Raw genomic sequence first — 62777 nt, 5'->3', positions numbered from 1 at the left:
GTTTGATCAGACAAAGCGTTTTTTGCTGACAGAGCGTTTTTTACCTGTTCTTAACTATACTTTTTTTTAAACTTGAATATCTATTTGTATAGATCAAATTATATTTAAGAAAAATTATAATATAATATGTTTTGACAATTCTTTTTCATAAGAATCACCAATAATTAACTCACCTGATTTGTCAGAAAATTCATCAAACAGTTCGTGGTAATGAACTGTAGTAAGGAGCGACCCGGCTCAACAGTAACCAAAAGTCTAAAAAATGGAATTTTGATACTAAAAGTTATATCAATAGAATCACACTTTAATGCTGATTTTTAATGTATGAGTTTCATCAAGTTTAGTCTTACCCATCAAAAGTTACGAGCCTGAGAAAATTTGCCTTATTTTAGAAAATAGGGGGAAACACCCCCTAAAAGTCATTAAATCTTAACGAAAATCACACCATCAGATTCAACGTATCAGAAAACCCTATTGTAGAAGTTCAGAGAAGCTCATCTTTAAAACAATGCGGAATTTTGTATTTTTTGCCAGAAGGCAGATCACGGATGCGTGTTTATTTGTTTGTTTGTTTTTTTGTTGTTTTTTTTCCAGAGGTGATCGTATCGACCCAGTGGTCCTAGAGTGTTGTGAAAGGGCTCATTCTAACGGAAATGAAAAGTTCTACTGCCCTTTTAATGTTACCCAAAAAATTGGAGGGTACCTAGGCCCCCTTCCACGCTAATTATTTTCCCAAAGTCAACAGATCGAAATTCTGAGATAGGCATTTTATTCAACATAGTCAAAAAACCTTATAACTATGTCTTTGGTGACGACTTACTCCCCCACAGTCCCCGTGGGAGGGGCTACAAGTTACAAACTTTGACCAGTGCTTACATATCGTAATGGGTATTGGGAAGTGTACAGACGTTTTCAGGGGGATTTTCTGGTTGGGGGGAGGGGTTGATAAGAGGAGGATATGCTGGGGGAACCATCCATCGAGGAATTTGTCATGGGGGAAGAAAATTTCCATGAAGAGAGCGAAGGATTTTCTAGCATTATTGCAATGAAAAAATAAATATGAAAAAGTTTTTTCAACTGGAAGTAAGGAGCAGCATTAAAACTTGAGACGAACAAAAACTATTACACATATGAGGGGCTCACCTCCTCTAATACCTCGCTCTTTACACTAAAGTATTTTGGTAATTTTAACTATTTATTCTACGGCTTTTGTGATTCAAGGGTGATTCTTAATGAATTGGGATAAAATTTAAGCTTTAGTGTAAAGAACGAGGTACGGACGAGGGGGTGAACCCCTTCATATATATAATAAAACATGAGAATACAAAAGTTCGTTATTTAAGCTAATTTATAAGTTACGCATATCTTTAACTAATAATATGCCTTTATAAGTAACCAAGAAATAAGTATCCTCCCCCGCTCTTTTTTTGTCAAAATCATTCGATCAAAACTATGAGAAAGCCATTTAGCCAAAAAAATAAATATGCAAATTTCGTCTTAATTATTCCTCTGCTAAGAGCCAAAATCAAAACATGCATTGATTCAAAAACGTTCAGAAATTAAATATAAAAAACAAGTTTTTTCAACTGAAAGTAAGGAGCGACATTAAAACTTAAAACGAACAGAAATTATTTCGTATATGAAAGGGACTGCTTCCTCATCAACGCCCCGCTCTTTATGCTAAAGTTTTTTACTGCTTTAAAAAGTAGAGTTGAGAAAAAGAAACAGACTTTAGCGTAAAGAGCGGGGCATTGAGGAGGGAACAGCCCCTTTCAAATACGGAGTAATATCTGGTCGTTTTAAGTTTTAATGTCGCTCCTTACTTTCAGTTAAAAAAACTTGTTCTTTGTTTTAGCAGTTCTTATTCAATAACATGCAAAAAACCTGAAGTAAAACATTTTGACTACAATTGTTCTAAACTTCACTCCCAACCCGCCTTAATGCACAAATACATAGCTCAAATTTATATCTTCCCACTTTTTCCCACTTTTGTTTCAACCCGTGTTCCCGTACATTGAACAAACCGTGAAAAAATCAAGGGAAAGAAAAAAATCGTGAGAAATATATAATTTGGTAAATATATTTGCACATTAATAGGGTGAGGGGTAAGTATAGTGGGGTAGGGGTAAGTATATATATATAATATATATATATATATATATATATATATATATATATATATATATATATATATGTATATATATATCTATATATATAAAAATAAGTTGTCTGTCTGTCTGTCAGGTGACGTCATGTTTCTGTGTTGACTGACGTCATGAATTTAGTTGTCGTCATTTTTGCTTTGACGGTGATACAACATTAACAGCTTTTTTTTTTGCTTTGCAAAAATGATTCTTTTGCAAAAAAACTGCTGTATACTGAAGTGCCTTCGTATTACACGTGGAATACTAAAAATAAAGTATTTGAACGTCGAAAACAGGGTAAGTCAGTCGACGGCCAACCTACCATCTTCAAAGATACCACGATAGGAAGACTCTACACCGTTCACCCCAATCAACATGAATGCTTCATTCTACGCCTGCTTTTGGTGAATGTACCCGGTCCGACATCCTTTGAGTATTTGAGAACTGTAAACGGTACTATACATGACACTTACCGTAGTGCATGCCAAGCTCTGAATTTATTGGAGAATGACCAACACTGGATAACTGCATCAATGACGCGTGCGAAACGTCAACCCCAAGTCAAATTCGTGCATTGTTTGGCATCATTTTAACAACTTGCTCTCCATCAGCTCCTACAGAGTTATGGGAAAAATATAAGTCAAAAATGTCCGAAGATATACTCCATCGAAACAGTTAGAGACGTCAGATATGACTTTTGATTTTACATCAGAAATTTATAACTACACTTTAGTTATTATAGAAGATTTGTGCGTACGTATGGCAAACAAACCTCTTCAGGATTTGGGAATGCCTTTACCTAACCGTATCGCTGCTGTTTCGACATGTGTAGAATTGGATCGTGAACAAAGTTACAGTACGAGTGATCTATTGTCGTATGTACAAAATAACATTTCCAAGTTAACGTCGGAACAAAAAGACATTTATGATACGATAATGCATTGTGTTGATAACAACGTTGGAGAAATTTTCTTTTTGGATGCGCCAGGAGGTACTGGTAAAACATTTATGATAAAACTGATTCTGGCATCAATTCGATCAAAAAATGATATAGCGTTGCCAATTGCGTCGTCCGGAATAGCCGCAACATTGCTGCCTGGTCGAAGAACTGCTCATTCCGCTTTGAAATTGCCTCTGAATTTGCATTCTACAGAAACTCCCACGTGCAATATTTCCAAATCATCTGGGATGGGTAAAGTATTGCAGCAATGCAAACTTATTATTTGGGATGAGTGCACAATGGCACACAAAAAATCGCTCGAGGCTCTGGATCAATGCTTGAAAGATTTGAGAGGGAAGTCGAAACCCTTTGGCAGCACATTAATATTGCTTGCGGGAGATTTCAGGCAAACACTACCTATAATACCTAGATCAACTCCTGCAGACGAAATGAATGCTTGCCTGAAAAATTCTAATTTATGGGCACACGTAAAAATATTAAAATTAACTACAAATATGCGTGTCCGATTGCAAAACGATGACTGGTCAAACATTTTCAGATCAATTGCTGACAATTGGAAACGGAAAGCTCCCAGTAGACTCAATTTCAGGACGTATACAACTACCTGCTGATTTCTGTAATTTAGTGACGTCCAAAAATGAATTGATTGAAAAAGTATTTCCGAATATTCTAAAAAATTATAAAAATAATAAATGGCTAAGTGAAAGAGCGATTCTCGCACCCAAAAATATAGAAGTCCACGAAATCAACAATATTGTTTTGACCAAGATTCGAGACCAGGCAGTCCTTTACAAGTCAGTCGACACAGTTTTGGAACCAAATGAAGCGGTTAATTATCCATCTGAATTTTTAAATTCCATAGATCTTTCAGGGTTTCCACCACACGTGCTACAACTAAAAATAGGCATACCAATAATACTTTTAAGAAATATAAACCCACCAAAGCTTTGCAATGGCACTCGACTTGCCGTAAAAAAAAACAATGGAAAACCTAATAGAGGCCACAATCTTGACAGGGCCTTTTGAGGGTGAGGCTGTTCTTATTCCTCGCATTCCCATGATTCCAACGGATCTGCCTTTTCAATTTAAAAGATTGCAATTCCCAATTCGATTAGCATTTGCAATCACCATTAACAAAGCTCAAGGTTAATCATTAGAAAAATGTGGTATAGATCTTAGTACTGATTGTTTTTCCCATGGACAATTGTACGTTGCATGTTAGAGGGTCGGTAAACCTGACGATCCATTTATATGCAGCGACAATTGGACAGCGAAGAATGTTGTTTATTCGCAAGTTTTACGCAGTTAATTTGTATTGTATCTATCTATCTATCTATCTATATAAAAACGAGTTGTGTGTATGCATGTTTGTTTGTTTGTAAAAAGAGCGTTTGCATATGATGTCATTATTAGTACATACGGCTTTGTATATGCAGAGACAATGGGAAAGCCAAGAATGTTGTATATTCGCAATTTTTACGTAGTTTAACTCCTGCAGACGAAATGAATGCTTGCCTAAAAAATTCTAATTTATGGGCACCGTAAAAATATTAAAATTAACTACAAATATGCGTGTCCGATTGCAAAACGATGACTCTGGTCAAACAGTAGACTCACTTTCAGGACGTATACAACTACCTGCTGATTTCTGTAATTTAGTGACGTCCAAAAATGAATTGATTGAAAAAGTATTTCCGAATATTCTAAAAAATTATAAAAATAATAAATGGCTAAGTGAAAGAGCGATTCTCGCACCAAAAAATATAGACGTCCACGAAATCAACAATATTGTTTTGACCAAGATTCGAGACCAGGCAGTCCTTTACAAGTCAGTCGACACAGTTTTGGAACCAAATGAAGCGGTTAATTATCCATCTGAATTTTTAAATTCCATAGATCCTTCAGGGTTTCCACCACACGTGCTACAACTAAAAATAGGCGTACCAATAATACTTTTAAGAAATATCAACCCACCAAAGCTTTGCAATGGCACGCGACTTGCCGTAAAAAAACAATGGAAAACCTAATAGAGGCCACAATCTTGACAGGGCCTTATGAGGGTGAGGCTGTTCTTATTCCTCGCATTCCATGATTCCAACGGATCTGCTTTTTCAATTTAAAAGATTGCAATTCCCAATTCGATTAGTATTTGCAATCACCATTAACAAAGCTCAAGGTCAATCATTAGAAAAATGTGGTATAGATCTTAATACTGATTGTTTTTCCCATGGACAATTGTACGTTGCATGTTCGAGGGTCGGTAAACCTGACAATGTATTTATATGCAGCGACAATTGGACAGCGAAGAATGTTGTATATTTGCTAGTTTTACGCAGTTAATTTGTATTGTATCTATCTATCTATCTATCTATATAAAAACGAGTTGTGTGGATGCATATTTGTTTGTTTGTAAAAAGAGCGTTTGCATATGACGTCATTATTAGTACATACGGCTTTGTATATGCACAGACAATGGGAAAGCCAAGAATGTTGTTTATTCGCAATTTTTACGTAGTTTGAAACACATATATAAATCTATCTATATTCACAGGTGGGACACAGGGACACAACTACAATGGCGCATAACTAATATGGCGCGTAACGACTTACGCGCGCGGGGGGGCTTGGGGGGGCGCGAAGCGCCACCCCAACAGCTAGTATATATATATATATATATATATATATATATTCACCCAACAAATCTGATCTTGCGTCGAGCGATTACCCTCCGTTTCTCCACCTCAAGCAACACCTCAGTGATAACCGTTATAACGATGATGACGATGTAAAAACGGCAGGGAATTCTTGGTTATCGGAACATGCGGCAATCTTTTAACAGAGGTTACTTTAAAATTAGTTGAGAGTTATGAAAGGTGTTTGAACAAACTTGGCAACTATGCCATTAAATAGAGTAAATTGTGTTCTTTCTGGAAATAGATTTACTTTTTTTGAAGTAACCTTCCGATGTGTACTTATCTTCAAACGGGCTCTTCCCCCCTCCCCACGCTCGTAAGTCGTTACGCGCCGTTGTAGTTGTGTCCCTGTGTCCCACTGTGAATATAGAAAGATATATATATATATATATATATATATATATATATATATATATATATACTAGCTGTTGGGGTGCGCTTCGCGCCACCCCAACACCTAGTTGGTGGGGCGCTTCGCGCCCCCCCCAAGCCCCCCCGCGCGCGTAAGTCGTTACGCGCCATAATAGTTACGCGCCATTGTAGTTGTGTCCCTATGTCCCACCTGTGAATATAGATATATATATATATATATGGTTTTAACTACGTAAAACTTGCGAATATACAACATTCTTTGCTGTCCCATTGTCTTTGCATATAAATAGATTGTCAGGTTATCCCCCTGTTTCCCCCGGTGTCCCCGTTGTAGTTGTGTCCCTGTGTCCCGGTCGTCATTTATATTCCCTGTGTCCCGGGTCCCGGTCATCATTTGTATCCCGGTGTCCCGGTCTGTATATACATTCGTTTTTTAGTTTTGTTTTTCTCCTTTATTTTTTTCCTTTTTTTTCTTTTTTAGTTTATTTAGATTTTTAGATTTTTTAGTTTTTTTATTAGTTTTTAGTTTTTTTTTCTTTTTAGTTTTTTTGTAGTTTTTACCTTCTTTTTAGTTTTGTTAATTTTTTTTTTTACTTGTGTCCTGGTCGTCATTTATACTCCCTGTGTCCCGGTGCTTTGTTGATTGCTAATCGAACATTCCTTTTGTCCTGGTCGCTTTCTCTTTGAGTGTCGTCATTTATTTTTTTCTTTTTTAGTTCTTTTAGTTTTTACCTTTTTTAGTTTTTTTTTAGTTTTTAGTTTTTTTAGTTTTTTACCTTTTTTTAGTTTTTTTAGTTTTTTAGCTTTTTTATTTTTTTTATTAGTTTTTAGTTTTTTTGTAGTTTTTGCCTTTTTTTTTAGTTTTTTGTCCTGGTCGCTTTCTCTTTGAGTGTCGTCATTTATTAGTTTTTTCCTTTTTTTTTTTAGTTTTTTATTGGTTTTTACCTTTATTTTAGCTTATTTTTCAGTTTTTTCCTTTTTTTTAGTTTTTTTTTATTTTTTATTTTTTTTAGTTTTTTACCTTTTTTTAGTTTTTTTAGTTTTTTTAGTTTTTTAGCTTTTTTACTTTTTTTATTAGTTTTTAGTTTTTTTTTGTAGTTTTTGCCTTTTTTAGTTTTTTCAGTTTTTTTTTTAGTTTTTTATTGGTTTTTACCTTTATAGTTTTTTTAGTTTTTTAGCTTTTTTATTTTTTTTATTAGTTTTTAGTTTTTTTTGTAGTTTTTGCCTTTTTTTAGTTTTTTCAGTTTTGACGTCACCTAATCCAGTTTTTTCAGGTGACGTCACCTGACACATCCATCCACACATCCATCCACACATCCACACACAGACAACTTATTTTTATATATATAGATATATATATATATATATATATATATATATATATATATATAAAATATATATATATATATATATATATATATATATATATATATATATATAAATAAGTTTTACATATAAATATAAAACTTAACGTTGTTGTATATAAATATAAAACGTCGTCATTTATATATAAGTTTTTAACTACGTAAAACTTGCGAATATACAACATTCTTCGATGTCCCATTGTTTGTGCATATAAATAGATTGTCAGGTTTACCAACTCTTGAACATGCAACATAAAATTGTCCATGGGAAAAACAATCCGTATTCAGATGTATACCTGATTATTCTAATGATTGCCCCTGAGCTTTGTTGATGGTGATTGGTAATCGAAAATTCCCTGTGTCCCCTTCTTCATTTATATATCCCCCTGTGCCCCCGGCATCCCCCTTGTAGTTGTGTCCCTGTGTCCCGGTCGTCATTTATATTCCCAGTATCCCGGTTGTCATTTGTGTCCCAATATCCCAGTCTATAATTTGTCTTTGAGCGTCCCAGTCGTCATTTATATTCCCTGTGTCCCGGTCTTCATTTGTGTCCCGGTCTGTAATTTATCTTTGAGTGACCCGGTCGTCATTTATATCCCCTGTGTCCCGGTTTTTAGTTTTCTTTTTCTCCTCTATTTTTCAGTTTTTTTACTTTTTTTAGTTTTTTTTCTTTTTCAGTTTTTAGTTTTTTTATTAGTTTTTGTTTTTTTCTTTTTTGTTTTTTTTTTTGTAATTTTACCTTTTTTTAGTTTTTTTAGTTTTTTCTTTTTTAGTTTTTTAGTTTTTTTAGTATTTTCTTTTTAGTTTTGTTTTGTAATTTTTGCCTTTTTTAGTTTTTTTTTCTTTTTTTTTTTTTAATGCTAAAGCCAAGGTTCGAACCTGGAACCTATCGGACCTGGAACCTGGAACATAACGCTTCACCAACTCAGCTACTTCGGCTTGAATACATTCGTTTTTGAATTGGTATATGATGAAATAATTCAGACGTCATATAATGACGTCATATTGTGATTCCTTGGCACGCTTTCTGCTCTTACTCTCTCTATCAGCCGCAAGCCTGTTTTCTTGCTGTTCTTGTGATTCCTCGGCACGCTTTCTTTTCTTACTTTCTCTATCAGCCGCAATTTTTTTGGCATAGACTCTTTGAGCAACTAAACATTTTTCCGTCCACGATCTTCTTACAATTAAAAATTTTTCTTTCAACGATTTTCTTAAATACCTTTAATGACGTCATCGTCATAACAAACATGACGACAACGAACTTCATGACGACATGAAGACATAATGACATGACGTCACTCGACCCTAACATCGCGCCACCCTAACACCTAGTTGGTGGGGGCACTTCGCGCCCCCCCAAACCCCCCCGCGCGCGTAAGTCGTTACGCGCCATTGTAGTTGTGTCCCTATGTCCCACCTGTGAATATAGGTAGACATATATATATATATATATATATATGTTTTTAACTACGTAAAACTTACGAATATACAGCATTCTTTGCTGTCCCATTGTCTGTGCATATAAACAGATTGTCAGGTTTACCGAGACTTGAACATGCAACATATAATGGTCCATGGGAAAACAATCCGTATTCAGATCTATATCTCATGATTCTAATGATTGCCCTTGAGCTTTGTTGATGGTGATTACTAATCGACCATTTCCTGTGTCGCCGTCGTCATTTATATATCCCCCTGTGCCCCCCGGCGTCCCCGTTGTAGTTGTGTCCCTGTGTCCCGGTCGTCAGTTAGATTCCCTGTGTCCCGGTCGTCATTTGTGTCCCGGTGTCCCAGTCTGTGATTTCTCTTTGAGTGTACCGGGCGTCATTTATATTCTTTGTGTCCCGGTGTCCCGGTCTGTATATACATTCATTTTTGAATTGGTCTTTTTTTAGTTTTTAGTTTTTTACCTTGTTTTTTAGTTTTTTTAGTTATACCTCATGATTCTAATGATTGCCCTTGAGCTTTGTTGATGGTGATTGCTAATCGAACATTCCCTGTGTCCCCGTCGTCATTTATATATCCCCCTGTGCCCCCAGCGTCCCCGTTTTAGTTCTGTCCCTCAGTCCCGGTCGTCATTTATATTCCCTGTGTCCCGGTCCTCATTTGTATCCCGGTGTCCCGGTCTGTATATACATTCGTTTTTGAAATGGTATATAATGAAATAAATTTTTCTATTTTTCCCCTTTTTTTCTTTTTAGTTTTTTTTTATTTTTATTTTTTTTAGTTTTGTTTTTCTCCTTTATTTTTCATTTTTTTTCCTTTTTTCTTTTTTTTCTTTTTTCGTTTTTTTTTAGTTTTTTGGCTTTTTTAGTTTTTATATTAGTTTTTAGTTTTTTCTTTTTAGTTTTTTTGTGGTTTTTACCTTTTTTTTAGTTTTTTTAGTTTTTTTACTTATGTCCTGGTCGTCATTTATACTCCCTGTGTCCCGGTCGTCATTTGTGTCCCGGTGCTTTGTTGATGGTAATTGCTAATCGAACATTCCTTGTGTCCCGGTCGCTTTCTCTTTGAGTGTCCCGGTCGTCATTTATATTCCCTATGTGCCGGTGTCCCGGTCGTCATTTGTGTCCCGATGTCCCGGTCTGTAATTTCGTCAGTCGGAAACATGATGTCAGTCGACACACAAACATGACGTCACTCGACAGACACACACACACACACAGACAACTTATTTTTATATATATAGACATAGACTAGCTGTTGGTGTGGCGCTTCGTGCCAACCCAAGTTGGTCGTCCCAGCTAGTTGGTGGGGGCGCTTCGCCCCCCCCCAACCCCTGCGTGCGCGTCGTTACGCGCCATATTAGTTATCGCGCCATTGTAGTTGTGTCCCTGTGTACCACCTATGAATATAGATAGATTTATATATGTGTTTTGAACTACGTAAAACTTGCGAATATACAACATTCTTGGCTTTCCCATTGTCTGTGCATATACAAAGCCTTATGTACTTATAATGACGTCATATGCAAACGCTCTTTTTACAAACAAATAAACATGCATACACACAACTCGTTTTTATATAGATAGATAGATAGATAGATACAATACAAATTAACTGCGTAAAACTTGCGAATATACAACACTCTTCGCTGTCCAATTGTCGCTGCATATAAATACATTGTCAGGTTTACCGACCCTCGAACATGCAACGTACAATTGTCCATGGGAAAAACAATCAGTATTAAGATCTATACCACATTTTTCTAATGATTGACCTTGAGCTTTGTTGATGGTGATTGCAAATGCTAACCGAATTGGGAATTGCAATCTTTTAAATTGAAAAGGCAGATCCGTTGGAATCATGGGAATGCGAGGAATAAGAACAGCCTCACCCTAAAAGGCCCTGTCAAGATTGTGGTCTCTAATACTTTTTCCATTGTTTTTTTTTACGGCAAGTCGCGTGCTATTGCAAAGCTTTGATGGGTTTATGTTACGTAACAATATTATTAGTACGCCTATTTTTAGTTGTAGCACGTGTGGTGGAAACCCTGAAAGATCCACGGAATTTAAAAATTCAGATGGATAATTAACCGCCTCATTTGGTTCCAAAACTGTGTCGACTGACTTGTAAAGGACTGCCTGGTCTCGAATCTTGGTCAAAACAATATTGTTGATTTCGTGGACGTCTATATTTTTGGGTGCAAGAATCGCTCTTTCACTTAGCCATTTATTATTTTTATAATTGTTTAGAATATTTGGAAATACTTTTTCAATCAATTCATTTTTGGACGTCATTAAATTACAGAATTCAGCAGGTAGTTGTATACGTCCTGAAATTGAGTCTACTAGGAGCTTTCCTTTTCCAATTGCCAGCAATTGATCTGAAAATGTTTGACCAGAGTCATCGTTTTGCAATCGGACACGCATATTTGTAGTTATTTTTAATGTTTTTACGTGTGCCCATAAATTAGAATTTTTCAGGTAAGCATTCATTTCGTCTGCAGGGGTTGATCTAGGTATTATAGGTAATGTTTGCCTGAAATCTCCCGCAAGCAATATTGATGTGCTGCCAAAGGGTTTCGAATTCCCTTGCAAATCTTTCAAACATTGGTCCAGAGCCTCGAGCGATTTTTTGTGTGCCATTGTGCACTCGTCCCAAATAATAAGTTTGCATTACTGCAATACAAAACATACCCATCCTAGATGATTTGGAAATATTGCTCGTGGGAGTTTCTGTAGAATGCATATTCCGAGGCAATTACAAACCGGAATGACCAGTTCTTCCACCAGGCAGCAACGTTGCGGCTATTCCGGACGACCCAATTGCCAACGCTATATCATTTTTTGATCGAATTGATGCCAGAATCAGTTTTATCACAAACGTTTTACCAGTACCTCCTGACGCATCCAAAAAGTAAATTTCTCCAACGTTGTTATCGACACAATGCATTATCGTATCATAAATGTCTTTTTGTTCCGACGTTGACTTGGAAATGTTATTTTGTACATACGACAATAGATCACTCGTAATGTAACTTTGTTCACGATCCAATTCTACACATGTCGAAACAGCAGCGGTACGATTAGGTGAAGGCATTCCCAAATCCTGAAGAGGTTTGTTTGCCATACATACGCACAAATCTTCTATAATAACTAAAGTGTAGTTATAAATTTCTGATGTAAAATCAAAAGTCATATCTAACGTCTCTAACCGTTTTCGATGGAGTATATCTTCGGACATTTTCGATTTATATTTTTCCCATAACTCTGTAGGAGCTAAAGGAGATCAAGTTGTTAGTATGATTCCAAACAATGCACGAATTAGACTTGGAGTTGACGTTTCGCACGCGTCATTGATGCCGTTATCCCAGTTTTGGTCATTCTCCAATAAATTCAGAGCTTGGCATGCACTGCGGTAAGTGTCATTTATAGTACCGTTTACAGTTCTCAAATATTCAAAGGACTTCGGACCGGGTACATTCCCCAAAAGCAGGCGTAGAAAGAAGCAATCATGTTGATTGGGGTGAACGGTGTAGAGTCTTCCCATCGTGGTATCTTTGAAGATGGTAGGTTGGCCGTCGACTGACTTACCCTGTTTTCGATATTCAAATACTTTATTTTTAGTATTCCACGTGTAATACGAAGGCACTTCAGTATACAGCAGTTGTTTTTTGCAAAAGAATCATTTTTGCATAGCGAAAAGAAAGCAGTTAACTTTGTAATCGGTGGATTCAGAGCTCTTTGTTGCAAGTTGTATTCCGAAAAATAAACACGTTGACCATTCTGTAAATGTACCGCTAAGTGAACAACAGCTGGACTACGTTCATGTATCGGAAATGAAAGAATTCACCAAACAGCTTCATTACTGCTTATGTATCTTCCAGCCTGATATTGTACAATTTCGTCGATATCTTTGATTTCGGACTGCAAGCCAAAAACTGCGATGTCACTGCCTTTGCTGACGTATTTACATATGTATTTGATTGCCTTTACGGAGTTACAGTATTCAACGTTTATATGTGCATTAAATGTTTTTGACAATAATGGGGAATATGGAACAACCCACTGGTTATCTACTTCGATAGTGGTACCGTTACGCTTCTTTATTATTGCTGTTTTACCGCCATCTTCAGTAGATATTCTTCTATATTGTGGGTAACCATCATTGCCAGTAATTGTGTTGGGTGCTAAAAGTCGAGGATATTGCTTGGTGCACCTTCCTTTGGCCATGCATGGTGAATTTTCGTTCGGTACACCGCAAGGTTCATGTATCATATTTTTTACAACAATATCATATAACCCCTTATCGACATTTCATCAGGTATTTCAGTGGAAATCATATCATCAATTTCGTTAGAAGTAATTTTATAATGTAGCCAGATTAGTATATGTGCGTGTGGCAATCCTCGTTTTTGCCATTCCACTGAGTACATCCAGCATCGCACTGACCCAAACACATCAAGTTTTACTATGTAATTTATCAGTGATTTAAACTTTTGCCGGAAGACACGGGCCGTAATGTCATGTCTATGAACCACCGATTGTCCTTGAAGTAAAAGCTGCTGTATCTCGTCCCAAGATTGATTACATGTAAATGTAATAAATAAATCTGGACGACTATTGAGACGAACATACGCAATAGCCACTTAAGCATATTCATGCATATGACGGGGACTGCCAGCATATGACGAAGGTAAAATCGTTAATCTTCCAACGTTTGTGGTAATACCATCATTTACAACTGCTTCTCGCAAATGAATGTATTGTTCAGAGCGGAACATGGTCTGATTCAGACGGATAAATAGCAAACGTTCTTTTTCAATTTTTGCATACATATCAACGACGTATTGGTGAAACAATTGACGGCATTTTAAAATATAATTGTCTTCATCCTGCCGAATCATTAGTCTATAGGAATAATAATGCATTGCACTGCATTTTTTATTCATTTCTTTGTTAGTGGCTGGATTTATCAATTTAATATTAAAGTGATAGCCGTCGGCTCCATCCCAAAAAATGATAGGATATTGTAGGGCATCGTAGCATCGATGAGTTTCAGCAATTCTTACCAACTGTGCGTTTCGCTTATGAAGAATAATATCTCGAGGTAAAAACTGATCACCGACCATAACGATTGCCACTTCGTCGATAGTTGGAGCATTGTATCTACGCACATGTTGGCCAGAAGGCGTTTTGTCAGCGGAAATAACAATTTTATGCGTATCAGTAGTCATCAAATCGATGGCTGTTTTGAACAGACGCACTAAATTATTATTTTCGTGGAAAAGATGTTGCAATTGGGAAACGATTGTCCTTTCAACGTCGGGAGAAATTTCGAAACGTGCATTCAATTCAGAATTTTTATCACTGATGAAGTACAATTGTAAAAATTTATGATTCTCGCCTGAGAATGGTAGAAGGGACCCTGCTCTATGATAAATTTGCCCTTTTATTTTTAAAGTAGGCATATATTGATCTGGATTTTCGATTTGGGTACCAAACGACGTCATTTGGAAACATGAGTTATATTTTCTGATCTGTGATAAAAAAACGCTTAGATTCTGACGTAATTCCAGTAAGCAAAGTCTTCAATGGCTCTGGTGGTGCAGCCAATAGAGGAAGTTTAACTTTTCCTGAGGCTCAACACACTCCCATTGTTTCACCATTAGATTTCAAGGCCTTGTAATAGGGACAAATTTTAGACATACTCCCGATTTTAACACATTTACTCAAGCTATAATCATCGACTGGGCTGCACCTGAATGCCAGGCGATAATTTTCAGGTTGCTCTTGTGATTCCTCGGCACGCTTTCTTTTCTTACTTTTTCTATCAGCCGCAAGCCAGTTTTCTTTCTGTTCTTGTTATTATTCGGCACGCCTTCTTTTTTCACTTTCTCTTTTAGCAGCAAGTCTGGTTTCGCGTTGCTCTGGTAGTTCCTCGACACGCCTTCGTTGACGGAAATTGCACATTCCTAATCTGGCATTATCTCTTGAAGCCACAAGACTGTTTTCACGTTTCTCTTGTGATTCATCGGCACGCTTTCTGTTCTTACCTTCTCTATCAGCAGCAAGTTTTTTGGCATAAACTCTTTGAGCAGCTTCCTCGGCTGTTGCCATTGTAGGTTCTTCAGTCATTTTACAATTAAAAATTTTTCCGACCACGATCTTCTTAGAATTAAAAAGTTGTCTTTGAACGAATGTCTTAAATACCTTTAATGACGTCATCGTCATAACAAACATGACGACAACTAACTTCATGACGACATGATGACATGACGTCAGTCGACAGACATAACACACAGACAACTTATTTTTACATATATAGATACATTAACGTAGACGATTTGCTTTGTTCGGAGTTACAGTTACTGACGGGCTGTGCAAGAGAAGCGTATGCTGACGATGTCTGTGTAACAATATCTTCAAACAAATTAAAATTTGACGTTAATAAATGCGAAGCTATCATCTTTACGAAGAAATGAGTAATTCCACAGATTAGGCTTCAGTTTTTATGTCATAGAATACCAATGAGTAATAAAGTAAGATACTTGGGTTTAATTTTGGATAGAAAAATATTTTGGAATGACCATGTTGAAAGTAAAGTAAAAGTCGCCAAACAATATTCAACAAAATTATTATGTGCCAGCAGAACCACTTTGTGTCTTAAACCATTTACCCTAAGAAACATACATAAAGCTAACATTGACTCCACCATTTTACTTCCAATACCTACATGGTTGTCAGCGCTAAATAAAAATATAATTAGAAAAAGTTATTATCTGTCTAAAGAATTTCTATGATTTTTAACCAAAACTTTTTCATCCGCTAAAACTGAGACAATAACAACTTTAGCAGGATGCCTTCCTAATGACTTTAGAGCCAAAGAGATAGATTCATCAGATATCCAAAGAGAAAAAGTCCAGTTTATTGCCCACCCCTGAATAATTTAAGAAGCCATAAATTAAATAAACAATTATATTATACTGACGCACAAGCAAATTATGTAATCGGTAATTTCTTTTCTACCTCTAATACTATAAATGAAATCTGGAAAACTTTACGGAAAAGCCTATATATGATACGGTATGAGTCATTTCGCCAAGCTGTTAAGCCCTGGACACTACAGTGTCTTACTGATTATACAGACCCTCTTCATGTTGCAAAAAGTTCTCCCAATTATAAACTGACACAAATTGTTACTGGTTCGCAGGGTTACAGGAATAGGGAAGCCAGTCTCTGGTGAAAATCAAAGAAAGTACCTTAATTCATATGGTCTTAATCAACTAAAGCTAAATTTCTTCCTATTCGATCTTTCAATATAAAAGTGATACAATAGCGTTTTCATCAGGGATGGTATGAGGATTACCAGTTCTAAGAAAACAATGTCGAGAAAGATGCGGCTTTCGCTTCCTGTGTTTCCATTTCTCTAGTGGTCCTAGGAACGACCAATTCAAAAAAGCGTGGATGGAAACTGATCTTCAGTAATGGCACAAAATGAAGTCCAGAGAGAAGGCGAAGAATTGAAAACTGGCAATTCATTATTCTTTCGAGTCAAAAAAGCAGCTTTGCTCTATTTCATTATTTCTTCAATAACAACAGTCCTGGGGATGTCTTACTTGACAAAAGCACTCGAACCAAGGTTTTCCAGCAAGCAAAATGTGGAGAGACAAACAGGAAATTTGTGAAAAAAAAATTTTCGATGCTTTAGGGGCACTAGCAAGACAAGTCATTGTCTTTAGGATAACTGAAGAACAAAACGGCTACTTTTTTCAAACTGTTCAACTTCTTGCGAGATATGCGACAGTTCTTGATACCCGGTATAGGCCATACAAATTTACCTATCAACTCACAATTCCACAAAACAGGTTCATTGACTTTTTCAGCAGAAGTCAGGGAAAATCTCCTCAACGAAACTTTGGATTCAGAATTTTATTCTGTGCAACGATGCCCGATGCTGCACATTCTGATAAGCTTGCAGGTGTAATCCGCAATACCATCTAGGAAGGGACACCTAGAAAGAGACTTTAGATGTTAAAGATGCTAATGACAAAACCAGGTATGGTATGACAGTTAGAAATATTGTAAATGAGATGAACTTCCTCTAGATAAATTAGCTTTCCAGTCTTATGAATATGCAAGTGCGATGTCTGGTCAATTTAATGGAGCCCAGCAGGAACCAAGTGAACCTCTTGATCGTCGGGTGCCTTAAATTTCCTGACAGGCACAAGACTAAACATTGTTATGGAACATAATGGCAATTCATCTCTTTGGATAGTTGAGCTTTTCAACATACTTGACTAATTATACGTGTTCTTTTCTTCATCTACAAATCATTTTGCCACCCTTAAAGTAAAACTCTCTCCGGTCGAAAACAGCCTTAATCTCCGAAACTTATCACGGACTCAGTAAACTGCAAGAGCTGAAGCCATACAGGCTGTAGTTATTTAGTGTGAGGCAATAGTTTCAACCATTAACGAAGCAAAACAGATAAAGAACACCGATGAGAAGTCTAAGGCAAAGCTTGCGGCTTCCTAAAAAAATTCTAAGCTTAAAATTTACCGCTTGCCTCATTTTTATATAAAAAAATATCATATACAAGATCGGTATAGCAACAGAAAAACTTAAAGAACAGGAGATCAACATCATCAACACAATCAAGGTACTTGAAGCTATGAAGAAACTTTTCAAATAACATCGGAGGATGAAATAAACAATTTCATTTACAGTGCAAAAGTGTTTGTCAGAATGGAAGAAGTCGATCCAGAGGCAGATTTCGCCAGATATCATCGTCGGTGACCAATTCCATCTGGTTTTAACAGCCGAGATCAGATCCAAACCAGGATCTCAAGGTATCAGTTATATTGACAATATTTTTGAATCCTGCTTGAAAGGTTGACTATGATGATGGGAAATAATCTCAAATCTTGCCTTGTCAATTTTTAGCTGTTTTGATCCTAACTTTTACCTCTTTTAAAAAAAGGGTTTCAGTTGCAGATATTGACCTAGTACCAACATTTTTTTTTTTCAAAACCGAGAAAGACCTCCAGATGCAACTGTTTCAAACAGTTCGTGGTAACGAACTGTAGTAAGGAGTGACCCGGCTCAATAGTAACCAAAACTCTAAAAAATGAAATTTTGATACCAATAGCTACATCTAAAGAATCAAATTTTAATGCTGATTTTAAATATATAATTTTAATCAAGTTTAGTTTTACCCATCAAAAGTTACGAGCCTGAGAAAATTTGCCTTATTTTAGAAAATAGGGGAAAACGCCCCCTAAAAGTCATAGAATCTTAACAAAAATCACACCATCAGATTCAGTGTTTCAGAAAACCCTACTGTACAAGTTTTAAGCTCCTATCTACAAAAATGTGGAATTTTGTATTTTTTGCCAGAAGGCAGATCACGGATGCGTGTTTATTTGTTTGTTTGTTGTTTTTTTTTTGAGGGGTGATCATGTCGACCCAGTGGTCATAGAATCCTGCGAGAGGGCTCATTCTAACTGAAATTGAAAGTTCTAGTGCCCTTTTTAAGTGACCAAAAAAATTCGAGGGCACCTAGGCCCCTTCCCACGCTAACCCACGCTAATTATTTTCCCAAAGTCACCAGATCAAAATTCTGAGATGGCCATTTTATTAAGCGTAGTTAATAAACCTTATAACTATGTCTTTGAGGACGACTTACTCCCCCACAGTCCCCGTGGAAGGGGCCACAAGTTACAAACTTTGAATAGTGCTTACATATAGTAATGGTTATTTTGAAGTGTACATATGTTTTCAGGGGGATTTTTAGGCTGGGTGGAGGAGTTGAGAAGAGGGGGATATGTTGGGGGAACTTTTCTTGGAGGACTTTGTCATGGGGGAATAAAATTTTCTTGAAGGGAGTGCAGGATTACCTAGCATTATTTAAAAAAAAAATACAATTAAAAAATAAATATGAAAAAAAGATTTCAACTGAAAGTAAGGAGAAGCATTAAAATTTAAAACGAACAGAAATTAATACGCATATCCTGGGCTCATCTCCTCCTAATACCTCGCTCTTTTTGAAGCTAATGTATTTTTAGTAATTTCAACTATTTATCCTACGGCTTTTGTGATTCAGGGGTCATTCTTAAGAAATTGGAACAAAATTTAAGCTTTAGTGTAAAGAGCGAGGTTCTGACGAGGGGCTGAACCCCTTTGTATACGTAACAAAAACATGAGAATACAGAAGTTCGCTACGTAAGCTAATTTTTAAGTTAAGTATATCTTTTACTAATAAAAACATTCGTATAAAAATTAAAAGTTCTAGTTGCCTTTTTAAGTAACCAAAAATCGGAAAGCAACTAGGCCTCCTGCCCCGCTCCCTTTTTTGTCATAATCATTAGATCAAAAATATGAGAAAGCCATTTAGCAAAAAAAAAAATGCAAATTTCGTTTTAATTATTCATCTGTGGAGAGCCAAAATTAAAACATGCATTGATTCAAAAACGTTCAGAAATTAAATAAAAAAAACACGTTTTTTTAACGGAAAGTAATGAGTGACATTAAAACTTAAAATGAACAGAAATTACTTCGTATATGAAAGGAGATGCTTCCTCATCAACGTCCCGCTCTTTACGCTAAAGTTTTTTACTGTTTTAAAAAGTAAAGTTAAGAGAAAGAGTCAAACTTTAGCGTAAAGAGCAGGACGTTGATGAGGAAGCATCTCCTTTCATATACGAAGTAATTTTTGTTCGTTTTAAGTTTTAATGTCACTCCTTACTTTCCATTAAAAAAACTTGTTTTTTTTATTTAATTTCATATAGAGCATAAAGCTCTGTTTCAGTTTTGTGACCGCACTAATTGCTTCAGAGAAGTCCTTGGTGAAGAAAATTTCTGGCACACCTGCTTAAGCAAGCCAATCGCATTTGCAGATTGGCTGCAACATCAAATGTTGTAGTTGGTGTTGTCAAAAAAACCATTTAGCATGCTCAAGTTTGTTAAGAATTTGCTGAGAACTGCCGTGGTGGATATTTTACTAGATTCATTATGTTGTTGGCGAACGAGAAAACCTTACCAATACCACTGGCTTAAACAAAGTTATCCCGCGGTGATCCACTTTAAAGAACATGCAAATACAAACACAGCTGTCCTTAGTTACATATGAATTGTTATGTTTTAATTTTTTGTTTGTCTCCGTGTATAAGTATAAAAGACAATAGGTCAATTATAATAAATTTTAACAAGTTGTATAATGTGACCTAGGAGTCTTTTGATTGATGGGATCTCCCCCCCCCTGGACTCGTCCTTCGAGTCGCCCCTGCATAGAATTGAAATGTTTAAAGTTATGAAATAGAGCGAAATCATGCAGTGGAAGTATTGAATGATAAATTATATTCATTGATTTAAGGGATCAATTAATGTTTCCCTTATTATATGTTTCACTATGCCACTGAGCCATTCATTGGGCCAGTGACGGGTTCCCATTAAAAAGCAAAATTTTTTGGGGTCTTAATTGGCTTAAGTCGCTTGTTTACATATGAGTCCAGGTAATTTGTCTGTCATTTGTCAATCCTAAAAAGCCGGTATCATCGGTCTGTACCGACCCCAGTGAAGTTTACTTGACTCATTAAAGGAGTTAAGTCAACTGGGCTTGTTGGTGAAGAAGCGTCCTAATCCAAATAAGCCTATATGCTTAGAGTCTCAGCTTAGCAAACGAAGTAAAGGCAATATATAGCAGCAAAAATTCCTTTACTCTCCATTAAAAATTATTGACAGGCATCCAAAACCCAACAAGGTTAATGACTCCGCCTTCACGCACGCGAAATAATAGATGTTTTTGATGGAAAACCAAGAAGCAACTGAAACTATGGTTCTATGTATCTAATTTTACTGACGTATTGCTCTTACGGTGTGTCAAATTGCCTACTCACGTGCTATGAAGTGTGTGTCATGTTTGGGGAAACATTTCGCTACTGTATATTACCTCTGCAGTGCTGGCAACCGAGTTTTTAGAATAGAAAATTCGGTCTTTTCGCATGGTTGTCACAATGCCAATCGGCAACCATGAATAGGCCGCAATTCCTTTTAAATATTTTGCAGGAGGCATGGTGAGTGTTTATTCTAACACAAGGACCTTAGTACTATTAGTGGTCGAGAAGCTTCGTTAACAAAATAAAATGCAAACAATTTTCCAGAATCTAGATGAATGTTTCCACAGAGTAATTGAACTTTGTTCAATGAAAACATCTAGGCTTGGCTGTTTGATGTTTTGAAATCTAGACTAATTAAGTTTCATAGGTTAATGCTCATGTAGATTACATAAGCAATTTTTTGGTAAAATTCTAGTTGATTGACTTCTTGCTATCTTGGAAAGTTGCTGAGCTAGGGAATTGAAATTCTCAGGGACAGGTCTACAGAAAAAAAGTACATCCTGGGAACTTATTTTGAGATCCCTATCTATACCCCTCTCCCTCCTCTATATAATGCAGCCTTTTGTGCATTAACGCTTATATTTTGGTCAAATTTGATTCTATATTACTATTAAAGGTGTAAATCCTTGCTTACCTTAAAAAAAGTAAACTTTTCACTGTTTTTTATGCTACTAGGCTATATTCCATAATTATAACATCCACCTTTGAACAAAATTATTACCTTTTATGGTATAGTTCAGACTGGAATGTGGGCATTTAAACAAACCCTTTGGTCAAGTATAGATAACAATGTTTTGATGTGTTTTATCTAAAGGCCTTTAAACAGGGGTGAATAAAGTTGAGAAAATTTAACCTAAGGGGCCTCTCACTCCCAATTATGATTACGTGAAGGTTATCTTTAGTAGTTCTTCTTATAATTATTTTTACAATAGCCTATAATTTTTTTATGTTAATCTATAGAAACTTTCAATAGCCTATTCATTCATGAAAGAAGAGGCTTTTTTAATTTTTGTCACATTGATATAGGCCTAATATCAAACGTGCCAGCTATATGTGATTGCTATGGTGCTACAACAGGGCAGTTGCTCAAAGAAAAACTTCAACAATTTTGTTATTCAAGAATTAGTTTTTATTATATGGCAACCCTGCAAGTCTTCTGTTCTTGCTTAGTTAAATCTTTTTTTGTTGTCTCTTCTTGGCTTTTCAGGTTTGTTTTTATTTATTCAGATTTCTTGTGTGTTCAACAGCATTTGCAAGTTTTTGTTGGGGGGTGAAAAAAAGTACTAAACAAAGGTACAATTTGTTTATATGTATTTTGTTACTTTCTATGTGTCAAAAAAATTTTTTGGGTAGGGTTGAAACTTGGTAGCCAACCCCCAGGTTATGGCTTTGGTAGTTTCAATGTTAAGTGTGTCAATAACATCTGTTTTTTAAATCATAACAGTGTAGAGAAAGTCCATTTGATCAAGAAGTCCCAATAATGATTTTTAGAAACCCAAAGAGAGGCAAAACAGAAATCTGAGACCAGTGGCATCAATTACAGAAGGGACAAGGGAACTGTCCCATACTCCCCCACTGATTTTTTTAAATTTTTTCATTGAAAATGCCTTCATTTGTGTTTTCTTTGAAACAGAATGACAAGTTTCCCCCCCCCGCCCACTATATTTTCAAAATGCATTTTACACCCCTCTAAATTTTGTGATTTGACACTGTCTTAGACAGGACCTCTTGATTCAACAAACACAAAGAAGACTTATGAACAACTTACAGATTTCTTAGCAGTCTTTAATGATATTTCTGTCATTACAAATTTTTCACAAATATATTAAAAATAAGAATGCTAAAATACCTTACAACTTCATCAAAAGCTCCTTTCAGATCCCAGAAAGTTGTTTCAGCTCCCGGGGGAATTGTTATGTCACTTGTGTCATCTGTGTCATCTGGTATTCAAAAGAGTAATTAATGTGGAGTTCATATATTGAGGAGATTGTTTATTTTAATGAGGTTATGAGAAAACTACTACAATTTTTCCCTTTAAGGTGGATCTCCGAGGTTTGAAGCAAATTCTATTTCCTATAGCATTGAAATATGCAACGAGATTTTCTCCTTTCTCATTGGCTTAATTGCTCTCTTGAGGGTTGTACCAGAATATTTAAATACTGTTGAATATTATGACCGGATTTAAAGGGAATTTAAATTTTTTTCACATGTCTAATTGGTAACAGCTCACCATTGAAATTTGGTTGGTTACAAGTCAGATAACAGTTTAGCATTTGAATTTTCACAATGGGCAGAAAAAAAATAAGAACAAATAAAGGATGGGAAAACCTGAGACACTGGTAAGTTCTATTCCAACGTTATTGTAGATTATATTACTTTTATTCATGTACAAGTTACATTTTCAAACAGTTCATGGTAACGAACTGTAGTAAGGAGCAAAGGGCAATAGTAACCAAAACTCTAAAAAACGAAGTTTTGATACAAATTGTTAGATCAAAAGAATTGCATTTTAATGCTGATTTTAAATATATAAGTTTCATCAAGTTTAGTCTTACTGGTCAAAAGTTACGAGCCTGAGAAAATGTGCCTTATTTTAGAAAATAGGCGGCAATACCCTCTAAAAGTCACATAATCTTAACAAAATCACACCATCAGATTCAGCATATCCGAGAACCCTACTGTAGAAGTTTCAAGCCCCTATCATAAAAAAGGTGGAATATTGTATTTTTGCCAGAAGACAGATAACGGGTGCGTATTTTTTGTTTTTCTTTGCTGTTTTTTTCCTCAGGTGTGATTGTATCGACCTAGTTGTCCTAGAATGTCGCAAGAGGGTTCATTCTAACGTAAATTGAAAGTTCTAGTGTCCTTTTAAGTGACCGAAAAACTGGAGGGCACCGAGGCCCCCTCCAACGCACAGTTTTCTCCAAGGTCACCGGATCAAAATTTTGAGATAACCATTCTGTTTAACTCAGTCAAAAATCTAATAAATATGTCTTTGGGGATGACTAAATCCACCTCAGTTCCCGGGGGAGGGGCGGCAACTTATAAACTTAGACCATTGTTTACACATAGTAGTGGTTAATTATGAAGTGTACAGACGTTTTCAGGGGGACTTTTTTGTGTTGGGGTTAGGGTGGGGCGGGGGGCAGGTTATGTGGGAGGATCTTTCCATGGAGGAATTTTTCATGAGGGAAGAGAATTTCCATGAAGGGGTCACAGGATTTTCTAGCATCATTTATAAAAAGAAAATGATAAAATATTTTTTTTTCAAATGGAAGTAATGATCAACATTAAAACTTAAGACGAGCATAAAATATTACTTAAATAAGGGGGTTTGTCTCTTCCACAATACCTTGCTCTTTACGCTAAAGTATTTTTAGTAACTTCAATTAGTTATTCTACGGCCTTTGTGATTCAAGGGTCATTCTGAAAGATTCGGGACAAAATTCAAGCTTTAGTGTAAAAAACGAGGGGGCAAACCCCTCATATACGTAATAAAAATACACAAATATATAAGTTTGTTCCATAAGTTAATTCGTAAGGTACGTATGTTTGTTACTAACAAAAACGTTTGTAAAAAAAATAAAACAAATCTAGTTGTCTTTTTAAGTAACCAAAAATTGGGAGGTAACTAGGCCTCCTCTCCCACCCCCCTTTTTTTTTAGCGAAATCGTCCGATCAAAACTATGAGAAAGCCATTTAGCTTGTAATTAACATAAAAATTGCTTCTCCAGACTAAACATCCGTATGATATATGGGTAGATTATAGCAAAATATATCGTGCAAAGAGTACATTCCGGCAGAATATGCTTCAATCTTTTGAGGATGCCAACTCCACGTGCAACTTTGGTGGAGATAATGTCGCTATGATGCTTCCACGATAGATTTGAATCAATATGGAAGCCGAGGTACCGCAGTGATTTAACTTGTAAAATAGGCTTTTCACCTAATAGAACTTTACTACTTACATCAACAGAATCACCCACTCTACAGAATGTCAGTAAGAATTTTTCTTTACATTCACACACAGCAAACTTAAACATCTCTAATCTTTTGAGAGTAATATGAGCTTTTACTATTAAATCATCTGCGGATTTAGCAAATACTGTTAGCAATATATGTATCCTTTAGATAAACGCGCATCTTGTTCACATAAACTGAATAAAGTAAAGGGCCCAGCACAGACATTTTGCTATTTATAATGTTAGATATTGTCGTATGAGTGTCTACATCAGGTAACTACTTTACCCCATGAAATACAAGGCTATCAAGCATGGACTCCTGATCATAATTATCAAGCTTTTTTTCTATTCGACCGATTCTCTCCTCCAAATTCTCAATTTGAAATCTCAGACTAACACGAGCCTGCTCAATTTTGCAAACTTTGGATTAAACTCGAGCGCGATTGAATCATAAACCTGGCTGATTATCAGTTCAATACCTTCTTTGTTCAATGAATTTGGGTCATTGGATCATTGGACGGTTAATTCGAAAAAATGAGGTATTTTTAAGTTACGAAGGAGTGATCGAATCTTAATGAAATCTCATATTTAGAAGGATCTTGCAACTCAGATCTTTTATTTTAGATCTGGCTGAATCCAGTTTCATTGGGAGGAGTTGTGGGGGGGGGGCGGAAATCTTGGAAAACGCTTAGAGTGGTGGGAAGAATAAGCACACATCCAAGATATGTGACTGACATAACTGGACCGGATCCTCACTCTTTGGGAGAGTTGGGGGGAGGGTAATTCTGAAAAATTAGAAAAATGAGGTATTTGTAATTTATGAACTGGTGATCAGATCTTAATGAAACTTGATATTTAGAAGGATCTTGTGCTTCAGCACTCTTATTACGAATCCCGACCAGATCCAGTGACAGTAGGCGGAGTTGGAGGGGGAAACCGAAAATCTTGGAAAATGATTAGAGTGAAGAGATCGGGATGAAACTTGGTGGGTAGAATAAACAAATATCGTAGATAAGTGATTGACGTAACCGGACTGGATCCGCTCTCTTTGGGGGAGTTAGGGGGGTCTAGTGCTTTGGCGAGTTCGGTGCTTCTGGACGTGCTAGGACAATAAAGATTGGCAGGCATGTCAGGGACCTGCACAAACTGACTTGATAAAGTCGTTTTCCCCGATTTGACCATCTGGGGGGCTGAAGGGAGAGGAAAAATTAAAAAAATGAGGTATGTTTAACTTACCGGTGAGTGATCAGATCTTAAGGAAATTTGATGTTTAGAAGGACCTGGTGTCTTAGAGCTCTTATTTTAAATCCCGACCGGCATTAATTATCTGATTTTCCTTTTCAATCAATCCATTGATTCTTAGAATTTGGCTAGAGCTCATACCATATGAGCTCTTGGCTCTTCCGACCTCGTCATAAGTGCCATATGAGCTCTTAGCTCTTGTTTTTTTTTCAGGAAGAAAAACTTGCCCGAACAAGAAAGTTTACCAGAACAAGAAAAATTTCCAGTGTCTCCAAATTGTTCCAGGCTTTCCGAAACTCCGAATCCGGCTTTAACTATTATAGATGATTCTACGGTTAGTAAAAATGCGCCATCTGGTAGCTCTTGCGATTTTGGTTCGCCAGGAGAACACTTTGGAATCGATTTGTCTGGAATTCCAGATGTAAATTGTATAGTCAACTTGCGTCATCTGCTTAGTGAGTTTATAGAAGCAAAAAACATCAGTTCAATTGCAAGGACGGGAAATCAAAGCTTTGCGTGAAAGAAATTAAAAACACTGGACTCCAAACAAAGCTCGTCATTATCTGCCAAGACTGTGGCTGGACAAAGCGAGTAGAAGGTGAGCCGGAAGCCCCCCTCACTACTGTAAAAGAATACCTAACAAATTTCAGTGAACAGATATTAGGTAACAAAAAAGAGAAGATCAGCAATTTACGAGGCAACGTGAACGTGAAAGCTGTATGGGGTATCATAGGGACCGGAGGAGGCTACGCATCTTTGAACGAATTATTAAGTGTATTGGGAATAAAAAATATGAATCCGAAAACGTTTATGAATTTAGAACGCTTAGTTGGTAACGCATGGATGGATGCACTATCAGATGTCTTAGAAGAAAATGGTCGTGAATCCCTGAAATTAGCCATTCATGAGGACAGGTTTATCAACGATTTTTTCTGGACTAAGGTCATCTGTGATGGTGGCTGGAATAAACGCAGCAAAGGACACGATTATACTGCAAAAGGTTGTGTTGGGGTAATCATTGATGCCTTTACGAAAAAATTATTATATGTAGGAATAAGAAATAAATATTGTTACCTCTGCTTCAGCTCAAAGAAGGCAAACCAGAAAGTGAAAGATCATGTTTGCTTTATGAACTACAATGGTCCCTCAAAGAGCATGGAAACCGACATTCTTGTTGAAGGTCTTCGCCAAAGTAAAGCCATGCATAACCTTCAGTATTTACAATACATCGGAGACGGCGATTCTAGTGTTTTTTACAAGCTAAGACAAAGTGTTTCATACGGATCATATATCCAAAAAGAAGAATGTGCGAATCACGTGACCAAGAACTATACAAAATACCTCCATAATGTTGTGAAGACAAAAAAAGGGATGCACAGCAAATTTCTTTCAAATGACATAATTCTAAAGCTAACCAAAAATCTACGAGGTGCAATAAAAAAAACTCGGCTGATGGTGGGTCTGCCGAAAATCTAAGACAACTCTTACGAAGAGGCCCAGAGCATGTGTTTGGTAATCATAAACAGTGTGATTCTGGCTGTGCCAAAAAGAATGGGGTCTTAGAAACTGTGGAGAACCGCTATAATAACCTTCCGAAAACTATTTTGGAGGATATAAAAGCTGGCGTGGAAAATATTTGTAAAAAAGCGGACTTATTAAGAAACGATGCAACGACCAATCTTGCCGAGAATTATATGTCTGTTGCAGTGAAATTCGTCGGCGGAAAACAAATAAGCCGCTCGAAACGTTGGTCATACCATGCTAGGATAAGTGGAGCAAGCCTATCCTACTCCTTGGGCCCGAAATGGCAATCTTCTACATGGAAAAAAACATTTGGCTACAGTCCTTGCAAAATAACAAAAGAATACACGGTGAAAACTTCTAATCTTCGGAAACGGATAAAAACAAATCAGAAAAGATATTACGCAACCATGGGTGGGAGATATCTGGCCAAAAAGAAAGAGAATCAGAGTTTGCCTAAAGGCGATCAAAATTACGGACCAAATTGCAACAAGCCTGATATGAATCCAGAGGAATTTGAAATCGCAAAGGCTGATTATGTTGCAAAAAATATGAATCTGGATGGAGCCAAACTGCAGGAGATCTACGTAAACACAAAGGGGCAAAATGATAACTGGATATTTGAGAGGAGCAAAAGGATTACTGCCACTTATTTTCATAGAATAGCTTCTCGCAAAAAAAAATACTCCAACCGCACCCATAGTCAAGAATATCCGAATTAATTCTAATTTCAGATCTATTCCAATGCTTAGGGGAATTCAACTGGAGGCTATTGCACTGACGGCGTACGAGCAGAGAGAGGGAGTATCATTAATAAAAGGAGATCAAATGGGACTACTCATTCATCCAAATATCCAGTTTCTTGGAGCTTCTCTTGATGGTCGCTTAGAAAACGGCACACCAGTTGAAGTGAAGACTGTCCATAATATTCCCAGAGGAATGACCATAAGGGAAGTGGCATCCCAAAAAGGATTGGTAAAGAACTTTTTCCTATGGTCGCACAATTCAAAATTGGAGTTAAAGAAAAATCACAAATACTATGCTCAAATTCAAGGTCAGCTAGAAATCACCAATCAAGAAGAATGTCACTTGGTGGTATATCACCATGAGCATGATGTGGAAATTTTAACTATTCCGAGATCAAAAGAGTATTTTTTGTCCATATTACCAAAGCTTCAGGAGTTTTGGAGCGATTGTTTACTTCCGGAGATATTAGACTCGCGATTGATTAGGAACATGCCACTTAGAGAGCCTGCCTTAGTCCGGGCTGCAACAAATCGCGGAATGAACCAGAAGACAGTGGATGTGAGAAAATTACTTGGTCCGACACTGAAAGTGAATATTGAAAGTGGATTTTTCATTGACATGCGAATAGTATAGAGATTGTCAAGGGGTCATAATGTATTAGTAGCAGTATTGTTAACCTTAACCTATTAGGGTTGTTTGAATAGTAGACTATTATAGGTTAACTATTAGTGTTGGTGAATAGCATATAAATATTAGTAAGTAAATTCTATTTGAGGAATTTCAGCATTCTGTCGAAGTCCAAACCATTTTGATAAATAAACTCTAATTACGTTGAGATGTAGTTGCTACTTTAGGCACTTCCAGGTAAGCTAAGACAGCTAAATTTGGCAGGCGTATCAGGGAGCGGACCAGATTAAATTGGAAATAGTCATTTTCCAGATATGACCATCTGGAGGGGATGGGGGCTGGTTAATTCGGAAAAATAATATTTTTTCGGGGGCCGGTAATATTTCAGAAAAATTTCGGTTAACAGAAAAATGAAATATTTTTAACTGACGAATGGGTGACGGTATCTTAACGAAATTTGGTGTTTGGAAAAATGTTGCGTCTCAGAGCTCTTATTTCAAATCCCAACTGGATTCGGTGATATTGGGGGAATTGAGGGGGGAACCTAAAATCTTGGAAAACGCTTAGAGTCGAGGGATCAGGATGAAACCTGATGGGAAAAGTAAGCACAAGTCATAGATACGCGATTGATATAACTAGAACGGATCCGCTCTCTTTGGGGGAGTTGGGGGGGGGGGGTAATTCTGAAAAATAGAAAAAATGAGGTATTTTTAACTTGGGTATTTTTAACTTAGGAAAGAGTCATCAGACCCCGATGAAATTTGATGTTTGGAAGGATATCGTGTCTCATAGCTCTTATTTTAAATTCCGACCGGATCCGGTGACATTGGGGGAGAGATGGGAGGAGGAACCTAAAATCATGGAAAAAGCTTAGAGTGGAGGGATCGGGATGAAACCTGGTGGTAAAAATAATCTTAAGTCCTAGATATGAGATTGACATAACTGGAACGGATCTGCTCTCTTTGGGGGAGTTGGGAGGAGGATTGTTAATTCTGAAAAATTAAAAAAATAAGGTATTTTAGAGTGACGAAGGAGAGATTGGATCTTATAGAAATTTGATATTTGGAAGGATATCACGTCTCAGAGCTCTTATTTTAAATCCCAACCGGATCCGGTGAAGAGGAAGTTGGGGGGGGGACCTAAAATCTTGGAAAATGCTTAGAGCACAGGGGTCGGGATGAAACTTGGTGGTAAAACTAAGTACAGGTCCTAGAAACGGGATTGACATAACTGGAACAGATCTGTTCTGTTTGGGGGAGTTGGGGAGGGAGGGTTAATTCTAAAAAATAGAAAAAATTAGGTATTTTAACTTATGAAAGAGTGATCGTACCTTTATGAAATTTCATATTTAGAAGGACCTCGAAACTCAGATCTCTCATTTTAAATCCCTACCATATTCAGTGTTTTATTAGGGGGGGGACCGGCATTACTGGTACGGATCCGTTCTCTTTGAGGGAGCTAGAAGCAGTTAATTTGGAAAAATTAAAAAAATTGAGGTTTTTTTAACTTAAGAATGGGTGACCAGACCTTAATAAAATTTTATAATTAGAAGAAACTCAGGTCTCAGAGCTCTTCTTTCAAATCCCGACTAGATCTTTTGACATTGAGGGGGAATTGGAGGGGGAAACTGGAATTCTTGGAAAACGCTTATAAACGGCGTAGATACGTAATTGACGTAACTGGACTGGATCCGTTTTCTTTGGGGGAGTTAGGTTGTGTGGTTCAGTGCTTTGGTGAGTTTAGTGCCTCTGGACGCGCTAGGACGATAAAAATTGGTAGGCATGTCAGGGAGCTGCACTAATTGACTTGTTACAGTTGTTTTCCCCGATTCGACCATCTTGAGGGCTGAAGGGAGAGGAAAAATTTGAAAAATTGAGGTATTTTTAACTTACGAGTGGGCGATCGGATCTTAATGAATTCTGATATTTAGAAGTACCTTGTATCTCAAAGCTCTTATTTTAAATCCCGACCAGCATTAAGCCTCTGATTTTCCTTTTAAAGCAATCTATTGATTCTTAGAATTTTGCTAGAGCTCATATCATATGATATGAGCTCTCCATATGGATCCATTCCAAACCGGGGTAATCAGTCATTTATGAACGAGCTTATAAATCATCAACTATATGAGATGATGGGGAAAAACCAAAATATTCTAAGATACGGCACTATTAGGAATAAAATGAGATCCCATGGAACTAAAATGGACGAATATCCTACAACTTTAGATTTAAAAAAATAATGTTCGTATATTTTATAGGCCTACAATCGGCGTTTCTTTACTTTTAAGAGCCAATAATGTCTAAAATAATGTGTTTTAAAGAATAACGTTCTTTTTAAAAATAATATTCATACATTTTATAGGCCTACAATCGATGTTTCTTTACTTTTAAAGGCCAATAATGTTTAAAATAATGTGTTTTTAAGAATAATGTTCTTTTTAAAAATAATGTTCATACGTTTTATAGGCCTACAATCAGTGTTTCTTTAGTTTTAAAGGCCAATAATGTTTAAAATAATGTGTTTTTAAGAATAATGTTCTTTTTTAAAAATAATGTTCATACATTTTATAGGTCTACAATCAGTGTTTCTTTACTTTTAAAGGCCAATAATGTTTAAAATGATGTGTTTTTAAGAATAATATTCTTTTTAAAAATAATGTTCATACATTTTATAGGCCTACAATCGGTGCTTCTTTACTTGTAAAGCCAAACTGTTATCTGCTTTGTAACCTAACAAATTCCAATTCGTATGGTGTTAAAATGATATTGCCTCAAGGTGTTATTGCCAATTATACATGTTTTCAACTTCCTTTTAAATCTGGTCTTAATGCTAAGGAGATGTCAACATTCTTAATGATATTCTGGCAAACCCCTCAAGGAGTGCTTAAGCCAATGAGAAAGGAGGAAATCTTGAATACTAAGAATTATTACTAAAAATCATCTGTTATAACTACAAACTTAACAATCTTTGGGATTATTTGTCGGTATAAGATCTACAAAACGACACAAAAATCAAGGCTATATGATTAGTACAACCCTTTTAAACAGTGAAGGAAGAATATCTTAAATGGCAAATTTTAAAGGAAACTGATGATAATAAAAAAAAAAATTCACGGCCAAAATTTTTGAAATCTTGTGGCAAATGAAGAGCTACTTTACAATTCTCTACGTCTTCTAAAAGTAATTTTATTGCTACTTTTAAAAATTAGAGGTGTCCCCACTAATTAATTTTTTATGAAGCTCTAAAGAAAAAAAATGCAAATTTGTTCGGCCTATTCATGTCAAAGCTTTCAATGAAGCCACAGTAATTTTTTCATCAAAGAATCTGCTCGTGTCTGTTGTTAATACGCATTTCACTGCTATAGGAAAATAGCATTGGCTTCAAACCTCGGAGATCCACCTTAAGTTCAAATAGTTTAGGAAAAACAAGCTGTATTCAGGGGGGCTAGAGGGTATGAAACCTTTCTCTGACTTGTAGAAATGTAACAAAATGAATATAAACAAGTCTTTCATGTGTTTCATAAAGTTTTTTTTTTATAAACCTTTCTCAAAAAAATATTTAATACCCCTTCCCCCCTGAGAATTTCCTGGATACCACCCTATGAAAGAGATCTAGAAATTTAAAAAATACTAGTTTTCAAATTTTAAGGGGTGTGTAACATTTCTACATCTTTTATATTGGTAAAACACCAACAATTGGGAGAAGGGGTTGTTGGAACACACATATTCAATTGATAAATTTATAGTTTGCACCAAAGGCCCAAGAATTTTGATTCTGCCTTGGCCAAACACCTGCACAATAACCCTTACTCCTTCATTTTGTTTGAAAACACTTCCATTATTGCCTCTGTTGAAGTTCTCTTGCAAGTTTTCAGAGAGGAAATCAAAATTAGTAAAAATTTATTGTTATAAGAAATACATAGTTTTATATTTTTATATATAATATTATACCATATCTATCTTTATAGAAGTTTGTACCATTGCAAGAATGAGTAGCCCAAATGTATAATTAAATAAAAAAACTAGTTTTTTTCAGCTGAAAGTAAGGAGCAACATTAAAATATAAAATGGCCATTTATTAGTCCATATATGAGGGGGTTGTCCCCCTTGTCATTATCTTGCTCTTTATACTGAAGTTCAAATTTTGTTCCAATTCTTTAAGCATGACCACTGAATCACAAAGACTGTTTAATTAGAATATATAGGTCTTTTGAAAGTAATGCGATATATATATATATATATATATATATATATATATATATATATATATATATATATATATATATATATATATATATATTTATACTATAGTTTTATAAATATATATATATATAAAGGTAGTGAAATAAACCAAAAGTAAGCCCTTAATAGACATTAATTACAACACAAATATCCAAAAAAGAAGTTTTTCAAAGGAAAGTAAAGAGCCATATTAAACTTAAGACAAACATCAACACATTCCTTTAATATTTAAAACTCAATATTTTGTGAGAAACCAAGAAAGGAAAAGATATAATTAATCAAAAAAATCAAATAGTTGAGAAAACGATAATTTTGTCAGCCAGTAGTAAAATATGATGATTAAAATCAAATAAATATTTTGACAAGGACCTCTGCCAAGTCGTCTATTTTGACAAGGACCTCTGCCAAGTCGTCCTCAGTTCAAAAAAAAAAAAAATCTAACTTTTGAGTTAGGGAAATATACATGCTTGACAAACAGCACACATGACTAGTGGCAAATAGTACACAAACAGATACAAAAGCCACCTTGTACTAACATTTGACAACAAAGAACCTATTAAGACTAAAAGAAATACAAAACTAGTCTCTTAAAAATCTGAACCTTCAGATGATTTTCAAATAACTTCTTAGCAGTCCTTTCTCACCATTATCCTGGATTTGGGCTGGCATTGAGTTCCAGATTTGCCCCTCAGTTTAATGTTTAAACATTGATCACTCTTAAGAAATACAAAACTAGTCTCCTAAAAATCTGAACCTTCAGATGATTTTCAAATAACTTCTTAGCAGTCCTTTGTCACAATTATCCTGGATTTGGGCTGGCATTGAGTTCCAGATTTGCCCCTCAGTATAATGTTTAAACATTGATCACTCTTAAGAAGTACAAAACTAGTCTCCTAAAAATCTGAACCTTCAGATGATTTTCAAATAACTTCTTAGCAGTCCTTTGTCACAATTATCCTGGATTTGGGCTGGCATTGAGTTCCAGATTTGCCCCTCAGTATAATGTTTAAACATTGATCACTCTTTGGTTTCTCTCAACTGGTACTAACTTAGAAATAGTGACTTTTATTTAGATTGAGCTCAATGGTAATTTATAATTATAAAATGTTTTTGTGTAAGAATTATAAAAGAGCCTGATGTCCCTCAAACACAATGTTGGAACTAATTAAAGAAATGTTCAAAACCTTTTAACACCTTATCATGCATATTTTTATTGTTCCACACCTTTGCCTTGAAGTTGACTGTCCTCTGTCTTGAAAAGTATGGAAAATCGTATTTTTGATGGGTTAGTTCAGATCTGTATTATTTTTCTTGTTTATTTTCACCATGACTGATTTTTTCAAACCAATGATCATTTTATATTGGAGGAAGGCTCACTTAAACTGAAACATAAATGCCTAATGTGCTTTTTAATTCACAAAGTTCATTTTTGCCAGATCAAATATGTTCAATCTCTAACCCACTTTGGCAAACAGTGCATATAATGTGCCTCCAATCTCATCTAATCAACATGCTAAAGATAAAATAACAGAAATTTTGCATTTTTATATGTTGCATCAATCCAATTTGTGGCATCTTATCTATGTTATGTTGATCACTATGTTTGAAAATGATCTGTATATTTTTCCCATATTGGATGTTTTGTCTTTAGCTCTTAAAAAGTTTGCATCTGTTTTGTACTGTCAACAATGGTATATTTCTTTAAAAAATAGATCAAGGAATTTTTCCTGATTCTTGCTTTAAGAACTATTATAAAATGCAGAAATGTTATAGGAATGTTGAATAAATTGCCTTGTGAGTCTACTTTGAGTAAAATAAGTGTTCGTGGACAATGTATAAAATAAGCATTCAAAATAAGTGTTTATGAGAAGGCAGTGAAATTAATGAAGAGGACAGGTCCCCAGGTTCAAAAACTTGTAACAATTCTTTATTCTTTGCTATTAAGGCTATGTCATATCCCAATAACAATAAAAGCAAAGTAGAAAAGTAGTTTCACATATGTACCATTTTCAGATTCCATTTTATATCATTTCAATATAGGAAATCAAATTTTAAGGGGCCCTAACAATGCATGTGAAAGTTCATTTTTTTATTTTTAGGGCGTTTTTGGGTTAAACAGGTTAAGAAACAATGGACTTGGTTAATAGTATGATTATGTCTTTTGAAGTTAAGAAAATTGAGACAGTTAATGTAAATCCTAAAAATATCAGTTCTCATTTTATTTTTACTTTTGTATAAAATTATGAAAAATATCGGAAATAGCTTTTGTTTATGGGTTGAAAATGCCTTGTTTTGGACCAATTAACCTGAACACTAAAATGAATTTGATCTTTATTGCCTTACGTTACCTAACTGCAAAAAGGGGATAGGGAGACCATCCCTACCCCTATTCAGTCCCCCAAGTTCAGTCCACTAGAGCATCTAGAATTTTTTTTAAATATTGTTGTCAAAATCCATTATCTGATATTTTGTCTCTCCTCCCAAAGAAAATACCGTAATAAGTAAACATGATGGTTTGACTGGTTGGTCATGTTTACCAACTGATTTGGGTGACATTACTGCCCCCTCCCATAAACAATGCCTCTGCACACTAATTGCATTTATTTTTTTTTCATTCTTTTAGAGCAATGAATGATCCTGGTAACCTTGAGGATAAGAAAATTGAGTTTGATGACAATCAGATAGAAATTCCTGGTGCATCTGCTATATTTTCTTTATTAACAGAAGCTCAGAGGAAAAAGAGTACAACCTTTAAAGTGCAATCAAATTTGTTAGATAAAGTGAAATCATTCCTACCACAGCTACAAAGTGAAAACGAAAAATTGCAGGTTTTAGCTGAGTCAGACCCAGGAAAGGTTAATATTGAAAATATTAATGAGAATGATGAACATGTTGAAATGAATATTGGAGTGTTTCAAGGAGAATTGATAAGTGATTCAGAAAGCGAAGATTCAGATTCTTCTGACAAGAAAGAAGAAAGTAAGATCAGCAAATCAAAACTTATAGAAGAACTGTAATTAGTGTTCATAATGGTCACACCAGGTGAGCTAGAAAGTAGGAAAGAATACATATCAAATCTAAGTGATTTTATGGAGGAAGCAGAATCAAATTTTAACAAGATTTTACAGAGTTGTGGCTGGGAAAGAAAGGTAATAATGGATCAGTTCTGTTATAACGTTTTTTAGTTTGGCCTACTATTTATATGTCAGAGAAAATGTTTCAACAATATTGAATAAAAACAAAATTTTGAAAATCTGGACACACATAGTATTCTTTAATTGAGTTTGCACCTCCTCAAGTTTTTCTAAAAAATGAAACTTAATACCATTTCCAAACATTGTTTCTATGTTATTTTGATGACCTGGGTACACTTACACTCTTTTGATTTAGTTCAATTGCAAAAGCAGAAGTAGTAATAATAATAGCACTGATAGCCTCAACTTAATACCCTTTGTTGTTCTTGAGATATTGCTGAGACATCTTATTGGCACCCATCATGCACATTGTGCCTTTTGATTTAGTTTTAAAGCAATATAAACTTTCCATGAAAAGTTCTACTTCATATCCTACTCTACAGCATAGGGTATACCATATAACCCTTATGCCCTATCCCCTAGGAGAAGTAATAGTAGGAGCAACAGGAGTAGTATTAGTGATAGCATTAATTGCATCAGTAGTTAGCAGTAATGGTTATCACATTGGGGTTTTTTATTCTAGTATCATATCCTTTCTTCATGCCCTGATAGTTTCAACTTAACACTTTAAGCCATTTCTGAGATATTTCTGATATATCATGTTGATAACCTGCATGCATATAATGTCTTTTGATTTACGACTACTGCTAGTGATCATGTGCACACAGTGAATTTTAGTTAGCTCAATATACCCCTCAGGTTGCTCTGGAAGTTTCAGCCTACCCCTCCTGTGGTTGGTTCAGCACCCCCTTAACATGCACTGAAAGTCTCAACTTAATTTTTTTAGTGTTTTGTTAACAGCTAGAATTGTCTTCAAGATGAAACAGTGATTGTACCCACTGTTATGTCCTTTGACAAGGAATGGAGTCACAAGTCATTCAAATATGAGTGGGACTGCCCATCCCATTTAATTAGCTCCTGATGCCAATGTCATCATAAGAGTGTCTAGCTGGGAGGCCAATGTTGCTTGTTATATTCAACCATCTCTTCACTCTATCCAAAGTTGCTGTTGTGGTGTGGTGTTAGCTTTAAACCACTGAAGAATAGTCATTATAAGCCATACCTGTCTTGCGGTCACTTTCACTGACTGGGCTTAAATTGCATCTCTCCAGCAGACCTTTCTTTTGGTATGTAGCTGGGCCCTAACACAGTGACAAAATTTTATTATCTTCAACACAGAGCACAACAGATCCGGTATGGATGTTAATTTTGCTCCAAAGTGCAAATTAAGGTAATTAAGGCAATACTCTAAGCTGTTCCTGAGATATAGATGTTACAGCCTTTTTATAACCCACATTTACAAAGTGTGTTTCAATTTAGTTCACCATCCCTTTCAATATTATTTGAGCCCAATTGTAGCAGTACTAGTAGTAGTAGTATTAGCAGTTGTAGAAGCATGCACATTTTTCATTTTGCCTAGTTCAACACCCCCTTAACATGTCCTGAAAGTTTCAACTTAATACCCTAGCTAGATCATTCCTTGGATACTGCTGCTGCTGATTTGCCCATTTGACAATCTGTTTGTATAGAGTTTGTTTTTATATGATTCAATATCCCTCTAAACATTCCCTGAAAGTTTCAATTTCCTACTCTTATGTTCAGTGGTAGTAGTCATAGTAATAATAGTAATAGCAGTAGCAGTATGCACAGAGTGCCTTTTATTTAGTTCAATGTCTCTTTCAACACGCCCTGACAGTTTCAACTTAATACTCTAAGCTATTCTGAAAAATTGTTCATACATCCTCGTAGCAACCTGAATGCACGATGTGTTTTGATCTACTTCAACAGCCCATAAACGCTATCTGACAGTTTTGCTTTAATATCCTTACCTCAGTAGAAGTAGTAGTCATAATAGTAGGAATAGTGGTAACATACACATAGTGCTTTATGGTCAATTTGACATCCCCCTCAACATGACCTTGCTCAATTGATCATCTCCCTCATCATTCCCTTAAAATTCAAACTTAATGCCCTCAGTCATTCCTGAGTTTCCTCCTTTTGGCAACCTGTATGTACATAATATGTTTTGATTTAGTTCAACACTTCCCTCGACATTTTATGAAAGCTTCACTTAATGTACTTTGTCTTTTTGAAAACGAAAGGTCAAATATGCCCTCTTTCCCAATAAAAAACACTATTTGTAACCAATGGCCGAAAAAGCAATCTACATGCTCATAGTTCATTTTGATTTTGTTCAACGTCTACCTTAATATTCTTTGAAAGCTTCACCTTAATGCTCTTAGCTTCAGTAGTAGCAATAGTTGTAGCACTAGTAGTACTAGCATTAGTAGCTGTATGCACATCAACTCCTTTTTTTCAATATCCTCCTCAGCACATGCTGAAAATGCTTAATACTGTAAACTGTTCCTGAGGCATTGCTGATATGTCCTCTTGACTGCCAATATGCACATAATGTGTTTTGTTTTGTTCAATACTGTTCAGCTTTCCCAAAATTTTTGGCCTGAATACCCTAGCTGTTGTAGCAATATTAGTAGCATCTGCAGAATTAGTAGCAGTAGTTTTATTTTTAGTAACATCAGTAGTAGTAACATGTACATATTACCTTTTGGTCAGTTGTATGTATTACCTTCAACATCCCCTACAACAAACTCCTTATGTTTGAACCTCATATAAAAGACTAAGCTTAAAATATTGCTGATATGGCTTTTTGATAACCTGCATGGAGATGGCATGTTGTGATTCAGTTCAACTCCCCGCCCACCTGAATATTCCATGAAAATTTAACATTTATACCCTTAGTTATAGTTGTAATAGTCGTAATAGTAGCTGTAGTAGTAGTAGTAGTAGAATTACTAGAAGTACTAGTAGCAGCAGTAGTGTTAACATATTGCCTTTTGGTCACATGAACATGCCTCTCATCAAACCACGAAAGCTACAACTTAATAAAATTAACCCCAGTTGTGATATGGCCGATATGCCCTTTTGAAAACCTGCATATTCTTGGTGTGTTTTAATTTAGTTCAACTGCTCCTTCAACACTACATGACAATTTATCTTAATGCTCTTAGCATTAATAATACTTCAAATAAAACGAGTAGTCAGAGTGGTAGTAATAGTAGAAGTAGCAGTAGTAGTAGTAGTGGTAGTAGTATTAGTACTACCATGCACGTATTGCCTTTTGGTCAGTTGATCTTCCCCTTTATGCATTCCTTGAAAGTCCCAATCTAATATCGTAATCTATTCCTGAGATAGGTCCTTTAACAATCTGCATGCACATAATGTGTTCAAATTTTCCTCAATATTCTCTCAAATTTTTACCTTCATATCCTTAGCCTTAATAGTACTAGTACCATAGTGTTATTGGTAGCAGTGTTGTATTAGTAGTAGTAGTAGTAGTAATAGTGGCAACAGTATTAATAGCAGTGGTGGTAGGGACATGTTGCCCTTTGGTCTGTTGAACACCCCCTCATAATGCCTTGGAAATTTCAGCTTGCTATGGTAAGTCATTCCAAAAATATAGGATTGTTGATGTGCCCTTTTGACAATCTGTATTCACATAGTATGTTTTGATTTTGTTCAATTTTCCCCTTAACATTTCCTCAAATTTTTCCTTCAATATCCCCAGCCTTGGTAGTGCTCGAAAGTGTCCAAAAGGTAGTGTCTAAAAAGGTAAAACATATCCACCTTTTCCTAATAACAAATACTGTGTGTAAAGAGTGGGGCAAATCGCATAACTTACAGCTTTTGCCCTGAGGGCTGTATGTCTGTCTGGGGGGGGGGTTGCTTCTTCAGAGATATAGCTACTGGGCTTTTCAACTATTCTGAACAAAATGGATATCTCAATATTTTAATAGGATGTGTGTGGGGAATTGATTGGCGTGGGAGGAGGATTTCCCTCCAATCCCTTTTGACTCTTAAAAAGGGCACTAAAACTTTTGGTTCCAATTGAATGAGCTCCTTTCAAAGTTTCCACAACAAATCCTTCTATAGGAAGGGCCTTGGTGAAAAAATCAAATAAATGGATAATAAGTTGTGCCCACATTGCTTTTTACTTAGGCTGCGCTATTGTCCTCCTAAGAAAATGATCTTAATTAGTTTTTAAAAAAGGATAACATTCCTGTAATCACGGAACTCTTCCTATTTTTCGACTTAAACAAATGAAAAGCAAATTTCAAAGTATAATTTGATAGATGGATAATTCCCACAGTTGGACACAGGATGGTAGTATATAGAACCTACGCTTAATTTAGAGGATCCTTGAGGAAGTTCAAAACATGGCAATAACGATTGCCTTACAGTTGTATCACTTCACATCCTCTGAAAAGGTAGGACAATTATCAAAAACTCCAACTACAACCTATAGATGAAATAACCTCATTTTTCATTATTTCATTAAATTCTGATGGTACTTCCGTATTATCCAGAACACACTCAAGAAAATTACTCTGTTGAATCTGAGATAACCTGTCTGTAGCTGTCTGTATTCGGAGACAATTAGCTTAGGCTCAAAGGAAAATCTACCTTATAGATATATTGTAATTGAATATTTCAAACAGTTCGTGGTAGCGAATCTGTAGTAAGGAGCGACCCGGCTCAAAAGTAACCAAAACTCTAAAAACGGAATTTTGATACCAATAGTTACATCAAAAGAATCGCATATTAATGCTGATTTTAAATATATAAGTTTCATCAAGTTTAGTCTTGCCCATCAAAAGTTACGAGCCTGAGAAAATCTGCCGTATTTTAGAAAATAGGGTGAAACACCCCCTAAAAGTCATAGATTCTTAATGAAAATCACACCATCAGATTCAGCGTATCAGAGAACCCTATTGTACAAGTTCCAAGATCCTATGTACAAAAATGTGGAAATTTGTATTTTTTGCCAGAAGACAAATCACGGATGCGTGTTTATTTGTTTGTTTTTTTTCTTTTTCCCAGGGGTGATCGTATCAACCCAGTGGTCCTAGAATTTTGCGAGAGGGCTCATTCGAACGGAAATGAAACGTTCTAGTGCCCTTTTTAATTGACCAAAAAAATCGGAGGGCACCTAGGCCCCCTCCCACGCTCATTTGTTTCCCAAAGTAGTCGGATCAAAATTCTGAGATAGCCATTTTATTCAGCATAGTCGAAAAACCTTATAACTATGTCTTTGGGGACGACTTACTCCCCCACAGTCCCCGTGGGAGGGGCTGCAAGTTGCAAATTTTGACCATTGTTTGCATGTATTAATGGTTATTGGGAAATGTAGAGACGTTTTCAGGGGGATTTTTTGGTTGGGTGGGGGCTTGAAAAGAGGAAGCTATGTGGGGGAAATTTTCCATGGATGAATTTGTCATACGGAAAGAAGATTTCCATATAGGGGGCGCAGCATTTTCTAGCATTATTTAAAAAAACAATGAGAAAATAAATATGAAAAAGTTTTTTTTTCAATTGGAAGTATGGAGTAGCATTAAAACTTAAAACGAACAGAAAATATTACGCATATAAGGTGTTCACCTCCTCCTAATACCTCACTCTTTACGCTAAAGGATTTTTAGTAATTTCAACTATTTGGCCTTTGTGATTCAGGGGACAAAATTTAAGCTTTAATGCAAAGAGTTATTGACGAGTGGGCGAACCTTTTCATATACGTAATAAAAACATACGAACATAGAAGTTTGTTACGTAAGCTAATTCGTAAGTTACGTATATCTTTTACTAATGAAAACGCTCGTAAAAACTAAAAGTTCTAGTTGCCTTTTTAAGTACCCAAAGAATTGGAGAGCAACAGGGCCTCCTTCCCCTCTTTTTTTGCAAAATCATCCGATCAAAACTATGGGAAAGCCATTTAGCCAAATAAATAAATATGCAAATTTCGCTTTAATTATTCATCTGCGGAGAGCCGAAATCAAAACATGGATTAACTAAAAAACGTTCAGAAATTAAATAAAAAAAAGTTTTTTTTAACTGAAAGTAAGGAGCGACAATAAAACTTAAAACGAACAGAAATTACCCCGTATATGAAAGGGGCTGTTCCCTCTTCAACGCCCTGGTCTTTACGCTAAAGTTTTTACTGTTTTTAAAAGGTAGACTTGAGAGAAAGAGTCAAGCTTTAGCGTAAAGAGCGGGGTGTTGAAGAGGGAACAGCCCCTTTCATATACGGGGTAATTTCTGCTCGTTTTAAGTTTTAATGTCGCTCCTTACTTTCAGTTAAAAAAACTTGTTTTTTTTATTTTATAATATATAGAGTCAACTTCAGACTCAATTTGAAGCTCAACAATATGTATTTTATGATACCTGAAACTCCTCCAAGGGAAATGATCCTGGTTTCAACTTTCCTCCTGTTTATAGAATACAGGAATCAGAATATATCCATTTGGAACAAAAGAACTTTCAACAGTCCCAGATTGGGTAGAGTCCCGGAAGATCTTGAAATTTACTCAGATGGCTCAGTGAGAAATTTTGGAGCTGGTAGATCAACTCCCATTCATCAATTTGCTTTTATCCTTGCTGCCAAGGTAACAGCCATAAATTTAGCCGTAAAAACAATTGAACAGGTCAATCTCATGCATAACAACATCATCATTTTCACAGATACAAATCTGCTCTGAAAATTATTAAACAATTCGTTTTATAGTCACAGACAGCAATATACCCATGCTTCAGACGAACTTGCTTAGGTTTCAAAGAGCTGGGAAAAACATTCCAATACCAACTTATCCCTACCTGTCAAGGAATGAAAAAAAAGAGTTTGGCAATGCTTTAGCTGCAAAAGCAACTCAACCCACCATATTCAGCAACAAAAACCTCTTCACACTAAGGGACAGTCTAAGAGCAAGGCTCCTCAAACCCAATTATTTTTTCAGCTCTTGTTTCCCAAGAAGGCAGATTATATGATACATCATGGAGTTAAATGCCAACCAATCGTCACCCGAGAAACAGAATGGAACACAGGTTTTGCGTCATTACCAAATTGCCAAAATTACCGAGCAGAACTTGAATCTGCTCAGCTGAATATAAACAAATTGGCAGGGCTGACACCCCCATGCATTCTGAGGACCAGAGCATAATTTGCACTTTACTGAAAACAAAAGACATTTTAAATGTTTTCACTTTTTAACTTTAATAAATCCGAAACTATTAAAAATTAGAGAAACAAATATTAGCATAAGCATATTAAATTTTCAACCATACTCATTCGTTTTTTTAAGTATTTTTGTTTATGATGGTGTTTTTTTTTTATTATGAGAAATAGAAACATTCAGCTAAGAAAAGATTCCTTTCAGTAAAGTGCAAGTTATGTTCTGGTCTTCAGAAGGTATGGTCGGTATCAGTCCTACTCGTCTTGGTTTCTGCTCGTTTTGTGTTTGACTTGGTTATTTATTGTAATTTCTGTTCGTTTTGAGTTTCATTTTTTTTTATTCATGGTGATTTATGGTAGTTTTACGCTGGAAAAATTATTTGACTTTATTTCTGCTTATTTATAGGCTAACTTATTATATCTCTTTACTTTCCTTTGAAAGACTTGGTTTGTGAATAAGTTTTTAGAACTAACCTAAACAAAAGTCTAGGTAAAATCGGAATTCTTGCATATATGACTGGGTAAATCGTGGAAATAGATAATCCAGTGGCATGAATGTCTGTTGCTTGGATGAAACTTACAGGTGTCGACTTGTCGCAAAATTGCGTATTTTCAATGGGAACATTAACCTTATCATTAAAGTTTCCATGGACAATGGATGGGTAGCTCAAACTTATGATTACATATTTAATTTTTGCAAAAGGCAAAATGAATAATAAAATCAAGTTTAAAACAAATAGAATTGGCCACAAACAAGAGTTCCCCCCCACTTTCCACCCCCTTATAGTCTAGAGCATCATTTGTGCTTTGCTAATATGTTTATTTTGATTTTTTTATTCTAAGATCGAAAAGAAAGAAAGAGAAAAGTACATACTAATCAAGTTACCAGGATAAACCAAACGATTTCCTAAAATAAATGCATTCTTGCTAATCAATTTAGTTCTTCCTCCTGAGGAAACTAATTTTCCTAGGAATTCGTGGAATAGCTCTTGAGTTAGTGAGATCTTATTTATTAGAAAGAAGTTTTACAGTCCAAGTTGGTGAGGAATCATCTCATGTTTTTCCTTTAGAAAATATAGGGGTTCCACAAGGGTCTGTATTGGGGCCGTTACTTTTTTTGATATATATAAATGACCTTCCAAAATGCATGCCTTCGGACAATGAATTACCAATATTGTTTGCAGACGACACAGCAATTAGTTTGAAGGCTGGCAACGAAAAGGACCTATGTATGGCCCTCGAAACTGTTGCTTTTAATGTAAATTCTTGGTTCCATGCTAATCGACTAATACCTAACCTAGAGAAGTCTGAATTTGTGATTTATGGGAGAAGTTCGAGAGCAGTGAAGCGTGTGTCGTTTAAAACTATTAGTATTGGAGCTTCTTCCATAAAAAGAATGGATGTATTTAGATATTTAGGTATTTACATTGACTCAACTCTGTCTTTCAAGGCGCATATTAATAAACTCGATGCAACAGTGTCCAGGAATCTCGGCTGTTTGCATAGAGTAAAGTTCTTGTTTCCTTACCAAATAATGAGAAAATTATATTTTTCATTAGTGGAATGCTATTTTCAATATTGCCCGACCGTTTGGATGCTGACATTCCATTCACATTTACGAAGACTCCAAATTGTCCAAAACAAGGCAATAAGAATCCTGGACCTTTTTTTAACACACCCTAGGAAGAGAAATGAATTATCTGAAACTAAAACATTTTTATTTCTTGATATTCTTCATTTACAACAAATTTTTCACCTTAATATAGGCATATGGTTTTTAGAAATCCAACGTAGGGATAATTTTTCAATAAAATGAAACTCTTGGTTGAAAATAAACATAGCCATTTATCAAGAGCAAGGAATAAGTTTCTTTTTCCTTCTATTAAAAATGAGATATCAAGACTAAATTTAAGATATCAACTTCCTGAGATTGCCAATAAATATAAACTACTTGATTTAGTAAATGAGTCACCATCACTCTATACATACAAAAAGAAATTGAAAGAGATAGTTCTTTCTGCCTATAGTAGTGGGGCCTGAATGTAAAGTGATTTATTTATAAATTAGTTTATATGTCCCATCCGTGTCTACGAGTCGATTTTTTTTTCCGTTTCTTCTCTCTCTCTCTCTTTCTCTCTTTTTTATGTACTCCGTCTGAGCTATTGAGGTGTAATTCCTTCTTCTTTTCACTCTCTCTCTATTGTTAAAGGAGACAAAACGAGTTGCCTCCCTGTCTCCTTTGTATAAGATTTATATATATCGTTTCTTGTTTAATAAAGTCAAGTCATTTTATACTTTAAATTATGTCTCACTAAAACTGTGGAGAATGGATAGCTAAAACACTTTAGAATGTCAGTTGGTAATTTTTAATGCAATTTTCATGTTTTTAATGAGATGCAAAGGATATTTGGACTGTTCTACTTGCGTAAGACTTTAATTCCATTATATCCATTCCTTTGAAAGCAATTTTAATATTTTTTAATCTGCTAAAACAAAACGAACTTTTGACGCAACAATTCAGGTCGACAAAGCGCTACATTCCTGGTGTAGATGCATACAACCCCTAAAAAAGGGATGGGAGCTATTGTATCTATAGTGTGGTTATATCAATAATTAAATTTTTTGTCAATTTTAAATGTTGAGTTTTGTTTTCTAGAACTGCAAGAAATGTAGAAGCAGTCCATTAACCCTAGATTGTGACTGTCTTAGACTCAGTGTGCCAGTTGAATGGAAAAATGAGAATAGATGTGAATCCAGTTCAGCTGCTTTATTTAAAAGTAAATCACTTTTGATACTTACTTCTAATTTATATTTGAAGGTTTTAGTGTCGAAAAAGATTCTGTTTATTTATCTTGAAATACCTCAGTAGAAATTTTTAGTAAGTGTATTTTGCTGAAATTAAGTAGCCTACTGACGAAGATATTTAGCAGCTACTTAAAGGCTAATAATTTCCTAAGACATCAATAGGGATCCAAATCCATCTGGCTTTATTTTGTAGCTATCTGTCTTCACTTTAAAATTATAGACATTGCACGACGATAAAAAAAGAAGATTTTTGCAAACTTAAAGACTTTAAAACTTAATCCCTTTAGAAACTTAAAGGGATCCAAATCCACCTGGCTTTATTTTGTTGGTATCTATCTTCACTTTAAGATTATCAAACAGTTCGTGGTAACGAACTGTAGTAAGGATAATACCTCAAAATTTATTAAGAAATATTAAGAGTTACATTAAACCAAAAATGACCAGAAATATAGTCAAATAATTTACCAAGTGTAAAAACTACATCAAATCACCATCAATAAATAAATGAAACCCAAAACGAACAAAAATTACAATATTTTTCATTAGTGGAATGCTATTTCCAATATTGCCCGACCGTTTGGATGCTGACATTCCATTCACATTTACGAAGACTCCAAATTGTCCAAAACAAGGCAATAAGAATCCTGGACCTTTTTTTAACACACCCAAGGCAAACACAAGGCAATTTCCTAAGACATCAATAGGAATCCAAATCCATCTGGCTTTATTTTGTAGCTATCTGTCTTCACTTTAAAATTATAGAAATTGCACGACACGATAAAAAAAGAAAAAAAAGATTTTTGCAAACTTAAAGACTTTAAAACTTAATCCCTTTAGAAACTTAAAGGGATCCAAATCCACCTGGCTTTATTTTGTTGGTATCTACCTTCACTTTAAGATTATCAAACGGTTCGTGGTAACGAACTGTAGTAAGGATAATACTACTATTAAGGTTAAGGATATTACGTAGACATTTTCAGAATATTTTTTTTTTGAGGGGGGGGTATGTTTAATTAAATTGAAAAACTCTGTATGTATGCAGGCTGTCAAATTGTCGTATCAATAGTGTAACAAGAACAGCTTAGAGTATTAGGTTGAAACTTTCAGAGCATACTAAGGGATATGTTGAGCTAGTAAAAATGAACTATGTGCATACTAACACTACTAGTAATAGTACTGCTACTGCTGTTAGTACTAATATTACTTAGGCTGACATGAAACTTTCAGGGAATATTGAAGGGGATCTTGGGTTACATCGAAACGCATTATGCGCATACAGTTTATCCAAATGATGTATCAGAAATATATCAGAAACAGCTTTAAGTATGAAGTTGAAACTATCGGTGCATGAGGGGGATATTGTTCTAGACCCAAAAAGCCACTATATGTATACCCTTACTGCTTACTATTAATAATACTACTTCTTGGAATGGTATTAAGTTATTTTTTTCAGGAAAACTTGAGGTGTAAAACTAAATTATACATCACTATGTGTGTCTGGATTTTCAAAATTGCGTATGTTATTGGAAATTGTAATTAAAAAAATTTTAAAATATTGTTTTCTTTTTCCATGGAAAAGGCTCTGTCAATAAAAAGCAAATAGAAACTAATCTAAAGAACTTTTCCTCAAAATTTATTAAGAAATATTAAGAGCTACATTAAACCAAAAATGACCAGAAATATAGTCAAATAATTTACCAAGTGTAAAAACTACATCAAATCACCATCAATAAATAAATGAAACCCAAAACGAACAAAAATTACAATATTTTTCATTAGTGGAATGCTATTTCCAATATTGCCCGACCGTTTGGATGCTGACATTCCATTCACATTTACGAAGACTCCAAATTGTCCAAAACAAGGCAATAAGAATCCTGGACCTTTTTTTAACACACCCAAGGCAAAACAAGGCAATTTCCTAAGACATCAATAGGAATCCAAATCCATCTGGCTTTATTTTGTAGCTATCTGTCTTCACTTTAAAATTATAGAAATTGTACGACGATAAAAAAAGAAAAAAAAAGATTTTTGCAAACTTAAAGACTTCAAAACTTAATCCCTTTAGAAACTTAAAGGGATCCAAATCCACCTGGCTTTATTTTGTTGGTATCTATCTTCACTTTAAGATTATCAAACAGTTCGTGGTAACGAACTGTAGTAAGGATAATACTACTATTAAGGTTAAGGATATTACGGAGACATTTTCAGAATTTTTTTTTTTTTTTTGGGGGGGGGGGTATGTTAAATTAAATTGAAAAACTCTGTATGTATGCAGGCTGTCAAATTGCCGTATCAATAGTGTAATAAGAACAGCTTAGAGTATTAGGTTGAAACTTTCAGAGCGTACTAAGGGATATGTTGAGCTAGTAAAAATGAACTATGTGCATACTAACACTATAGTAATAGTACTGCTACTGCTGTTAGTACTAATATTACTTAGGCTGACATGAAACTTTCAGGGAATGTTGAAGGGGATCTTGGGTTACATCGAAACGCATTATGCGCATACAGTTTATCCAAATGATGTATCAGAAATATAGGCTATCAGAAACGGCTTTAAGTATGAAGTTGAAACTATCGGTGCATGAGGGGGATATTGTTCTAGACCCAAAAAGCCACTATATGTATACCCTTACTGCTTACTATTAATAATACTACTTCTTGGAATGGTATTAAGTTATTTTTTTCAGGAAAACTTGAGGTGTAAAACTAAATTATACATCACTATGTGTGTCTGGATTTTCAAAAGTGCGTATGTTATTGGAAATTGTAATTAAAAAATTTTTTAAACATTGTTTTCTTTTTCCATGGAAAAGGCTCTGTCAATAAAAAGCAAACAGAAACTAATTTAAAGAACTTTTCCTCAAAATTTATTAAGAAATATTAAGAGCTACATTAAACCAAAAATGACCAGAAATATAGTCAAATAATTTACCAAGTGTAAAAACTACATCAAATCACCATCAATAAATAAATGAAACCCAAAACGAACAAAAATTACAATAAATAACCGAGACAAATTCAATACTAGAAGAAACTAAGATGAGCAGGACTACCTCCCCCCCCCCATGCTATCTGAAGACCAGAAGACAGTTTGCACTTTCGACAAGGTATTGATCACAAATGACGCCATATATGGCACATTTTAACCGTAAATGACGCCACTCATTTTTGAATAAAACGTAATTTTTGACAAAATATCCAACTTCATATTCAAGATGATGCTACACACGAATGTTTTGGTAAGATAATATACCACGCGTATCTCTTGCAAAATTTTATTCTCTGGGATATCATTTGAGGGACTACTGCCTCATTCCCTTGGGTTCTTTCTTTACTAGATCCAGCTAAGAAAAAGGCGAAGGCTTTTCTTGTGCGTGATATATGATAATCATGGTTGCATAGTCAGCTGTGACCTAGCAAAGTATGAACCATGGCCCTTAGTAACCGAAAATCTTCTAAAAGACGGAGTCTTCCAAAGGTGAAGCTTAAACTCAAAAAGACAGACATTAGATAACAGTAGGCCTACGTCTTTTTGGACACGTGTCTGTCTTCCCGTGTTTCTAGAATTATTTCCCTGTTGATTTGCTTGCGTGTGTCTTGTTGAGTTGAATGGAATGCATAGCTTGTTCTGGGTCCAAATATGTGGATAACCGCCTTGATTTTTCAGTTTGTTGAGGTACCCCTCTCTCAATCTTGTTGTTATGGTTAGCTGTTATTAACGTTTACTATTAAAGTGAGAAGGTAAAGACATAGGACATAGTACAGAGTTGAGACAGAATAGTTTGGTGATATTTGACGATTCTTCAACCTCGTTTAGCATATACCAAGATCAAAATTCCTTTTCTAATGTGTTTTGATTCACCCACTCTTATTCATTCCCATCTGAGGCTCCTCCAACCTCTGAGGCCATTTCAAGACCATAAGTCAAAAAGGGATATTTGACGATTCTTCAACCTCGTTTAGCATATTCCAGGATCAAAATTCCTTTTCTCATGTGTTTTGGATTCATCCACTCTTAGTCAGTCTCTTCCGAGGCTCCTCCAACCTCTGAGGCTATTTCAAGGCCAAAATTCCTTTTCTAGCTTGTATGATTTCGTGAATTCAATATTCGCTAGTTGGTAATATTCTCCTCCCCTTTCCCACAATTAATTGCTCTCATACACCCCATTTACCTTTTATCTAACTTCTTTTGGTAGCTTCTTAACCCTTCACTGTCTTAATGCTTGGTCTGGTCTTTCCCCAAATGTTCTAGTTCTCAGCTGGTCCCTTTTTTACCCCAATGTGACTTCTTTTTCCGTCTTCCCCCTTCCTTTAGTGTCTTAAAACTTGATGTGTTCTTTTCCCGAGTTTCATACGGCTATGGCAAGACCTCCATACGCCACGGGACAAAAAACAAAGCAAATTGCCAATTGTTTACACACAAGTTTTATAATGGAAAAAGCTAGGGGTGAAGTTTAATATTGGGTATGTGATTGGCCAGTAGCTTTCAGAGATCGCTCTCTATCTGAAAAGAATCAATTTTTTTCGTGGGAGAGAATAGGGGTGTTAAAAAAGGATAAAATTCCTACCTGATAGGTTTTAGGCCTACAACTTTAAACCTATGGCCCAATAGGTGCTAAATGCTCAAAAAGATTTTGAACGGCACACTTGTGGCTAATAAAAGGCCCCAAAAGTGTTTTTTGGACCAGCGAAAAAAAACAATATGGGTAAGTTCTTGGTCTAAGAGGACTCCAATGCAGAAAAATAGAAGATAATTGGCTACCCCCCCCCCCGAATCAGGAGCAAGATACAATAGGAAATTCACCGGTCACTTCACATCAGATGGGTTTCCGTAGAAACTTAGAAAGTGGCCCATGTGATTTTAAATTGAAAGTTCTAGTGCCTTTTATTAAGGAGTGAAAGGATTTTGAGGGCAATCGTCCTCCCCTTGTTTGACCTTTTTCTACCTCAAATTCCACACCGGTTACCCCCCTAGAAGTTGACTTTAATTTTAAGATAGTCATTTCGGTCAAAAAAGCTGGAAGTACTTAACTTACTTAAGGCTTCTTCTGTATGATATGTGGCGTAGAGAGCGTAGCAGCTTTGTTCCTCCAGGTGAACCAATCTGCTGCTGTGATGGTGGCCTGGTCAGCAGCAATGTCGGCCAAGTACCTATATCTAATCAAGACCTAGGCGTAGTGTCATTTGGGCTTGCAACCCTCCATCCGAAATTGATTGCAGTAAAAAAAAAGAAGTTGAAAGGCCAGATGACTCGGTTTTAGCGGTTGACATTACCCCCAAAGCCTTTGTTCATAAACAAGCTATAGTAGAAAAGGCGGCTATGTTCGCTTTTGGTTTTTTGATCACATAGGACGGGATGTAAGGGAAATCGAACAATGTCTTGGCGGAAAGAGTGAAGCCAAATCAAAACATACCATGTGTATCCAGATGATGAAAATACCATGTCGGCCAAATCTCTGGAACGATTCTGGGCATCAAAGAATTTTTCTTGAAAACCGTAAAAATCACAACCTTATAATTTATTTTCAATAATTTCGAGTGCCGTCCTAATAAATATTTGAGGGGTGTTTTTTCGGGGATGACTATCATTCTTAAGGCATATTTGTATAGATTATTTATATATGGATGATATTAGAGTTATTATATAGCTATATATAGTTACTCGTTATACATAGTTATTACATATTTATATTTAGTTATTAAACTTAAATGTTCGTCTTGCAAATATAGCTTTGAACAAACCCTTCCAATTTTATATCCTTGTATTACTGTTATCTGGCTTCTCAGTAATCTCTCCAACACCCGATTAAATCATTTCAGCCATTCTAAATTGCTTAATGTAACATTTGAGGTTTGCCCATATTAGACATTATGACTTTTTATACCTCAAATTACTAATTCTGAAGTATAGCATGACATAATTGAGAAAATGGGAGGGATCGAGATATTTGAAACTATAATTGAGAAAGGAACTTCAAATCAATTAAAAAAAGATTGTTGGCCTGTAACTTTAGGTTTAAACTGCAGTTTTCCATTTTACGCTTTTTATTTGTCAATTTTTGATATTCTAGACAATTCTTCAGGTTTTGCCAGTACACCAGAAGAAAGACTTCGTCGTTATGATGCTGCTATTGGTGCTAATAGGTCCGGATCAACATTGGTTCTATCGTCTGATAAGCTTTTAACTCTTGAGTAAGTACTAGTCATTTCAATGCTCCGGGGAAAGCTGTAAACTGGGGAGGCAGGAAACTGCTTTTATTTTACTCATAGAGCGTAATTTACCCTGTAACGTTTAATATTCTTTCTCTTTTTAAACTAAACGCAAGCATAAAGGGAGGAAAATTGAAATGAAAGAAAAAACAAAAAACAGTAACTAGATGACAGTGAAACAGAAGTTAATATTCACTTATTTTTATTTCAAATAGATTTTTAATATTCTTAAAAAAAGATATTTAAAATTTTAAAAGACAAGTATTTCTGCACAAGCTTCTACAAAATATCAATATTTGATTCAATTATGGGCGCTTTGACAGAGGGATTGATACATCATGAGATGGTATTAAACTATAATGTCAATGAATTTCTTAATTACGAGATTTCTTAAGCCAGGTCAGACCTTCAGATAGAAGGAGCGAGGGATGATATTTTCATAATCGATTTCTTTGAAAAGGGGGGATACAAACTGTAGGAAGTATTTTTTAGACTTTTAGAAAGTATTTTAGCTATCTACGAAAGTATTTTTGGCAAAAGGCTCTGTACTACCCTTACCTTATCCTCCTCCTATGCATTTAGATATGGTCTTAATAATACGGTATAAATACCCACTCTCTGGTTGTCTAAATAAGTAAATATAATATTGTGGCAGTCAATAAGAAAGATTGTTGAAGCAGGGCAAATATTTTCGTTTTAGAGCTGACGTCTTTTAGGCATAGCCCCTTTGATAAATAGTTTAGCATATTTTGAAATTCCTGGACTACTATTTCACAGCTTAAACGAAATATTGAACAATAAAACTGTTTTTATTCTCCCTGGATGATCTCGAGAAACCTGCTGAACATTTAAGATACTAAAAATATTATGCATTTTCCCTACATATTTCAAGCATTTTCCTTATAGGTAGGCCTATGTATTCTCTCAACACATTTAAGGTCAGTTATCATTTGCCAGTACTATATTACCTCTTGACTTTTTTTGTAGTCATCGTCCTGTTTAGATTAAGTATTTTTGCTGTATATGAATATGAGTATTTTTTCACAGACATGTAGGGAAAAGGTACCGGCTGTTTTTTATGACAGCTGGTGATTTTGGTAGAAATTCAACCTTGGGATTAGTATAATCTAGTTTAAGGAGAATTATGAGGCTTTTGTGGTAAAAATAGAATGAGGTAATTTTTGTAAGTTTGAAATCTGCTTGATTTTGTCTAAATTACAATATTGGAAGCGTATCTATGAACAACTTTGCAAAAACAGAGGGAAACCGTAATAAAAGAAGAAACAGAATGAATATTTTGTATATAAATCAAAACAATGAGTGAGGAAACATTCTAATCAGTTGGTGGACCCAAAGCGTTCTTCTTGAAGTGCTTGATTTTTAATTTTAACATCTGATTCCTTATACTCAGAGTTAAAGTCAAAGAGATAAAGTCAAAGAGATTAAAGGACAAAGAGATAAAGTCTAGGGACGAAGGGACAAGGAAATAAGAAAGTCGTAGGACATCGGCATTAGTATAATCTAGTTTAAGGAGAATTTTGAAGCTTTTATGATAAAAATAAGGTGGGGTAATTTGTCTAAATTTGAATTCTGCTTGATTTTATCTAAATTATAATAATGAAGGGAGGTGAAGAAGCCAAGGGACGAAGGGACAAGGAAATAATAAAGTCGTAGGACATTGACCACTGTCTCATCTTGGTGTAGCAAAAGTTCTTATGACAGTGTACCATCGTCGATTTTTGTAAGGGTACAATATCCTTTTAGATTTCTGGGTAATTTCAGCTAAGTGTATACACTTATTTGTCTGTTATGTGCTATTGCTGTTGCTATTAACTGCTATGTATGAATATAAAATTAGAATTTTGTTGTAAAAGCTTTTGTAACGGCAATTTTTGTTGTTACTATACATTGTAAAAGAGAGCACAAGAAAATGTCATGTTGGTAGAAGTCCAGACAAGGCTCCTTTTCTGCCTTGGAAGATAGTTGTGTTTGAAGGTTGAAACTTAGAGGGGTGAAATCAGGTATAAGTTGTGCACAGAATGGGGGTTTCAAGCTCCTAGCCTGGTTTGTTTTCTATTTCTAAGGCTTAAATAACTGAATAAAAGATTATACCTGTCTTAACCATGGAAAACAAATATATTTCCTTAGTTTTCGTCAGAAAGAGCTTTTCCTCTACTTTAGATGATACAAATACAATTCCGATTGTTTTTATGAAATTTTGAGCTTTGTTTATTTATATTTCTAAATTTAAAACACATGGTCCCAAATTCTTTAAGTTCTGGTTTACCTTGTAACAGCATAGTGGATAAAGCCACCTCTGGCAACTTTAGGGCTCAGGTTCAATCCCGGCTGTTGCAAAGAACTGGTTCATTGTCGAAAATATTCATCAAGTCCTTGTATATCAGAAATAAGAATAAGTCATGAAGCTGAATGCACTTTCTCTGGGTCTTGTGTATGCAGCAGATCTAATTCTGATAGTTTCCCTTTTATAGCACAAAGACTGTCCGAGTCATAAGGTTGGTATTCTTTGAAAAGGAAAAGAATAGAGGTGGATAATGTGGAAAACTTTGATGAGCCAGAGTTTGGGCTTTAGAAATATCCTTGAAAGTTATATCCAGACAAATTAACTAATTTTCTAGAATTCAAGAAAGTTTTACCGTTTCCTTCACAATTATTCTGCCCAATTATTCCGAAAAAATTCCTCTTAGTCTCGCCTATATGTGTTATTGATAAAAGGCAACATGATTTTCGTTCTTCTATGTCGATAGTATCTCATCCTCGGTCTGCATTATTTATTTGATTGTCTCTTGGTGTGTATTTATTAATAGCTTATTTATCTTTTTTTTATTACTCCATCTTAAGGGCGTTTCGCCCTCTTTTTGTGTAAGATGGGTTATAAATAAATCGAATTGAATTGAAAATAGACATAGGTACGTTACCTGAGTTTAGTGCTCAGTTAACACTTTGAACTAGGTGCTGTAAGGCGTTTGTCGTGGAATAAATTGGATTGAATTGAATTCAGTATACAGCACTAGCACCAGGCTGAGCACCAGGCACTAGCACTAGCACCAGGCTTATGGTAAATAGATATGAATTTTTTTGTGAGAAACGGGCTAAGATTCAGCTATTCTGCTGTTAAGTTTTATCAAACTCGTTTCATCTCATGCTTAACCAGTAAGCTATCTTTCAGATTTTTTTAATAACCAATATGCATTCAAGCCTGAGTGCTAAAAATGAAGGGTTGGTTGGTTTGGTAACCATAAATTTTGCATAATTTCTATCCTAGAATGGAAAAGTAGGATATATTTTTCTCTTTTGTCGGTCCTTCTTACGATTACCATAATCACTTTGTAATGTCCATCTCTTTGTTTTTGCAGCTTCTCTAAACCAATCGAAAAACCTAAAAGTAAAACTGAGTTACTGATCGAGAACAGTCTAAGGAAAAGGAAAAGACCGACGTACAAAGGAAAGACTCATACGAAATCGAAAAACTACAAAGAGGTATTATTGTTTTACTTTCCAATTATATAAAACTCATGATGAGTTTAGGCTACTTTGAACTTTCTTTTGACTTTTACAGAATAACGGTTCTTTTTATAGTCCTCTTTTCTTGAGCTTAGTACAAGTATTTTTCAGATAGGAAATTTTGAACTTAGGGCTGATTCTTAGGGATTTTAAGAGGGTTTATCCAAGGGAATGGGGATGAAAAACAAAGTCTGTGTATTTTTAAGCACGCTTCATCCAGGGAGTTCATAAGATCAATATCTATGTAGAGGAGGTTACATTATATATATATCTTTCTCTTCTGATCCTCCCTCCTTCCTTCTGTGATCACATCAGGATTATGAGTTAAGAAAAAATAAATTCTGGATCCTTTTCTAAAGTTTTAGCTTTTTCAACATTCGCCTATTAGTAATATCCTGTAATGTTGAATACTTAACGAGTCTAATGTTTCGTAATTTCTTGATGAAATTAGTTTATTTATTTCTTGGTGAAGTTTGTTTATTTCTGTCAACTGTAACGGTAGGTTTCATGTTCTATGTGCTAATGTTTGGTGCGGCTCTCTGCATTCCTAATAATACTACTACTACTAACGATCACTGCTGTACCAAACCGTCTGATGCCAACACAGCTACCCGTATTCCCACTCCATCCCAATCTATTCAAAGCCTCCCTCTTTCCACCCTCCCAAGATGTTCCTGTTTCCCTTGAATTTTTCCTTACGGCTTCCTCCCACCCTATTTGGGGGGGAGGTGTGACCTGCTTTTCGTATGGCCCTAGAGGGTTGCCTGAAATGGATGATCTTGTGCAATATGTCATCCTTAATCCGCAGAACGTGTCCTAGCCATCTCAACCTTTATCTCATTATAGCCCTAGAAAGCGTGATTACTCCACAGTTTTCGCATAGCTTACAGTTTGAGATACGATCAGTCAGTCGGGCAACCAAAAGAATCCATTGGGAATACCTCCCGAAAATATATAGCACATCCTTTTTTGTTTTTTGGAACGCCCGCTTCTCACAACCATATCTGACTATGGTCATTACTGTAGCTTCCAGTATTCTATTCTTGGTGCGCAGACTTATCTTTCCATTCCTCCAAACTTTTGTCAACTGTGAAAAAAACACCCTGGGCCTTGGCTATTCTTCTTTTGAAATATTCTCTGCACCAACTGTATTTACTTACAATACTATCTAGGGAAGTGAAGCTGTCCACTTCAACGATCTTTTCCTTACCTGACATCACCTCTTCAGCTTCATTTCGTCTTCTTAACATTAATTTTGAAACCTATTCTAACCCCCTGAACTCGCAAAACCTCTAAAAGTTTATTCATTTTGCTCACACTTTCATCTAGGATGCTTAAATCATCAGTACGATTTAAGTCTGGAAAATTTTTTCTTCCTCATTTAATTCAGCGGTGGCCCATTGCCTTTCCTTTGCTCCTTAAGAAAAGGTCTCTCAAAATGATCCATATAAATGGGGATAGAACACAATCCTGCGTAATTCCTGATTTACTGTGAAAGCAACTACTAACCCCATTCCCTACCTTAACTGCAGCAGTGTTATTTTTGTACATAGCACTAATCACTTTAATGTATTAATCTGGTATACTATACAAGGATAAGAACATCACTAAAGCTCTTCTATCAGCTGAACAAAATGCCTCCTCGTAATCTATAAAGCTGAGGACCAAAATGGGTTTGATGATTCAGGTATTTCTCAATTATTAGCCGAAGAATAAAAATTTGGACGACATATCCTCTCGCCTTCCCAAAACCTACTACTGTTCTACTCTTAAGTAGAACAGCTCTACTCCCAAAAAACCACTGTTCTACTCTTAAGATCTTATATACACTATCTCATAAGTCTAAAAAGTATCACCATACTAAGTAATTTGTTTCCTACAGAAACCAAGCTAATGCCTCTATAATTACCGCACTCACTCTTATAATCTTTCTTATAGAAGGTTTTAATTATATCTTTCCAAAATCTTTAGGTACTTCCCCCTTTCCAAAATCATATTCATAATCATCAGTAAAATATCTCTAACCTTATCCACCATATTAACAAAAAACAGAAAAGAAGAGATTTTCCTGTAAGAAGACGCTGAGTTGCAGTCTTCTACGAAACACAAAAATCTGAGAATTGTGGTGTCAATTCACACAAATTCAACTCACAAAGTATATGCCTAATATTTGAAGGGGCATGAATTATTACTTTTTTAAATTTTTTTGTGAAATAAAAAAAAATTCAATGAAAATATCCCAGAAAGGGATATTTTTTAAAATATGCGGGGGTAGGCAAAATTTAAGGGTAACACAGGCCCTCCCTCCTCGTATCTAATTGAAACTACTCTGTGAGTGAAATGACAAATGAACATAACAATCAGAAGAAATCGGGAGATGTGTATGAAATTGACAATGACATTCTGAAGAAATGACAATAACAATCTGAAGAAGTTTTAAGACGTGTATGAAATTTTGGTGAAAAACAGTTTATTGGTTACCAGCCATAACCACGCTGCTTCTGACAGCTTTGTTGCAGCTCCTAGGAAAGGTACCAACCAAATGACTTGTTATCAAGTGATGTAATTAGCAGTGAGGCTGATGAAAGTACATTCTCTGAAAGAGTATTTGAAATGAAAATCCCACTGTCTAAATCTTTCTTTTAATATTCTCATTTCGGATTTTTTTGGAGATAAGAGATAAGAAAAGACATATTTAGTTTTTAAAAATATCACAATTTACAAGCTCACAGAGGGCCGAATACGGACTTTGGAGTCGACAAATCATATGATTACAGGAAAAGTGGCACAAACAACAGCGAAAAAGAAAAATCGTAATGAATAATTATTTGTGAGCCAATAATTGAACTGTAAAAAGTCAATTAAAAAGTTAAAAAGACGTTGAAAAATTTCTCCCGACGTTGAAAGGACAATCGTTTCCCAATTGCAACATCTTTTCCACGAAAATAATAATTTAATGCGTCGGTTCAAAACAGCCATCGATTTGATGCCTACTGATACGCATAAAATTGCTATTTCCGCTGACAAAACGCCTCCTGGCCAACATGTGCGTAGATACAATGCTCCAACTATCGACGAACTGGCAATCATTATGGTCGGTGATCAGTTTTTACCTCGAGATATTATTCTTCATAAGCGAAACGCTCAGTTGGTAAGAAATGCTGAAACTCATCGATGCTACGATGCCCTACAATATCCTATCATTTTTTGGGATGGAGCCGACGGCTATCACTTTAATATTAAATTGATAAATCCAGCCACTAACAAAGAAATGAATAAGAAATGCAGTGCAATGCATTATTATTCCTATAGACTAATGATTCGGCAGGATGAAGACAATTATATTTTAAAATGTCGTCAATTGTTTCACCAATGCATCGTTGATAGGTATGCAAAAATTGAATCAGAACGTTTGCTAATTATCCGTCTGAATCAGACCAAGCTCCGCTCTGAACAATACATTCATTTGCGAGATGCAGTTGTAAATGACGGTAATACCACAAACGTTGGAAGATTAACGATTTCACCTTCGTCATTTGCTGGCAGTCCCCGTCATATGCATGAATATGCTCAAGATGCTATTGCGTATGTTCGTCTCTATGGTCGTCCAGATTTATATATTACTTTTACATGTAATCAATCTTGGGACGAGATACAGCAGCTTTTACTTCAAGGACAATCGGCGGTTCATAGACATGAAATTACGGCCCGTGTCTTCCGGCAAAAGTTGAAATCACTGATAAACTACATTGTAAAACTTGAAGTGTTTGGGTCAGTGCGATGCTGGACGTACTCAGTGGAATGGCAAAACGAGGATTGCCACACGCACATATACTAATCTGGCTACATTATAAAATTACTTCTAATGAAATTGATGATGTGATTTCTGCTGAAATACCTGATTAAAATGTCGATAAGGGGTTATATGATATTGTTGTAAAAAATATGATACATGGACCTTACGGTGCACTGAACGAAAATTCACCATGCATGGCCAAAGGAAGGTGCACAAAGCAATATCCTCGACTTTTAGTACCCAACACAATTACTGGCAATGATGGTTACCCACAATATAGAAGAAGATCTACTGAAGATGGAGGTAAAACAGTAATAATAAAGAAGCGCAACGGTACCAGCATCGAAGTAGATAACCAGTGGGTTGTTCCATATTCCCCTTTATTATCAAAAACATTTAATGCACACATAAACGTTGAATACTGTAACTCCGTAAAGGCAATCAAATACATATGTAAATACGTCAACAAAGGCAGTGACATGGGAGTTTTTGGCTTGCAGTCCAAAATCAGTGATATCGACGAAATCGTACAATATCAGGCTGGATGATACATAAGCAGTAATGAAGCTGTTTGGCAAATTCTTTCATTTCCAATACATGAACGTAGTCCAGCTGTTGTTAACTTAGCGGTACATTTACAGAATGGTCAACGTGTTTATTTTTCGGTATCCAACGTGCAACAGTTAGCCCTGAATCCACCAGATACAAAGTTAACTGCTTTCTTTTTGCTATGCAAAAATGATTCTTTTGCAAAAAAACTGCTGTATACTGAAGTGCCTTCGTATTACACGTGGAATACTAAAAATAAAGCATTTGAACGTCGAAAACAGGGTAAGTCAGTCGACGGCCAACCTACCATCTTCAAAGATACAACGATAGGAAGACTCTACACCATTTACCCCAATCAACATGAATGCTTCTTTCTACGCCTGCTTTTGGTGAATGTACCCGGTCCGACGTCCTTTGAGTATTTGAGAACTGTAAACGGTACTATACATGACACTTACCGTAGTGCATGCCAAGCTCTGAAATTATTGGAGAATGACCAACACTGGGATAACTGCATCAATGACGCTTGCAAAACGTCAACTCCAAGTCATATTCTTGCATTGTTTGGAATCATACTAAAAACTTGCTCTCCTTCAGCTCCTACAGAGTTATGGGAAAAATATAAATCAAAAATGTCCGAAGATATTCTCCATCGAAAACGGTTAGAGACGTCAGATATGACTTTTGATTTTACATCAGAAATTTATAACTACACTTTAGTTATTATAGAAGATTTGCCTTCCGTTATTATAGAAGAATGCCTTCCCCTAATCGTACCGCTGCTGGTTCGACATGTGCAGAATTGGATCGTGAACAAAGTTACAGTACGAGTGATCTATTGTCGTATGTACAAAATAACATTTCCAAGTTAATGTCGGAACAAAAAGACATTTATGGTACGATAATGCATTGTGTCGATAACAATGTTGGAGAAATTTTCTTTTTGGATGCGCCAGGAGGTACATGTAAAATGTTTGTGATAAAACTGATTCTGGCATCAATTCGATCAAAAAATGATATAGCGTTGGCAATTGAGTCGTCCGAAATAGCCGCAACGTTGCTGCCTGGTGGAAGAACTGCTCATTCCGCTTTGAAATTGCCTCTGAATTTGCATTCTACAGAAACTCCCACGTGCATTATTTCCAAATCATCTGGGATGGGTAAAGTATTGCTGCAATGCAAACTTATTAGTTGGGACGAGTGAACAATGGCACACAAAAAATCGCTCGAGGCTCTGGATCAATGTTTGAAAGATTTGCGAGGGAATTCGAAACCCTTTGGCAGTACATTAATATTGCTTGCGGGAGATTTCAGGCAAACATTACCTATAATACCTAGATCAACCCCTGCAGACGAAATGAGTGCTTGCCTGAAAATTTCTAATTTATGGGCACACGTAAAGACATTAAAATTAACTGCTAATATGCGTGTCTGATTGCAAAACGATGACTCTGGTCAAACATTTAGCGTACCAACAATATTGTTACGTATCATAAACCCACCAAAGCTTTGCAATGGCACATGACTCGCCGTAAAAAAACAATGGAAAACGTAATAGAGACCGCAATCTTGACAGGTCCTTTTGAGGGTGAGGCTGTTCTTATTCCTCGCGTTCCCATGATTCCAACGGATCTGCCTTTTCAATTTAAAAGATTGCAATTCCCAATTCGATTAGCATTTGCAATCACCATCAACAAAGCTCAAGGTCAATTATTAGAAAAATGTGGTATAGGTCTTTAATAATAATAATAATAATAATTTATTTATAACCCACAAAGTACATCAAACTGTGGAGTAAACACATAAAAAAAGAAAAAACAAGACAAAAAACATAACAACATAAATAACATAGCAGCATAACGACATACAACATAAATAAATTACCTCCAATCAAAAAATGGCCAAAGAGGGTCAAAAACACCGACCATTTGCCGAGTTTTAAAACATATATCTTTAGATAAATGTTTCAGTCGCGAGGGCGCATTACAATACAATTTGTATTGTATCTATCTATCTATCTATCTATATAAAAACAAGTTGTGTGTATGCATGTTTGTTTGTTTGTAAAAATAGCGTTTGCATATGACGTCATTATAAGTACACATGGCTTTGTATATGCACAGACAATGGGAAAGCCAAGAATGTTGTATATTCGCAAGTTTTACGTAGTTCAAAACACATATATAAATCTATCTATATTCATAGGTGGTACACAGGGACACAACTACAATGGCGCGTAACTAATATGGCGCGTAACGACTTACGCGTGCGGGGGGGCTTGGGGGGAGGCGCGAACCCCCATATATATATATATATATATATATATATATATATATATATATATATATACTAGCTGTTGGGGTGGCGCTTCGTGCCACCCCAACACCTAGTTGGTGGGGCGCTTCGCGCCCCCTCAAGCCCCCCCGCGCGCGTAAGTCGTTACGCGCCATATTAGTTTTTT

At 35.6% G+C, this 62777-nt stretch overlaps 2 protein-coding genes across 3 annotated transcripts; both read left to right on the top strand.

Moving 5' to 3' along the window:
* Positions 1–21057: 21057 nt before the first annotated feature.
* LOC136042678 (NOP protein chaperone 1-like) lies at positions 21058–36359 on the top strand. Its single transcript, XM_065727639.1, has 2 exons — positions 21058–21158; positions 35834–36359. The coding sequence occupies exons 1-2, from the start codon at positions 21142–21144 to the stop codon at positions 36225–36227; spliced, it is 411 nt and encodes a 136-aa protein (XP_065583711.1). The 5' UTR covers positions 21058–21141; the 3' UTR covers positions 36228–36359.
* On the top strand, positions 36149–55947 carry LOC136042677 (uncharacterized; the record flags this gene model as incomplete). Of its 2 annotated transcripts, none has more annotated exon segments than XM_065727638.1 (4): positions 36149–36359; positions 46082–46202; positions 52320–52428; positions 55824–55947. In XM_065727638.1, coding segments are annotated over 4 exon segments (474 nt in total), but the record flags the coding sequence as incomplete, so codon positions are not given.
* Positions 55948–62777: the final 6830 nt, after the last annotated feature.

Source organism: Artemia franciscana, unplaced genomic scaffold (assembly GCF_032884065.1).
Source record: "Artemia franciscana unplaced genomic scaffold, ASM3288406v1 Scaffold_1715, whole genome shotgun sequence".
NCBI classification, from domain to species: Eukaryota; Metazoa; Arthropoda; class Branchiopoda; order Anostraca; family Artemiidae; genus Artemia; species Artemia franciscana.
The sequence above is the reverse complement of the archived record's forward strand: the minus strand, read 5'-3'. Positions and strand labels throughout refer to the sequence as shown.